We start from the raw sequence: 72089 nt of genomic DNA, 5'->3' as shown, positions 1-72089 counted from the left end.
TTCATCTCCTATATATCAAAACTTTTTTTTTATAAATTTAGAATACCCAATTCATTTTTTCCAATTAAGGGGCAATTTAGCGTGGCCAATCCACCTAGCTTGCACATTTTTGGGTTGTGAGGACGAAACCAACGCAAACACGGGGAGAATGTGCACACGGACAGTGACCCAGAGCCGGGATCGAACCTGGGCCCTCAGCGCTGTGAGGCAGCAGTGCTAACCACTGCCCCACCGTGCTGCCCCTATACATCAAAACGATTCTGGTCTGAGCGCACAAGCAGTTCAGCTGACCAATCAAGCTTCACAATTGCTGTATCTTCTTTAGATGTAACTTTACCTTTCTGTGAGGGCCTAGTATGATTAACCAGGATGGGAGCAACACACTCCAAATAGGATTATTGATTTAAAAATATTCTAAACTTACTCTGTGTAATAACCTGCATCCGCACGGGACTTACGAGGTGAGGATTGTATTCGCGCTACGGGGGTGGAGAAACTTAATTACTATTGGATACAAAGCAGACAGGTCATGGACTGGCCACACACTCACACGGTTGGGTAGCACCAGGAGCTGTGTGCATTGAGCCTTGCAAATAAACCTTTGTTTATTTTATTCAACTCGGTATGGACTCCCGGGCTGGATTCTCTGATTCTGAGGCTATGTCCTCATGCCGGCGTGGGAACGGTGGCGTTTTACGGCAGAAAAAAATGGCGTAAAACGGCCATCAATCCTCCGTTTGACTGGAGGCTAGCATGCCGGTAGCATTGAGCTCCTGGCTCTAGCTACCGATATGGCCTGGAGAATTGGCAGGTCCATGACCACGCATGCACATGGCGGCGGCCCGCAGCGGCCCGCAAGAGGCTACTCACGGACCCAGCCCGCAAAATTGTTCCCCACTTTGGCTGGCTCACGCGCGCGCCCCGGACCCCCCCCCCCCCACCACCCCCACAGCGTCCCCAGCCCCTGATAAACACCCCCTGCCACAGATCGGCCCCCCCTACTGTGGCGGTGCTGGACTGAGTCCACAGCCTCCGCGCCGAGTTCCCGACGGATGAGACCATACGTGACCGATGCCGTCGGGAACTCGGCTGATCGGGGGCGGAATATCAGGGGACGGGCCTCAGGCGTTTCACGCCACTTTGGATGGGGTGGAGCACCTCGAGAGTAGCGCCACCCCCGATTCTGTTGGGAACTTTGCCGAATGCGATTTTGGCGTTGACGATCGGAGAATCCAGCCCCAATGTGTCTTCATAAAACTCTGTTTAAAATCTAAACCAATATACTGCAAAAAGCCCCACAAGCCTGACTTCCAATTTTAAATTCTACTCTAATCTTATTCTCAAACTCTGCAGTACCACCTCATAAGAAATCATCAACATGTGTCATGAAGTTGTCTGAAAGCTTTGCTTTGTGGTGAGAATTACTTTTAGTGGAACACAAACAATTTTCAGCAAAACATATCTCACTGAAAAATAACACATCCTGGAAGCGTCACTCAAGTCTTTGACACATTTTCCCAGACACAAGTTTTGACACAAGAGTCAAAACTTCCAATGTGCTTTCTTACTCTCTACTCTGTCACCCATTTTTGCCTTTCCATGGATCTCGCTTCTTGGCCAACATCCTAAATACTCACCATTATTTCAATTTTAGCTTTACCTGCTGTCATCTCAACCCTCATTCATTGGAGTATTCTGGAATATAAGCCAATTGGGTGCTTCTGAGCAATTGGCCTTCAAATATAATGGACGGGATTCTCCCAACGGGAGACTAAGTGCCGACGCCGGAGTGAAAACCGGAGTGTTTCACTCCGGCGTCGGAGGCCACTTCCCGCCCCCTATTCTTCCACCACCGGGGGGCTAAGAGCGGCGCCACGTCATTTACGTGCGCCGGGCCATGGCGCTGCGTAAAAGTGGCACCGCATAATGATGTCACCCGCGCATGCCCAGGTTGGCCGGCGCCAACCCACACATGCGCGGTTGCCGTCCTCCCCACGGGCACCCCGCAAGAAATGTCGGAGTGATCTTGCGGGGCGGCGGACGAAAGCAGTGCGTCCTTCAGAGATGCCGGCCCGCCGATCAGTATGAACACATCGTATTGGGCAGGCCGCTCGGCCCATTCGGACCGGAGAATCGCTGCTCGCCTGTTACAAACGGCGAGCGGCGATTCTCCGAGTGGCCAGCCGTAAATCTTGGCGCCCCGGTTTTGGGGGGGTGGGAGAATCGTGTGCGGGTGCCGGGGCAGCGTGGCGGGACTTGTCCGGCACCCCCGCGATCCTCCCACCCGGCTTGGAGGGGGAGAGAGAATTGCGCCCAATATCTCTGTCCTATGTCCTGACCACTATCATGACCGCTATCAAGTACCTAGCTACCAATCAATGTTAAGATAACTGAAAATAACAGTTCAATGATATTTGAGAACTTGACTTCAGAAAAAGAGAAAAAGCTGACAAGAAATATAAAAATAGACAGTAAGAACTTTAGTAAATATAAAATCTGCAGCAAAAGTAGACATAGGTCCCTTAAGAGGTTGCGACTGGGAAATTAATATGGGAACAAGGAAATGGTAGAAAAAACAGAATACAGCCCAATAATAGGAGAAAATAGAGGGACTAAAGGGAGGTGGAACTTTGAACAATTATTATCACTAGAGAAAAAGTATTGGGAAAACTAAGAAGATGAAAGGCTGACAAGTCTCTTGGACCTGATGACCTGCATCCCAGGTTCTTAAAGGAAGTGGCTGCAGATGGTGGTTGTAATCTTCCAAAATCGCTCGATTCCCGAAGGATCCCAGCCGATTGGAAAACTATAAATGTAACACCATTATTTATGAAAGTAGGAAGACAGAGAGCAGGAAACTATTGGCCAGTCAATCTAACATCTGTCATTGGGAGAATATTCAGATTTATTATAAATGAAATTTCGGACATTTAGAAAATCACAATACAAATTACAAAGGGAAATTGTATTTGGTAACTTGTTCTTTGAGGATGTAACCAGTAGGCTGGATAAAGGGGAACCTGTAGATGTAGGGTATGATTCAGAGACCACATTGCACCCTGTATGGATCAGGGTGTCCCGGATGGATAGCAGGAAAGGCCAAAATCGAAATTTGTGCCAGGCGCGAACCATTTTGCAATTCACCCGGCCCGTTCCCTATGGCGAGTTCAGGATCACACCCACAAATAGTGAGATTATCATTAATCCTCATTTGCGTTAATTTCAATCTCATTCATGAGCTGGAAGTTGAATGTGACGGCTTCCTGTTAATTATTCAACTTTCCAGCAAGAAGTCACGCAGACATCGTTCAGTACTCCTTTTCAAAAATGTGAATCTGGAGCAATAACTATTGAGGGGAACTGAAGAGGTGAGTAGCCATCTCCATTTTCCAGCATGCAGCTCAAGGGAACTGATCTGAGGGGGGTGAGGGGGCCAGGTTGTGGGGGGGGGGGGGTTGACACCTTAGGGGGGGTTGGGTCGAGGGGCTGAAACACTCTAGGTCGGGGTTCGCCCCTGGGGTGGAGGTGGGTGGGTGGGGGGGGGGGGGGGGGAGGTAGGGTGTTGAGAGGCTTTCCTTCTGTGAGGTCAAGCCACCTTTCAATTTTGTGGATATACATAACAAGGGCAACTTACAGCTGCTGCCTGTCTGTCCCACCAAACACTTCCAGGACTGACCTCAGTTCTTGGTTATAGGTTGATGGTCACTTTAACTCCCTTTGACTGTGAGCAGTCTCTAGCTTTGTTGTGTTAAGCACTCTGAGATAACGCAGGCTGCAACTGGATGCAGCTTTAACTGAAAGATACTCCAGACCTTGAAGTTAGTTCAATCTGACTTATTGAACCTGTCACACAGTTATAAATGAAATTTAGGGGACTTAGAAAATCACAATAGAAATTACAAAGGGAAATTGTATTTGGTAACTTGTTCTTTGAGGATGTAACCAGTAGGCTGGATAAAGGGGAACCTGTAGATGTAGGGCACGATTCAGTTCTCTGTGAGTTCAACTCTCTGCTAACCTAAGTGTGATTGCTCTGTCTGACTGAACCAGACTAGCTCTTAGCCACGTGCCAGAGGTGTTATGTGATTTATATGCACCCTGACTCACTCTGTAGATGTCCCCAGTGGAAAGAGGCAGAGTGTGAGTGCCTCGTGCCTTTTATAATGGGAAGCCACCCCCAAGTGTTCTGCCTGCTGATTGGCTATGTCCTGTTCTCTGTGTTCATTAACTGTCTGTCTGTATCTCATTATGTGCATGTCTGCATATCATGACAAGCTTCAGAGCTGAAGGCTATTTCAAATGAGGAATTAGCTTTTGTTAGTTGTGGGAGCACTTAACACTCCTCAACTGTTAAGTGGCTCCTCAAGGGCACGCATGCCATACCTCAGTGGATGATTAGTCCACTGCATGTTCAGCAAACATTGAAGCCTGAACAGTGTGCCTGAACTCTAGGAGTGTCAACACCATTGAGACAGCTGCCAACAATCAAACACTAAAGAACAGGGCTTCAGCACTGTGGGTCTTCTCGGAACCAAATGGTGTGTGTGTGGATGAATGGAGGGCAGCTGAGCATTGTCTCCCTAATTGTCCTGACAGAGGTTTGGGGTCTAGGGGCTCCTGATGTGGCCAGTGTTGAGTGCGGAGAGCAAGGTTTGCCAGAACAAAAGGCTCGCTGGATGGCACTCTGAATGAAGGTGGGACATGCAAGGCTGGAGGCGGCTTGGGAGATTTGAGGGTCCCTAATTATTGTTGGTCTCTCTCCTCTGCCAATTCCTTACAGATATAACGATGTCTGCTGGTGTGGAGCCCGCACAGGCTAACCTCATGCTGCTTGCAGCAGCTGAGGGGTACAGACGGCAGAAATGGCAGCAAGGCCAACACAGGCTGGAGATGACACACCATGTGCAAGGGGCCGCCGCACACCCTGAAGACCCGGCCACCCATCAGGCTGAGGAAAGACCCAGAAGGGGAGGTCAGCAATGGCCCAAGATGTATCGGCATCATTGGTCATAGTGAGCTTGTAGGACAGCAAGTGTCGCAGAAGGTTGTTTTCCAATAGTACACCCCCCAGAGGGTCTCCTTGTGGACCTGTCATCCTGTGGACGAGGCATATACCCTCTCCCGGTGGCTGTGAAAGTTACTGCAGCACTGAACATTTACGCCACCGGCTGATTCCAGGTTTCGAGGGGGGACCAGTGAACATTTCACAATCTACAGCCTACAGGTGCATTTGGGAGGTGTCAGGTACTCTGCATGCCTGAGCATCCAACTTTATCAACTTCCTGTTGGACCAAGCCGGCCAAGATATCCGGGCTGCAGAATTTGCTGCTAACGTCAGGAAGCCCCAGGTCCAAAGGACAAGCGATAGCACGCTTGTCGCCCAGCGTGCACGAGGGCATCAGGAAGTGCCCTTTATTAACAGGAAGGGGTTCCACTCCTGAATGTTCAGAAACATGCACCTGTGTACCTGAAACCCAAGGAGTGTGCATGACAACTACATCCTGGGGCACTCAGAGATCCCCAGCGTCTTCGAGGACCACCCCAGGATAACGGGTTGGCACGTGGGGGACAAGGGATACCTGCCGAGGTCATGGTTGATGACGCTGGTGCCGAGGCCTAAGACTGAGGGGGAGGGCCAATAAAATGAGGCCTACGCAGCCATCTGTGCTGTCATTGAGTGGTGCACCTGGCTGCTGGAAATGTGGTTCCTTTGCCTACATCACTCTGGTGGGGTCCTGCAGTACACCCCTCAGAGGGTCTCCTGCTTTGCGGTAATCGGCTGTGCCCTCCACAATCTGGCACAGGAGTGGGTGACATGCTAAAGGAGGAGGAAGAGGGACATGCAGCCTCTCTGAGGAGGAGGCGTTTCAGGACAGGCTGGAGGACGAGCCCGAGGAGGAGCAGGAGGATGGAGGCAGGCTGTGCTGAGGGTCCAACATGCGAGGAGGACCAGGAGGCCCTCATCTTCCCCAGGTTCTCCTAGGACAAGCTTTGTCCATCAGCTCAACCCACCCCCTCTCATTTCCCTCCCTCCCCCAAAGGCCCCCCCCCCCACCATTTCCCTCCCCTCCTCCCCCATTCCCCGCCTACTGCCATCACACCGCCCCCCCCCCCTCCCCCCCCCCCCCCCCCCCCAAGCACCCTGTTCCACCCTCCAAGGGTCGGTGTAATATCTCTCCAGGATGATGGACCTGTATTGGCTCTGTCAGGGGATCAATATACAAGGAAGGAGACTGACAATAACTCGCTGTGAGGAAAGCTCTGGTGCTCCTCAATTTCTGCTAAAGTTTGACTACTGACTTTCTGCTCACACCCATCCTTTGAACGGGGTCTGCATCGGGGGCTTGAGATCTTACACCACTGTGCCCGGCAGGGGAGGAGGGGTGGGGTGGAACAAGGGATGAGGGCACAGGATGGCCCGCTGTGAAGATTAACATGACAGAGGCTTTACATGTATGAAGTATGACATGTTTTAATAGTGAACATTTTATTGTGACAGCTTTCCACTCTCCCTAGCGTGTAGATAGTGACCAGACCAGTGCCCACTCAGTGATCCTCTCCCTTTGTGATCTTTCATAGTCGACTGTAATGTCTTGGTATGTCCTCACATCAGAGGTGGAGGCAGCCTGCTGCTTTCCGGGTACTGTGGACTTTGATGGCCTCTGGACAGCCTGGATGTGGGCGGCCCCACTCAACGTACTGGTGTCACTGCTGTGTCTGCCTGCTGCCCTTCAGATGCGCTGTTGTCGGGGGTGGTCGAATTCCGTAGAACTGGAGACTGCCGTTGTCTCCTTGGTTTCAGGCTCCGGTTTGGCCTCCAGAGCTTCCTCCTCCCAGTCGGTGCCTGTAGGGCCTTGGGGACTCCATGGGATGGAGGGGCAACTGGAGTGAGCTCCAGAGGCCTCTGACCTCTGAGTCAACTCCCGCTGCCAGTCCATGAGTCTCCCCATTGTCTGCACCATGGTGTCGACGCCCTTAGCGATGCTCATCAGCGACTGGACCGTGCTCTGGAATGCCTCGGCAAGGTCCACCTGTGTCTGCGACACGCCCCTCAGCGACTGGGACATGATATTGACGCCCTCAGCCATGGTCATCTCAGACTGAGCACTCAAGACACGGATGTTGTGCTCCAAATGTTTCACAGTGGTCGCCACCACAGCAGTGTTGGCATTGGAGGCACCATCTCCTGCACCTGAAAGCTTTGGGACTCCTTCAATAGACCTTGCAATTGCTGAGGTGTTGCTGCCACCCCCTCCTGAATGTCACTGCTGTGTCCTATCACCTGCATCAGCTGTGGGAGAACGTTGTCCAAAGGCTCGACATCTGGCTGGGACCCAGCTGGGTCCTGGGATCCAGAAGACCTCCGATTGCTGTCTCTCTTCGACATTCCTGCCTCCATCTAATGTGCATCAGCAGCTGTGTGATGCTCACCAGATTGTGCCCCAGAAGCCTGTCCGCTAATGTCGCCCACCGAGGTGTGTGTCTCTGCGCTGATGGAAGGTGCAGGTGAAAGCTGTAATGCTGGTCTCCTCGGAGAGCTCCTCCAAGGTGGTCTGCTGGGTGGCAGGGGGGGTATGACTCCGGATGGCCTGGCCTCATCAGATGGAGATCCTGCGAGACAATGGACATGTGGTCAGTGAGAGGGGAGGATCATTTTGTCTGACATGAACTACTCACTTGAGACAGGTCATCTGGGTGAAGGAGCAGTGGATCCTCACCTCGCTGTCTCAAGCCAAACTCGCTGTCGGTGACTGAACTCTCCTCGGGCAACCCCACCATTTCCAGGGCCCGTTCCTCAGCGGTGAAGACTTGAATCTCTGCACCCACCCCCGGCCATGATTAATTAAACTATCCAAGCATTACAACATATGTTGTCTCGTACCTGCGGAGTTTTTGCCTTGAAGCTGGCCCTGTTGGTGTCTTTTTACAATGTGGCAGCTTGTTTCTCACAGTCAGGACTGAAGATTTTAATTTCTCCAGTAAACAATAGAACTGGAGTTTGTAAAACTGGTTACGGTGTAATATCTAATATCTGAAGATGCCCAAATTGCCCTCTTCATCGGTGCTCCTCCTTGCTGTGCTGCCCGCACTGACAGCCGCTGTCACTGCCTCCCAGGCAGCATTGCTGACCCAGCTACTGGTCCTCTGCCCCCCCCCCCCCCCCCCCTCGGGCGAACAGGATGCCCCACATCTCAGCCACAGCGTTGAGAAGTCTTGTAAGGTCACCATCCCCAAAGCAAGGAGCAAGTCTGCGAGCTGCCGTTCTTGTGTATTGACAGGGAGTGGGAGGGAACGTTTACCATAGAATTTACAGTGCAGAAGGAGGCCATTCGGCCCATCGAGTCTGCACAGGCTCTTGGAAAGAGCACCCTACCCAAGGTCAACACCTCCACCCTATCCCATTGTGGTGATGTGCATCACTGTAAATACACAAGGGTTTAATGTAAATACATGTAGACTAGCTAGACACTAGAGGGAGCACCAGAGACACCACACACACACACACACACACACACACACACACACTCAACCAATCGATCAGTTGGGCAGCCCGGTGGCCTAGTGGATAGCACAACTGCCTCACGGCGCTGAGGTCCCAGGTTCGATCCCAGCTCTGGGTCACTGTCCGTGTGGAGTTTGCACATTCTCCCCGTGTCTGCGTGGGTTTCACCCCCACAACCCAAAGATGTGCAGGCTAGGTGGATTGGCCACGTTAAATTGCCCCTTAATTGGAAAAAATAATTGGGTAATCTAAATTTAAAAAAAAACAATCGATCAGTAAGATAGGACACAACCAATGGGCATTCACGATACACACAGAGGTGACACGACCACAGGAGGGCATTACACCAACCCATATATAAAGGACATCACACACATGATCTGCCTCTTTCCAGTGGAGACAGTCAGTGAATACAGACACAGGGTTGATTTGATATCACTCCCACCACGTGGATTGCAGCAGTCTGGTTAGTCAGTCTGAGTAGCTATAGTAGGTTTAACAGTAGTGGCGAACCCGAGTTATAGAAGTGTATATAGTTTAATAAACGTGTTGAAGTTATCTCCACGTCTGATCCTTCCTTTGTCGAGTGCACCACAAGGAAGCCGCTTATGCTACACCTAGAGCATAACAAGACACCCATAGCCCAGTAACCCCACCCAACACTAAGGGCAATTTTGGACACTCAGGGCAATTTATCATGGCCAATCCACCTAACCTGCACATCTTTGGACTGTGGGAGGAAACGGGAGCACCCGGAGGAAACCCACGCACACACGGGGAGGATGTGCAGACTCTGTTAGTGGCGAGCTGCTGAGGCGTGAGTGAGGCGAATCAGATGGTGAGACAGCCAGGCATGTCAAGAGTCTCATGGGGGCTTTAAGTGTCGTTGACTACGGGCTACGATCTTGTCAATGCGGCTGTTACGAAACACCCCGTGAAATGTGCCCAAAACCGGACTTTAAATCTTTTCCATTGAATCGCGCCTGCAGCATTTTTAGATTTCCAAAAGGCATTCATAAAGGTACCACATAAAAGATTACTACACAAGATAAGAGCCCATGCTGTTGGGACTGACTATTTTAACCAGATATGCTGACGATATAGAACAGGTAGTGAAGCAAATTGTGAGAAGGATATAGAGGCCTGGCTTTCATCATGAAGGATTCATTGTGGCACCAACAGTGATTGAATCTGGAAATTTGTTCTCGTCCTTGGACTCATCATTTCCTATTTTTGCAGGGGTGGGTTTGGAGTCAGGTTATGATCACACATGCGCCGTTTACAGAGGCAGCTGATTGTTTAAACCATGAACTGACAAGTGAGCTTGGGCCTTCCGGCCCCAGAGCCCCCAGAGGACACCCGAGAGGGCATCGAGGGCCACGGGACGCGGTAAGCAACTGGCTGCCTCCACCTCTGATGCGCATCCTGGGGATACACCTAAACGTAATGGTAGAGCTCGGAAGGCCAAGTACATCGAGGGTCACTGAGGGCACTGGGGGGGGGGGGGGGGGGGGGGGGGGGTGGGGGGGGTAGGTGTGGGGGAGGGCAAGGAGTGCAGTGTGCATTGGGGAGGGGAGGGGGTGTTGTGGGGAGATTTGGGGGGAAGGTGGTGGGGGGCTTGGGGGGACGGTAGGGAGGGTGGGGATAGTGGGGCAGCACCATCGGGATGGTAGGGCAGGGGTATACACTTTGACGAGAAACATTAAAATGCCCTCACCACAACCAGTATGACCCCTCTGACTCTTTGTTTCGCGATGTGGGCCGACCACCAATCCCGTACCCATTCCCCCAGACATACCTCCTACCCATGCCCCCCCATCCGACATGACCTGCCCACACACATCTGGCCGTGATGTGTGCCCAGGGCTTGGGCCTTTTGCCTGGATGATCGCAGGTTGGACGCTGCGTCTGTGGTGCTGCCTCCTGCAGTGTTCAAGTACAGTGTCCAGCCCTCACGGTATGATTGGGATGTTGATAATGAGCCCCACATGCTACGTGGCCTGCCCACCCACAGGAATCCACTTCAGATGTGTAAAGTGTGCACTTAACCAAGATTGCCAATTCCCTACTAGAAATAGCCTTCAACCACAAGGCCAGAGGCCTCTGCGGTCAGTGGGAGCTATGGGTGGCCAGTGGGGCAGACAGGCAGGGTCTAGGGTTGCCCTCCGTATGGGAACACACCGTCCAGGGGTTGGCATGGTGGACCCGCACAAGTAAAACCACTCCCCCACCTCCTAGCAGAGAACCCCCCCGAGTCCCAATGCCCCCCCCCCATGACAGCCCATCCCCAACAAGGGCTGCTCCCCCCAGTTGCCCCCCCCCCCCACCACACACACACGGGGACAGTTTCCCCAGGCTCATTGCCTGTGAGCGAAGATGGCTGCTCACCTCCTCGGCTCCTCACAGAAGCCCATCTGTCAAATGGAGTACTAATCGGCGCCAGCATGACCACTTGCTCCGGAGTCCGCTGAATCACCGAAGGCCGTTGGATGTGGGGTAACTCCAGTTAATTGTATGGAAATAGGGTGTAAGTGACGATAATTGGTTTCTTGCCACTTGACAGCGGGAACCCGATTTTGCCTATGGGAGTGGGCCGGTTACATCGTAAACGGTTTGGCGGCCGACAACGGTTCCCATTTTAGGTCTTTACCACTATTCACCAGCCTCTTTGCGCTCTCGTTCGAGCGAAAGGAGGCTAGAGAATGGCGGCCATAGTGTGCAGATTTGGTTTCCTTATTTGAGGAAAGGTTAGACAGACTGGGCTTTCCATTGGAGTTTAGAAAAGTGAGGGAGGGTCTTGATTGAAGTATGAGATCCTGAATGATCTCAACAAGGTTGACGTGGAAAGGTTGTTTCCTCTTGTGGGTGAGTCCTGAACTAGGGGGCAGTGTTTTAAAATTAGACGTCGCCCTTTAGAACAGAGAGGAGGAGAATATTTTTCTCTCAAAGAATTGTTCGACTTTGGAACTCTCTGCCTCAGAAGACGGTGGGGCGGAGTCGCTGAATATTTTTAAGGCGAACGTAGATAGGTTCTTATTAGGCAAGGGAATCCAAGGTTATCGGGGGAAGATGGGAATGTGGAACTTGAATTACAAACAGATCAGTCATGATCTAATTAAATGGCAGAGCACGTTTGAGGGGCAGAATTGCTGATTTCTGCTCCTATTTTGTACGTTTGTATGTATGTAGGTGTTTATCTTATGAGGAAAGGTTGAGCAGGTTGATCCTATACCCATTAGGGTTTAGAAGATTGAGAGGTAAACTTTTTGAAACATGGGCGCGATTCTCCGCCCCCCACGCCGGGTGGGAGAATAGCGGGAGGGTCTCCCGACATTTTTCACGCCCTCCCGCTATTCTCCCCCCCCCCCCCCACGCCTGACCCATGCCACGAATCGGCGCTCGCCGCCTGAGGCCGATGGGCCGAGCGGCCGGGCCGAGCGCCCATTTCAACACGGCAGCAAACACACCTGCTCGCTGCCGTCGTGAAACGGGCGCCAGATGCCCGTTTGGGGCATCTGGGGGCCCAATTGGCACGGCAGTACCACGGCCGTGTCAAGGGGGGCATAGGCCCGCGATCGGTGCCCATCGATGGGCACCGATCACGGGCCGTGCGTCCGTAACGGACGCACTCTTTTCCCTCCGCCGCCCCGCAAGATCAAGCCGCCACGTCTTGCAGGGCTGCTGAGGGAAAAGATGCCAACTGCGCATGTGCGGGTTGGCGTTGTCCAACCTGCGCATGCGCGGCTGACGTCATCGGCCGCGTCAGCCGGCGTGACGCTTGACGTGCGGCCTTGACGACCGTTGTCAAGGCCGCGCCGCCGTGACGCTCCTAGCCCCGCCCGGGGGGGAGAATCGGTCCCGGAAGTGGGCGTGAAGGCTGCCGTGGGTCACGGCCTGTCCCACGGCAGCCTTTACGATTCTCCGCATTTGCAGAGAATCTCACCCACAAGATCCTGAGGGGACTGGATAGATTGGATGCTGAGAGGTTGTTTTCCTCTGTGAGAGAGTCCAGAACCAGGGGGCACAGTTTAAATATTAAAAATTGAAGATGGAGATGTGAGGAAATATTTTCTCTTGGAGGGTAATTAGTCTGTGGAATTCTCTTCCTCAGGCAGAAGTGAAGGTGGGTCATTGATAATATTCAAGACTGCATTAGATAGATTTTTGAATGACAAGGGAGTCAAGGATTATTGGGGGTGGGGGTACGGTGGCTGACAGAGAGGAAACAAGATGTAAGGCCACAATCAGATCAACCTTGATATTACATACATAGATACATAGAAAATAGAAGCGGGAGCAGGCCATGCTACACACTGTAGAGCTTTGATGAGCATTACATGCTCCATGGACTCAAATGCCTTAGCCAAATCCACAAAGACAACTGCTAGCTCTTTCTTATTTCTTTTAGCCGCCTTCATAATATTCTTCAAGATCCTGATATTTTCATTAAAACCAGGGGCAGCTACAAGTAGTCCCTTCCGTCTGGGGTTAGTCCCCACAGCCTCATTCAACCTCTTTGCTAAGATCTTTGTATAGAGCCTCAATAACTATGGGCAGCACGGTAGCATTGTGGGTAGCACAAATGCTTCACAGCTCCAGGGTCCCAGGTTCGATTCCGGCTTGGGTCACTGTCTGTGCGGAGTCTGCACATCCTCCCCGTGTGTGCGTGGGTTTCCTCCGGGCGCTCCGGTTTCCTCCCACAGTCCAAAGATGTGCAGGTTAGGTGGATTGGCCATGATAAATTGCCCTCAGTGCCCAAAATTGCCCTTAGTGTTGGGTGGGGTTACTGGGTTATGGGGATAGGGTGGAGGTGTTGACCTTGGGTAGGGTGCTCTCTCCAAGAGCCGGTGCAGACTCGATGGGCCGAATGGCCTCCTTCTGCACTGTAAATTCTATGATTCTATAACATGGGACCAATTGTTATGGGTCACCAGTTGTCAATGTTCTTGGAAACAAATGGACTCATTAGCAATAGACAGTATGGTTTTGTGAAGGGGAGGTCGTGCCTCACAAACTTTTTAAAAAACATATTTTTATTCTCCTCCTTTTTCACATTTTCTCCCAAATTTACACCCACCAACAATAATCAGTAACAAATATGTCAATCCCCATATCAATAACAGCGATCCCATCCTCCCACCAAACCCCAAACATTAGCCCGCATGTTCACACAAACAAATGACAAAAAGGAATCAGGAATCACCCATAGTCACCATTAACACACACAGCCCCCCTCCCCCAACTCTCCCACCCACCCACCCCCCGCAACTAATGTTCAATGTTATCCAGTTCTTGAAAGTGCATAATGAATAATGCCCATGCATTGTAAAACCCCTCCAGCCTTCTCCTCAGTTCAAACTTAACCTTCTCAAGAGTTAAGAACTCCAACAGGTCCCCACGCCACGCCAGGGCACATGGTGGAGAAGTTGCTCTCCAACCCATCAGGATCCGCTTTCGGGCGATCAACGAGGTGAAGGCTACAACATCTGCCTCCGCGCCCGTTTCCAACCCTGGCTGGTCAGACACCCCAAATATGGCCTCCCGGGGGCCCGGATCCAGTTTCACGTGCACCACTTTAGAAATTACCCTCAAAACCTCCTTCCAGTAATCCTCTAGCTTTGGACAGGACTAAAGCATAAGAACATGATTTACGCTCCCCCCCCCCCCCCGCCCCGGCAACGTTCACACACATCTTCTACTCCTTCAAAGAATCGGCTCATCCTCACCCTCGTGAGGTGTACTCTGTATACCACCTTCAGCTGCATCAGCCCCACCTCGCACACGAGGTGGAGGCATTCGGCATTCACTCTCCGGAGCACCTCACACCAGAACCCCCCCTCCGTACCCTCTCCCAACTCTTCCTCCCACTTCGTTTTGATCCCTTCCAGTGGGGCCTTCTCTTCCAAAATAGCCCCGTAAACCGCCGACACTACCCCCTTCTCCTGTCACCCTGTCGTAAGCACCTCCTCCAGCATTTCCCCCTGCTCCAGCCCATACTTCGCTTCCAGCTCCTTCAGTTCTGCAAACCGACCCCGAAGAAACAAATCTTTTACTGTCTTAATCCCCTTCTCCTCCTATTTCCAAAAAATTCCATCCCACTTCCCTGGCTCAAATGTGTGGTTCCCCCAAATCGGTATTTCCCTTGACCCTGCCCCCAACCCGAAGTGTTGGTGAAACTGCCTCCAAATTCTCAATGAAGCTATTATTACCGGACTCCCTGAGTATTTCCCTAGGGCCATCGGGAGTGGCGCTGTTGCTAGTGCTTTGAATCCCGACCCCCTGCACAAACTCTCCTCCATTCTGACTCACTGGGAATCAACCCCTCTGATGCAGCTCCGCACCGTCTCCACATTCGTTGCCCAGTAGTAATACATCAGGTTCGGAAGACCCAAGCCCCTTGCCTGCTTTCCCCTCTGTAGTAGCACCTTTCTAACTCTGGCCACCTTCCCTCCCCATATGAACGAAGTAATCCTTCCCTCAATCTCTCTGAAAAAAGTCTTTGGCAGGAAAATCGGCAGGCATTGGAAAATAAACAGAAATCACGGCAGCACATTCATTTTAACCACCTGTACCCGACCCGCCAGTGACAGAGGGAGACCATCCCACCTTGCCAGATCAGCTCTCACTCTCTCCACCAAACTAGAGTTATACCTGCAGAGCACCCCCCACTCCCGGCAACCTGGACCCCCAGATACCTAAAGTGAGTCCCTGCCCTACGGAATGGCAGCCCCCCCCCCCCCCCCCCCCGCCCCACCCCCGGCCGAGACACCACAAAATACTCACGCTTGTCGAGATTTAGTTTATACCCTGAGAAAGACCCAAATACCCAAAGCAGCTCCAATAGGGCAGCGCGGTAGCATAGTGGTTAGCATAAATGCTTCACAGCTCCAGGGTCCCAGGTTCGATTCCCGGCTGGGTCACTGTCTGTGCGGAGTCTGCACGTCCTCCCCGTGTGTGCGTGGGTTTCCTCCGGGTGCTCCGGTTTCCTCCCACAGTCCAAGATGTGCGGGTTAGGTGGATTCGCCATGCTAAATTGCCCGTAGTGTCCTAAAAAGTAAGGTTAAGGGGGGGGTTGTTGGGTTACGGGTATAGGGTGGATATGTGGGTTTGAATAGGGTGATCATGGCTCGGCACAATATCGAGGGCTGAAGGGCCTGTTCTGTGCTGTACTGTTCTATGTTCTATGTTCTAATATTCTCCCTATCGACACACTCGGTTCCGACGCGTATAACAGCAAGTCGTACCTCAATAACTTATTTTGTAAAATATTTTTATTCTCCATTTTCACATTTTCTTTAGAATTTACACCCCACCAACAAGCAGTAAATGGTAACAAATACAAAATCATTCCCTTTATCAACAACAACGATCCCATCCTCCCACCATCCCAAACAATACCCATCTGACACTATAAGCATCAAATAAAACAAATCCCCCCATGGTGGGAAAAACAAAGGAAAAAGAAAGAAAAAGGAATCAGGAATTGCCTATGGCCACCATTTACCCATAGAGTCCACACCCTCCCCCCAACATGCAATGCCATCCAATCCCCGAAAGAGTACCGTAAATGACACCCATGAGTTGTAAACCACCCCCCCCCCCCCCCGACTCCTCCCCTCCACTTAGAACATAGAACATAGAACATAGAACGATACAGCGCAGTACAGGCCCTTCGGCCCACGATGTTGCACCGACATGGGAAGTCAAAAACTAAAGGCCATCTAACCTACACTATGCCATTATCTCACTGTCCACCCTATCTAACCCTCTGATCATTTTGTATGCCTCTATTAAGTCACCTCTTAACCTTCTTCTCTCTAACGAAAACAACCTCAAGTCCATCAGCCTTTCCTCATAAGATTTTCCCTCCATACCAGGCAACATTCTGGTAAATCTCCTCTGCACCCGTTCCAAAGCTTCCACGTCCTTCCTATAATGAGGCGACCAGAACTGTACGCAATACTCCAAATGCGGCCGTACCAGAGTTTTGTACAGCTGCAACATGACCTCATGGCTCCGGAACTCAATCCCTCTACCAATAAAGGCCAACACACCATAGGCCTTCTTCACAACCCTATCAACCTGGGTGGCAACTTTCAGGGATCTATGTACATGGACACCGAGATCCCTCTGCTCATCTACACTGCTAAGAATTTTACCATTAGCCAAATATTCCGCATTCCTGTTATTATTTCCAAAGTGAATCACCTCACACTTCTCTACATTAAACTCCATTTGCCACCTCTCAGCCCAGCTCTGCAGCTTATCTATGTCCCTCTGTAACCTGCAACATCCTTCCACACTGTCTACAACTCCACCGACTTTAGTGTCGTCTGCAAATTTATTCACCCAACCTTTTATAAAAATGACAAACAGTAACGGCCCCAGAACAGATCCTTGTGGTACACCACTAGTAACTGAACTCCATTCTGAACATTTGCCATCAACTACCACTCTCTGTCTTCTTTCAACTAGCCAATTTCTGATCCACATCTCTAAATCACCCTCAATCTCCAGCCTCCGTATTTTCTGCAATAGCCGACCGTGGGGAACCTTATCAAACGCTTTACTGAAATCCATATACACCACATCAACTGCTCTACCCTCGTCTACCTGTTCAGTCACCTTCTCAAAGAACTCGATAAGGTTTGTGAGGCATGAACTACCCTTCACAAAACCATGCTGACTATCCCTAATCATATTATTCCTATCTAGATGATTATAAATCGTATCTCTTATAATCCTCTCCAAGACTTTACCCACAACAGACGTGAGGCTCACCGGCCTATAGTTACCGGGGTTGTCTCTACTCCCCTTCTTGAACAAAGGGACCACATTTGCTATCCTCCAGTCCTCTGGCACTATTCCTGTAGCCAATGATGACATAAAAATCAAAGCCAAAGGCTCAGCAATCTCTTCCCTGGCTTCCCAGAGAATCCTAGGATAAATCCCATCAGGCCCCGGGGACTTATCTATTTTCACCTTGTCCAGAATTGCCAACACTTCTTCCCTACGCACCTCAATGCCATCTATTCTAATAGCCTGGGTCTCAGCATTCTCCTCCACAACATTATCTTTTTCCTGAGTGAATACTGACGAAAAGTATTCATTTAGTATCTCGCTTATCTCCTCAGCCTCCACACACAACTTCCCACCACTGTCCTTGACTGGCCCTACTCTTACCCTAGTCATTCTTTTATTCTTGACATACCTATAGAAAGCTTTTGGGTTTTCCTTGATCCTACCTGCCAAAGACTTCTCATGTCCCCTCCTTGCTCGTCTTAGCTCTCTCTTTAGATCCTTCCTTGCTTCCTTGTAACTATCAAGTGCCCCAACTGAAACTTCACGCCTCATCTTCACATAGGCCTCCTTCTTCCTCTTAACAAGAGATTCCACTTCTTTGGTAAACTACGGTTCCTTCGCTCGACCCCTTCCTCCCTGCCTGACTGGTACGTACTTATCAAGAACATGCAATAGCTGTTCCTTGAACAAGCTCCACATATCCAGTGTGCCCAACCCTTGCAGCCTACTCCTCCAACCTTCACATCCTAAGTCATGTCTAATGGCATCATAATTGCCCATCCCCCAGCTATAACTCTTGCCCTGCGGGGTATACTTATCCCTTTCCATCACTAACGTAAAGGTCACCGAATTGTGGTCACTGTTTCCAAAGTGCTCACCTACCTCCAGATCTAACACCTGGCCTGGTTCGTTACCCAAAACCAAATCCAATGTGGCCTCGCCTCTTGTTGGCCTGTCAACATATTGTGTCAGGAAACCCTCCTGCACACATTGTACAAAGAACGACCCATCTAATGTACTCGAACTATAATCTTTTCCAGTCAATATTTGGAAAGTTAAAGTCTCCCATAACAACTACCCTGTTACTTTCGCTCTTTTCCAGAATCATCTTCGCCATCCTTTCCTCTACATCCCTAGAACTATTAGGTGGCCTTCTTCTTACAAAACTCCTCCCCCAACCTCTGTTCCTTCCCCCCAACTTTCCACCCGGCTAAACTCATCGGGACTTATTCCGCCAGGCTCCGATGGCCGCAGCCCCTCCCCCACCTCACTCCCATTCACTGGCTGGCTTAAACCGGCCAGCATGGAGGCCCCTGCACGGGTCTCTTTCCCTCTTGCCTGGTCCCAGGAAAACCAAGAAATCCCCTTTCGCACACAAACTCTACATACACTTCCAAGCCCCAAAGAACCATCATTGCAAGTGAAAGTCCCATCTCTTCCCTTGTCCAAATATATACACTGTTAGCTTCTTAGCACATACACCAGCCCGCAGTGAAAAATACAGTTACATGAGGCTACATCGGTACGTGACCATTTCTCAATTCAGCCACAGTCTTTCTGCCTTTGCAAACTCCTCCGCTGCTTCCGCCGTCCCAAAATAAAAGTCCTTGGATTTGTAGGTCACCCTCAACTTAGCTGGGTATACTATGCCGCACTGCACCTTACTGATGTACAGTGCCTTCTTCAACCGGCTGAAGGCAGCCCACCTCCTCGCCAGCTCCACCATATAGTCCTGATATATGCGTAAACCAGCTCCAGCCACTGCACCACCCGATCCAGTTTATATCGGGAGGGATCATCCCCCTCCCCCAATAGCTTCGCTTTGCCCAGCACAGGATTTTCTCCTTCGCACTATACCTACGAAAACACAGAGTCACTACTCTTGGCGGCTCACTCTCGTTTGCTACAGGCCTCCACGACCGATGAGCCCGATCCAGTTTATATCGGGAGGGATCATCCCCCTCCCCCAATAGCTTCGCCAACATCATGGCAAAATACTCAGTCGGCCTCGGGCCTTCCACTCCTTCTGGGCAGACCCACAATTCTCAGATTCTGTCGCCTGGCTCTGTTTTCCAAGTCGTCCATTTGGCTCGCAGACCCTTGTTGATCTCTATCACCTTCCGCATCTCCTTCCCTATCGAGGTAAGTTGATCACTGTGCTGCAATAATGTCTCTTCCACTTCCTTCAGCGCCTCACCTTGCTCCCTTACCTCCGGCGCTCAATACCGCCGTCCTCACCGGGGCAATCGCCTCCTCCACCAGCACTTTCAATACTGTCCCCATCTCCTTCTTCATCGCCTCCATGTGTTTTGTGAACTGCCTTTCGAGTTCAGCGGCCATCAATTAGTCATTTCTTCAGACGTGCGCAATGCGGCCTCCCCTGGTGCCCCAGCCTCCACTTTTTTTGCCGTCGCGCTGACCTTTCCACTCCCCGGCGGACTTTCAGATGCTTTTTTCACGGCCTTTCTTTTTACTTATTTTTGACATTTCCCTTCACTGTGCCTTCTCCCTGCTTTTGCCGCCTCTGTTTCCCCTGGGACCGGGGGTTAAACCCCGAAAATTCCGTTCCCGAACGGGTGCCCTCCAATGTGCGGCTGCCTCCCGCCCGTCGTCACCGGAAGTCCCCGCGCCTCACTAACTTGATTGAATTTTTTGAGGAGGTGACAACGATGATTGATGAGGGGAGACAGTGGATGTTGTCTATATGGACTTCAGTAAAGCCTTTGGCGAGGTGCCTCATGGCAGACTGGTACGAAATGTGAAGCCACATATGGTGAGGTGGTAAGATGGATACAGAACTGGCTTCATCACAGAAGGCAAAGGGTAGCAGTAGAATGGTGTTTTTCTGAATGGAAGAATGGACTAGTGGTGTTCGACAGGGATCTGTGCTGGGGTTTCTGTTTGTAGAATACATAAACGATTTGGAGGAAATGTAGCTGGTCTGATTAGGATGACACCAAGGATGGTGGAATGGCAGATAGTGCTGAGGATTGTCAGAGGATACAGCAGGACATAGATAGGTTGGAGACTTGGGCAGAGAAATGGCAAATGGTGTTTAATCCAGGCAAATGTGAGGTAATGCATTTTGGTAGGCCTAACATAGAGGGGAAATATACCGTAAATGGTGAAATTCTTAGGAATATAGAAAGTCTGAGAGATCTGGGCGTGCAGGTCACAGATCTTTGAAGATGGCAACACAAGTGGCAAGGTAGTCAGGAAAGCACACGGAATGCTTGCGTTCATTGGACGGGGCATCGAGTATAAAAACTGGCAAGTCATGCTACAGTTATATAGAACCTTGGTAAGGCCGCACTTGGAATATTGCGCACAATTCTGGTCACCACACTACCAGAAGGATGTGGAGGCTTTGGAGAGGGTGTAGAGGAGATTTACCAGGATGTTGACTGGTCTGGAGGGTGTTAGCTATGTGGAGAGGCTGATTAGACTCGGACTATTTCATTAAAAAGACGAAGGTTGAGGGGGTGACCTGATAGAGGTCTACAAGATTATGAGGGACATGGACAGAGTGAATAAACAGGCATTCTTTCCCAGGATGGTGGGGTCAGTCACTAGGGGGCATAAGTTTAAGGTCCGTGGGGCAAAGTTTAGAGGAAATGTGTGAGGCAGGTTTTTTAAACAGAGGGTGGTGAGTGCCTGGATGCGTTACCAGGGGAGGTTGTGGAAGCAGATACATTAACGGCATTCAAAAGGCATCTTGACAAACACATGGTTAGGATGGGTATAGAGGGATACGGCACAAGGAAAGTGCTGAGGGTTTTGACCAAGGTTGGTATCATGATCGGTACAGGCTTGGAGGGCCAAAAGGCCTGTTCCTGTGCTGCTTTATTCTGTATTCAATTTCAGTATCATGAGTCTTAGGGAGCAAAACGATGTGGCTCTTCTTCAGAGCCAAAGTTATGGAGCCTGATTCCAACCTCATTGTTAATAACCGGGGTAATCTATCCTCATGCTCTGCTTGGATATCCAAGATATCTTCCACCTTCATCCCATTTGGCCATGCTGTTGTATTCTTAGCCATAGATCCAATGGCTCTGTCTACCTTTTTCCCTGTGATTGGCTCACTTTATGGGCCATACTGCCTTGTATTTGGCTAATCTGGTGAGGTTCGCCATATTATTCAGTAGTGAAAGTTTTCCTCTGAAACTCATCAAGCTCAGTCTTACTGAGAGGCACCCCAAGATGGATGGGGCACCCATGATTTGCCTGGATAATTTTCTCCTGTCTTCAGTGAAAGGTATCTGGACTGCTCTAAACCTTGCCTTTTTAGAGGCGAGGCTCTTCTTACCTTCGATGCTTTTACTCCCTCCTTCAAACTGTGCTTTCTGCCTTTTGGCTTTGTGCTTCATCTTCTCTGGCTGGCTCTCTTTAATAATCTCCAAAGTGATGCTTTCTACTAGACTTACACAATTTTTGCCTAAAGCTCTCCTCCAGCTCAGTTTTACTGAGAGGACACTCCAGGGTGGATGGAGCACCCATAATTGCCTAGCTAACCTCATATGATTTTTAGTTTTAGTAAAGAGTGTTTGGACCACTCGTAATCTCGTCTTTTAGAGGCTAGGCGCTTCTTACATCCGGTGTTCTTACTGTGGTGATCACAAGTTAACTAGATGCAATACAACTGAGCAAACACTAGAGGGGGCACGGGAGAGCCATATAAATAGACGGGGACAGGAAGTGAGGACACACTTCACAGAGGGCAGAACTGGAAGCAGGACACATACACCCACACCAGCTGGGAGCACTGAAGGTAACCTTAGGAAACAGCTCTGAAGAGAGAACGAACTCACAATAAAGCATCTTCTCCACATTTGAGACTACGAGCTTTATTAAGACACGAGTAACAACACACTTACTACTACTTTCAAGTTGAGTCCTCTGCCTCTAGGGATTCTGTTTAGCCTTCTCTGGCTGGCTCTCCTTAATCATCTCAATGGTGATGCTTTCTAAAAGACTGCTTTCTTCTCCTTGCTGCTCCTACCTTCTGTCATAACATACATCTATGTATGTAATGGAGTGCAGACAGGCAGTGATTGACACACAGGATGACCAGTGAGCACACAGAACAGAGCAGCCAATCACCAGACAGGACATGACCACTATAAAGCCAGAGGGCACTAGGTTTCCCGCTCTCTCTGGACCCAGCCACTGAGACAGTCAGAGTTCGTGAGCTAGCCAGTGCAAACACCATGCGGTAGCTAGTAAGTCTGGTCAGGCTAGTACATAGGTCTCCAGTCAAGTCAGCATAGTGTCAACCCACAGTTGAACATGTATAGTAGTTAAGATGTTAAATAAAATCGTGTTGCATCTTATCAAGTGTTGGAGGTCCGTCTCTCGCTACACTGCATCAAGTGCAGTCCACATCGACCCAGCCTGCCCAACACATCATGGTACCAGTGAGTGATGCTGAAATTTGACGGACCTACCTTGAGTGAATCAGCGTTGACCAGCAAGCAGCCATCCGGTGACATGGAAAACATCTGCCCTCCTCCGCAGCTCCGCATCGCCGGCAACCTTGGTGCAAATTGGAAGATCTTCAAACAAAAGTTCCAATTCTACCTCGAAGTCACCGACCTCGAGGCTGCATCGGACGCCAGGAAGATCGCACTATTCCTCTCCACAGCCGGGGACCACGCCATCCACATCAACAACTCCTTTACATTCGCTGAAGGCGAAGACAAGACGAAATTGAAAACAGTCCTGCTGAAGTTCGACAGCCACTGCGACATTGCGGTGATGTTTTCCAGCAGAGGCTTCAGGGTAAGGATGAACCTTTTCAGTCCTTTTTGACCCATCTCCGCATCCTCGCGCAGTCATGTAACAATGACTCGACAACTGATTCCATGATCCGGGATCAGATCATTTTCGGGGTCCACTCCGATTCCCTTCTCCAGCAGCTCCTGAAAGTCAAGCAGCTCACCCCCACCCTCACCATCGAGATGTGCGTTGTCCACGAACATGCTAACAACCGGTACTCCCACATCAGGGCGGCAGAGAATGCAAAGCTAGCCTCCCACGAGGCGGATTGGGTGCAGGCTATCGCACAAATGCAGGGACTAACTATTGATGAGAGTGGCCATTTCGCGTGTTTTCCCAGGCCCCTGCTCATGCGCGCCACGACCAAGGGGACGGTGAGACCGACGACAAGACTGCGCAGGTGCGTACGTTGTTCGACCGCACTGCGCATGCGCGATGGCGCACGGAACGCACTGACGTTGGCATCATGACGTGTCCGAATTGTGGCTCCGCCCATTTAAAGCGGCAATGTCCGGCAAAATCACGACGGTGTCTACAGTGTGGCAAGCTTGGCCACGATGCAGCCATTTGCAGATCTCCTCCACTGCCCAGCAGCCAGCGATCCCAGCCACGGCGCAGAAGCGTCCGTTCAATACAGCAGGGCATGCCAGAATCCGACCCTAACAGCCCAACAGATCCTGATGCTGAGTGCCTCAAATCACCATACCGGGTGGGCATCATTACGAAGCATGCGTGCCTTTCTCCAAGATAGTGAAGCACCTTCCTATCCTCAGCGTGGATCCCGACGACGAGTGGTGTGCTGTCCTCACAGTTAAAAAGGCTCGCATCCGGGTCAAATTGGACACCGGCGCATCGGCGAACCTCATCTCGAAATCCGATCTCGACACCATCCGCGTCAGACCAAGTATTCTTCCACCGATCTACCAGCAATCCTGCCGACGCCTGTGACCACCGCATTGGCGGCGGTCCCGCCTATCCAGGTGCAGGCGGCCCCTGATCCACCCTTGCGGCAATCAACCAGAATTTGTCGCCCGCCACAGAGACTAAACTTATAGACTGATCTTTTGTACATCTTGTTACCTCATCATTTTGACCTTTATAAATATCATTTTACCGTTTCATCTGCTCTATATCTGCTCTAGCGACACTTTCCTATGTATATCAGTTCATTTTAGCACATTCTGTATATAGTCAAGCACATATACACATCCACACGCACCCGCACCTTAATATTTATTATTTTAAAAAAGGGGGGGAGATGTCATAATATACATCCATGTATATAATGGAGTGCCGACAGGCAGTGATTGACACACAGGATGACCAGTGAGCACACAGAACATAGCAGCCAATCACCAGACAGGACACGACCACTATAAAGCCAGAGGGCACTAGGTTTCCCGCGCTCTCTGGACCCAGCCACTGAGACAGTCAGAGTTTGTGAGCTAGCCAGTGCAAACACCATGCGGTAGCTAGTAAGTCTGGTCAGGCTAGTACTAGATCTCCAGTCAAGTCAGCATAGTGTCAACTCACAGTTGAACATGTATAGTAGTTAAGACGTTAAATAAAATCGTGTTGCATCTTATCAAGTGTTGGAGGTCTGTCTCTCGTTACACTGCATCAAGTGCAGTCCACATCGACCCAGCCTGCCCAACACATCACCTTCTACTAACTTCTCAGCCATGCCAAGCTGTTCATCCAGGTTTTGATGATTTGGAAACTTAACTGGGGGGAGTCTTTGAACTTATCTACTTGGGCTTCCACCATCCTCACCTAGATCTGCCTCCACAACTCGCTCTAAACTGGTGCCTCTTCCACCCGCTCCGCCTGATTACCTCCCTTGCTATCTAACCTTTCCTCTGCCTTCAATTATACGTCTTTTATCGCTAACCTGCTTATTAGTCTTAGGTGGAACATGTTCTATCCTTTTATTACTATCTTTCAAACCCTCATACTTAACGACTAGAGTTTTTGACAACTCCGGCTCTTCCCTGGTCCAAATTTTATCCTTTCTGACTGACGTTTTAGAATTTGCTATTTCAAAAATACCTTTCTGATTTCGCCGCACACGGTGGATTATTCTCTCGTGCAGGCTACGACCCCTCTTGGTTGTGAATCTCATGTCACAGAACTCACACTGTAATAGCTCAACCTCACAGTATGGTTCGAATCCCTTACACTTACAAGAATGACATGCTATTGCATGATATCCACCTGTTTGTGCACACCAGAAGCATTTTGCTTTAATGTACTTCATCTGGTGTTTCTTCTTCATATGTTTCTTCAACTCCCCCACACTAGGTAGGAGGGCATCACATTAACGCAGAGTAAACAATCTACTGATTGACCACCGCTTTCCTGCTTGTAATGTCCTAGTCTCAGTCTCTTCACCAGGATTACCCTGCCTGAAACTAGTATGGCAGGGGTTGGGAACCAGAGCGTTAGCTTAGAAGGTATCATAACTGATGGGGAAATAGAGAACAAAAGTAAGAGAACAACATCTCCCTCAGGTAGGGAAAAAAAAGGTGACAAGTGTGAGAAGGGTCAATGCAGGACTGTACCTAAATGTGCACAATGTACAGAACAAGGTAAATGAGCTTGTTGTACACATTGAAATTGGCCAGTACGATGCTGTGGGCATCACAGAGACGTGGCTGCAAGGGAATCAGGGCTGGGATCTAAATATACAAGGATATGCCTCCTATTGAAAGGACAGGCAGATGGGCAAAGTGGGCGGGGCTGCATTGTTAGTAAGGAATGAAGTTAAATCGATGGTAAGGAGCGACATAGGTCAGAAAGCATAGAATCTCTGTGAGTAGAGTTGAGGAATCGCAAAGATAAAAAGACCCTGATGGGAGTTATGTGCAGGCCCCCGAGCAGTAGTCAGGATGGGAGGCAGAAAATAAATCAGGAGATAGGAAAGGCATGTAAAATAGTACATGCGTTAATGTGATGCCCTCCTACCTAGAGTGGGGGAGTTGAAGTACATTAAAGCATGTAAAATACTTTAACCTGGTGTTGTAAGACTTCTTAATGTAAAATAGGCAATACAATAATCATGGGGGACTTCAATATGCAGGTGGACTGGGAAAATCAGGTTGGTAGTGGAACCCAAAAGGAATTTGTGGAACGTCTGATAGATGTTTTTTTGGAGCAGCTTGTGACAGAGCCTGCGAGGGAACAGGCAATTCTGGATTTCATGATGAGGCAGATGAGGCAGACTTGATTAGGGATGCTAAGGTGAAGGAACCCGCCCACTTCCGAGAATCCCGCCCATGCTGAGAGCCGCGCCCACGGCCGCACCCCGCCCACTACCGGGAGCCCCGCCCACTGCTGAGCCGCGTCCATTGCCGCGTCACGCCCACTGCCGAGAGCCCCGCCCACTGCCGCACCCCGCCCACTGCCGGGAGCCCCGCCCATTGAGGCGCTCTTCCGTCCTGACTCCATTCCCTATTCTGAATAAACCCGGCCCATTATCTGCCAATCAGCAGGATTCTCTCTTCCCTGGAGTTTAACGGATGTTTGTTCAATGATTGGCTGAAGCAATTTGGGTGAAGTTGTTGCTCCGCGGAAGCGCAATCCGGCACGGTCTCCCAGGGCAACGACCCCCACCCCACCCCCCGTCTCCCGGAGCAACGAGCCGGAGTGGAGCGGCTCCGCCATGGCCTTCATCGCCGGGCAGCCGGTGACTGCAGTTGTGGTGAGTGTAACTGGGGAGCGGCGGGCCGGGGGCGGGGGGAAACCGGACCGGACAGATCCCCCTCTCTCCCGGATCCCCCCCTCCCCTCTCTCCCGGATCCCCCCCTCCCCTCTCTCCCGGATCCCCCCCCTCACCTCTCTCCCGGATCCCCCCCTCCCCTCTCTCCCGGATCCCCCCCTCCCCTCTCTCCCGGATCCCCCCCTCCCCTCTCTCCCGGATCCCCCCCTCCCCTCTCTCCCGGATCTCCCCCCCTCTCCCGGATCCCCATCCCTCTCCCGGATCCCCCATCCCTCTCCCGGATCCCCCATCCCTCTCCCGGATCCCCCATCCCTCTCCCGGATCCCCCATCCCTCTCCCGGACCCCCCCCCCCCCCCTCTCCCAGATCTCCTCTGTCTCCCGGATCCCCCCCCCCATCTCCCGGATCCCCCCCCTCCCCTCTCTCCCGGATTCCCCCCCCCCCTCTCCCGGATTTCCCCCCCCCTCTCCCGGATTTCCCCCCCCCCTCTCCCGGATTTCCCCCCCCCTCTCCCGGATTCCCCCCCCCCCTCTCTCCCGGATTCCCCCCCCCCTCTCCCCCGGATTCCCCCCCCTCTCTCCCGGATTCCCCACCCCCTCTCCCGGATTTCCCCCCCCCCCCTCTCCTGGATTCCACCCCCCTCTCTCCCGGATCCCCCCTCCCTCTCTCCCGGATCTCCCCCCCCCCCCTCTCCCCGATCCCCCCCCCCTCTCCCGGATCCCCCCCCCTCTCCCGGATCCCCCCCCCTCTCTCCCGATCTCCCCCCCCCTCTCTCCCGGATCCCCCCCCCCTCTCTCCCGGATCCCCCCCTCTCTCCCGGATCCCCCCCCCTCTCTCCCGGATCCCCCCCCCTCTCTCCCGGATCCCCCCCCCTCTCTCCCGATCCCCCCCCTCTCTCCCGGATCCCCCCCCTCTCTCCCGATCCCCCCCCCCCTCTCTCCCGGATCCCCCCCCCCCCCTCTCCCTCCGATCTCCCCCCCTCTCTCCCGATCCCACCCCCCCTCTCTCCCGGATCCCCCCCCCCCTCTCCCGGATCCCCCCCCCTCTCTCCCGGATCCCCCCCCCTCTCTCCCGGATCCCCCCCCCCCCCCCTCTCCCGATCTCCCCCCCTCGCCCGGATCTCTCTCCCTGATTCCCCCCCCCCCCCCCCTCCCCCCGATCCCCCCCCCCCTCCCCTCTCTCCCAGATCCCCCCCTCCCCTCTCTCCCGGATCCCCCCCTCCCCCCTCTCCCGGATCCCCCTCTCTCTCCCGGATCCCCCTCTCTCTCCCAGATCCCCCCTCCCCTCCCTCCCGGATCCCCCCCTCCCCTCCCTCCCGGATCCCTCCCTCCCGGATTCCCCCCCTCCCGGATCCCCCCCCTCCCGGATCCCCCCCCTCCCCTCTCTCCCGGATCACCCCCCTCTCCCGGATCCCCCTCTCTCTCCCCGGATCCCCCTCTCTCTCTCCCAGATCCCCCCTCCCCTCCCTCCCGATCCCCCCCTCCCCTCCCTCCCGGATCCCTCCCTCCCGGATTCCCCCCCCCCCATTCCCCCCCTCCCCTCCCTCCCGGATCCCCCCCTCCCCTCCCTCCCGATCCCTCCCTCCCGGATCCCACAGGATCCCCCCCTCCCCTCCCTCCCGGATCCCCCCCTCCCCTCCCTCCCGGATCCCCCCCTCCCCTCCCTCCCGGATCCCCCCCTCCCCTCCCTCCCGATCCCCCCCTCCCCTCCCTCCCGGATCCCCCCCTCCCGTCCCTCCGGATCCCCCCCCCCCCCTCCCTCCCGGATCCCCCCCTCCCCTCCCTCCCGGATCCCCCCCTCCCCTCCCCCCCGGATCCCCCCCCTCCCCTCCCTCCCGGATCCCCCCTCCCCTCCCTCCCGGATCCCCCCCTCCCCTCCCTCCCGGATCCCCCCTCCCCTCCCTCCCTCCCCCCCTCCCCTCCCTCCCTTCCGGATCCCCCCCTCCCCTCCCTCCCGATCCCCCCCCTCCCCTCCCCCCCGGATCCCCCCCCTCCCCTCCCTCCCGGATCCCCCCCCTCCCCTCCCTCCCTCCCGATCCCCCTCCCTCCCTCCCGATCCCCCCCCTCCCCTCCCTCCCGGATCCCCCCCCTCCCCTCCCTCCCGGATCCCCCCCTCCCCTCCCTCCCGGATCCCCCCCCCCCCTCCCTCCCGGATCCCCCCCTCCCCTCCCTCCCGGATCCCCGCCTCCCCTCCCTCCCGGATCCCCGCCTCCCCTCCCTCCATCCCCGCCTCCCCTCCCTCCCCCCGGATCCCCGCCTCCCCTCCCTCCCGGATCCCCCCCTCCCCTCCCTCCCGGATCCCCCCATCCCCTCTCTCCCGGATCTCCCCCCTCTCTTCTCCCCCCCCCCCTCTCTTTCCCCCCCTCTCTTTCCCCCCCTCTCCCGGATCCCTCTTCTCTCCCGGATCCCCCCCTCTCTCCCGGATTCCCCCCTCTCTCCCGGATTCCCCCCCCCCCTCTCCTGGATCCCCCCCTCTCGCCCGGATCTCTCTCCCTAATCCCCCCTCCCCTCTCTCCCAGATCCCCCTCTCTCTCCCGGATCCCCCTCCGCTCTCTCCCGGATCCCCCCTCCCCTCTCTTCCGGATCCCCCCCTCCCACCTCCCCCGGATCCCCCCACCTCCCCCGGATTCCGCCCCCCTCCCCCAGATTCCTCCCCCTCCCCCGGATTCCCCCCCTCTCCCGGATCCCTCCCCTCTCTCCCGGCGCCAACCAGCGCATGCGTGGTTGCCGTCGTCCCCACGGACGCCCCGTAAGAAATGGAGGAGTGATCTTGCGGGGCGGCGGATGAAAGGAGTGCATCTGTCAGAGGGACCGGCCCGCCAATCGGTGGGCACCGATCGTGGGCCAGACCCCTTCTGAATGCCCCCCTCCGGTGCTCGATCCTCCCCCCCCTCCCCCCCCCCCCCCCCCAAACAGGTCGCCCCCGCAACGTTCGTGCGCTATTCAAGCTGGCAGCGACCAGGTGTGGTTGGCGCCTGCGTCAACCTGTCATATTGGGCAGGCAGCTTGGCCCATGCGGGCCGGAGAATCGCCACTAGGCTGTTACAAACAGCGAGCGGCGATTCTCCGAGCGGCCTGCCGTAAATCGCGGCGCGCCGTTTTGGGGTGGGGTGGGAGAATCGCGTGCGAGTGCCGGGGCGGCGTGGCGGTACTCGCCCGGCGCCCCCGCGATTCTCCCACCCGGCGTGGGGGTGGGGGGAGAATTGCGCCCATTATCTTTTATTTTATACAAATGCTTTCTTGATCAACATCCTGTTTGCTATCCTTACACTTCTGCTCATCACAACACACCCATCGTATACCAAATCCCATTCAACTATCATTACTCACCTTGGTCCTCCATAATCTCAGATTTAGAATTCTGACCTTTGTGTTTAAATAACTTCACGGTCTCGCTCTTTCCCAGCTCTGTAATCATACCTAGCTGTTCAAACCCCCCCCCCCCCCCCCCCCCCCAATCCTGTTCCCCTGACTCAGGACCCGAACACTTCCCCACCCTCACCTGCCTTTACCAATCATTACTGCCTGTGACTTCAGCAACCTAGGTCTCGAGCGCTGAAATTGTCTCTCTAAACCTTGCCTCCTTATTACACTCCTCTTTAAGACAAAATCTTTGATCAAGCTTTTGATCCCCTGTCCCTTTTACCCTTGTGCCTTTGTGGAACACTGAGGAATTTTATATGACAGCGATACAAATAGAATGCAAGCTGTTGTGGTGGTATTGTTCATTAGGGCTGTGTCGGGGCCACAGCTAGATTATATTTTCTACGCTGAATGATTTATTTGTTTCAGCCCCACTCCCTTGAATGGGTGGTATGTACTTGTTACTGCAAGGTTTGCATTCCACAATGTTGAGATAGACGATGAGGTCAATGGGCAAGGCCTTGCTTCATGTCTGATAGCAGTACTCTGCAGTTCTGCATGGGAAAATCTAATGGTGAAGCAATTAGAGCTCCTGGGGGAAGTCAGAAGTCATTTTAACTAGAAGGATGACTGCATGTTTCTGTCGTGACTGTAAATTACTATCCACTGCAATCAACTAATTTGTGCAGCATTTCATAGAATATTGTGTTAATTTTGGGAGAGGTGCCTCTTGTTTGTTGAGGGTGCAGCCCTGGGACTATCGTAGGTTATTGTCAGATTATGAAGGGAGCTCCTTTGTGACCATCATAGTTGGATTAAGGTTGAAGTTCACATTGAGTCATATGTAGTTTGATGTGGGGCAGGGCAGTGTTCTTTTACTGCCGCCTCCATTTAGTCATGTTCCAGCCTGACAGGGAGGATGTGTGTTAGCTGCTGCAGGTTATGAATTCCATACCGTCAACATCATACCTAGCAGTATGAAAGAAATGGATAAAGCTTTACACTCTGATACCAACGCTGCATATCGGGTGGGGAAAATGATTGCACTTTGAAAGAAGGAATCAGAAGAGATTCAGATTAAATTATTCACCAAAGTAAAGTCGCACGTGATTGGCCTGGATTTTGCGATTAATACTAGTAAAATAGTCCAGTAAGAAGTCTTACAACACCAGGTTAAAGTCCAACAGGTTTGTTTCAAACACTAACTTTCGGAGCACTGCTCCTTCCTCAGGTGAATGAAGTGGAGAATACCTCTTCATTCACCTGAGTAAGGAGCAGTGCTCCGAAAGCTAGTGTTTGAAACAAACCTGTTGGACTTTAACCTGGTGTTGTAAGAACATAGAACAGTACAGCACAGAACAGGCCCTTCGGCCCTCGATGTTGTGCCGAGCAATGATCACCCTACTCAAACCCACGTATCCACCCTATACCCGTAACCCAACAACCCCCCCCCATAACCTTACATTTTAGGACACTACGGGCAATTTAGCATGGCCAATCCACCTAACCCGCACATCTTTGGACTGTGGGAGGAAACCGGAGCACCCGGAGGAAACCCACGCACACACGGGGAGGACGTGCAGACTCCGCACAGACAGTGACCCAGCCAGGAATCGTACCTGGGACCCTGGAGCTGTGAAGCATTTATGCTAACCTCCATGCTACCGTGCTGCCCGAAGACTTCTTACTGTGCCCACCCCAGTCCAACGCCGGCATCTCCTCATCAGTAAAATAGTCAGCATTCACCATTATTAAGAGTAACTTAAATTTCATCATCTGGACATGTGCAGTTAATTGCAGAAATCATGAAATTGTTATCAGAGTTGTCCTGCCCCTCGGCGATTCCAGATGCTTCTTTGCATTAACACCTCAATTTTAATATGTGCAATGCTGTAAAGTTTGGGGTGCCTATGTGATATAATGTTTGTTCAAATATAATTAATATTTTAATGGTGTGAAATATCATAATTACTGTAAACAACCTCTCCGGCACAGAAAATGAATATGTACAAATGTGGAATCTCGTTCCTTCACACTTTAATGATTGGAAATTTAGAAAAATGTTAAGTTTGTTTTATTTTACTTTTTCTCTATTTTGCTTTCTGTTTAATTTGACATTGAATTTTTCACTTTCACCTTTTAGCTGAGACAGTAAACCGAAGGCACTGTCTGTTCTCTAACATGGCAAAGTATTCCGCTGTGCTAGTTCAAAGAGACTTTCTCTCAAAGTGCCCTACGCAATATTTATTCCTTAATCAACATCAGTAAGAAAGACTCTGATCATAAGAACATAAGAACTAGGAGCAGGAGTAGGCCATCTGGCCACTCGAGCCTGCTCCGCCATTCAGTGAGATCATGGCTGATCATTATCGTGTTGCTATTTGTGGAGGCTTGCTGTCACAAATTGGCTGTCATGTTTCATAGAATCCCTACAGTGTAGGAGGCCATTCTGCACCGACCATCCGAAATAGCACCCGCCCTATCCCCGTAACCCCACCTAATTTGCACATCTTTGGACACTAAGGGATAATTTAGCATGGCCAATCCACCTAACCTCTTCACACAGGCCCCAATTCGAAAGGAGGACATTGTGCTCTTTTTTTATTCCTGGAATGTGCGTGTCGCTGGCTGGGCCAGCATTTATTATCCGAGTGGCTTGCAGGCCATTTCAGAGTCAACCACATTGCTGTGGGCCTGAAGTCACAGGTAAGGATGGCAAATTTCCTTCCCTAAAGAGCATTTGTGAACCAGATGGATTTTTCGTACAATCAACATGGGTTCATGGAATCATAACAAAGTTACAGCATAGAAGGAAGACATTCGGCCGATCTTTTGCATGTCAGCCTGAAGATATCCAGGTGCTCTTTCTAATCCCACCTTCCTACACCCGGTCCGTAGTCCTGTAGCTTGCAGCACTTAAGGTTCAGATCCAGGTACTTTTTCTTAACTAAATTTAGAGTATTCAATTATTTTTTTTCCAATTAAGGGGCAATTTAATGTGGCCAATCCACCTAACCTGCACATCTTTGGGTTGTGGGGTGAAACCCATGCAGACATGGGGAGAATGTGCAAACTCCACGTGGACAGTGACTCCAGGCTGGGATTCGAACCCGGATCCTCAGCGCCGCAGTCCCAATGCTAACCACTGCGCCACATGCCGCCCCTGATCCAGATACCTTTTAAAAGAATTTAGGGTCTCTGTCTCCACCACCAACTCCAGCAGCAAATTCCAGACTCCCACTACCCTCTATGTAAAAAAAGTCCTGGTTCTAGAATTCTCCACCAAGGGAAACAATTTTATCCTGTCCACTCTATCTCTTGTACACCTCAATTAAGTCACCCGTCAGCCTTCTTTGTTCCAAGGGAAACAACCCCAACCTATCAAATCTCTCCTTGTATCCACACTTTTCTAGCTCTGGCAACATTCTTGTAAACGTCCTCTGCGCTCCCTCCAGGGCAATAAGATCCTTCCTGTAATGTGACGAACTGCATACAATATTCCAGATATGGCCTCATCAGTGTTTTATACAATTCCAACATTATATCCGTACTTTTATATTCTATACCTCTGCCAATGAAGGAGAGCATTCCATATGCTTTCTTAAGAACCTTGTCTACTTGAACTGCTGCCTTTAGGGACCTGTGTACGTGTACACCAAGATCTCTCACTTCATCTACCCTTCTTAGTATATTCCCATTTATTGTGTACTCCTTACAACTGTTTGACCTCCCTAAATACATGGCCTTATACTTCCCTGTGTTAAATTCCATCTGCCACTTTATTGCCCACTCCACCAACCCATCTATATAATTTTGGAGATTATAGTTATCCTACACACTGTCCACCACTCAGCCAATCTTTGTGTCACTTGCAGATTTCCCAATCATGCTTCCCACGTTCAAATCCAAACTGTTAATATATAACACAAACATTAAATGTCCCAACACCGAACGCTGTGGAACACCACTTGAAACAGCTTTCTAATTGCAAGGACCATTATCTTCTGTTTCCTGTTACTCAGCCAGCTTTTATCCAGTTTGCCACATTGCCCTGTATCCAATAGGCTTTCATTTCCTTGACCTATGTGCCATGTGAGACTTTGTCAAACATCTTGCTAAAGTCCATGTACACCACATCCACTGCACTACATTCATCAACCCTTCTTATCACTTCCTCAAAGAACTCAATCAAATTTGTGAGGCAAGACCTTCCTTTAACAAATCCATGCTGACTATCCCTCACTAATCCATGCCTTTCTATGTGAAAGTTAATCCTATCTCTCAGGATTGTTTCCACTAATTAGCCCACTACTGACATAAGACTAACTGGCCTATAATTGTTTGGCATTTTCCTTCGATCCCTTTTTAAACATTGGAACCATGTTTGCATTTCTCCAGTCCTCCAGTACCTCCCCGTATCTCGTGAGGATTGGAAAATCATCCTCAGAGCATCTATTTTCTCCTCCCTGACCTACTTCAGCTTTGGAAACGACCCATCTGGCCCTGGCGACTTCCTCTCTCTTTATGATTATCCATCCAGTATCTCACAGTGTTCCTCCTGGACTACTGTATCTGCATCATCCATTTCCTTTGTAAGCACGGGGACAAAATATTCATTTAAAACCCTCCCACAGCCTCTGTATCTATACACAAGTTCCCCTCTTCATCTCTGATAGGTCCCACTTTTTCCTTAATTAACCGTTTACCATTAACATCTTTGGGTTTTCTTTAACTTTACTTGCTAATCTTTTTTCATGCCCTTTGATTTCCTTATTTCCTTTTTGACTTAGTCACTGCACTTCCTAAACTCATCTAGGCTATCTGCACTGCTTAGTTCTTTGTGCCTATTGTGCACTTTCTTTTTCTGTTTGGACTTTCCCTGTTTTCTTCTAGGCAACCAGGGCAGTGTCTAGATTGGGCAGTACCACTCTTTTATTTATGGAAGGGGCATTTCTACTTAGTACATTCAGGATCTCTCCTTTTAGTGTTTCCCAGTGGTTTTTCACAGATATCCTCTTATAGAACATAGAACACTACAGCACAGTACGGGCCCTTCGGCCCTCGATGTTGCGCCGACCTGTGAAACCATCTGAAGCCTATCTGACCTACACTATTCCATTTTCATCCATATGTCTATCCAGTGACCACTTAAATGCCCTTAAAGTTGGCGAGTCTACTACTATTGCAGGCAGGGCATTCCACACCCCTACTACTCTCTGAGTAAAGAAACTGCCTCTGATATCTGTCCTATATCTATCACCCCTCAATTTAAAGCTATGTCCCCTCGTGTTGGTCATCACCATCCGAGGAAAAAGACTCTCACTGTCCACCCTATCTAACCCTCTGACTATCTTATATGTCTCTATTAAGTCACCTCTCAGCCTTCTCCTCTCTAACGAAAACAACCTCAATTCCCTGAGCCTTTCCTCGTAAGACCTTCCCTCCATACCAGGCAACATCCTAGTAAATCTCCTCTGAACCCTTTCCAAAGCTTCCACATCCTTCCTATAATGTGCATAAGATGCATAATTCCGGTATGCATGGAAGATTGGCATAGCTTGCTGGTTGGAATAAATGTCCAGGGAATTATTGTGAGTATTGCTTAGTAAGAGAAGATGGTGATGTGAAATATTCAACATTTATGAAAAATACATTAAGGAGTTGGAACTCTCAAAGTGGCCTACTTGGGATTTTCAATGCCAGGAAAGGGGTTAATATTAGTCCTCTGCTCACTATGGGGGACATTATTTGAAAATTGGGAAGAAGGGAAGTCAGATGGAATTACTTTTCTAAACTAGGGGCGGTAATTGAAGTGGATACTGTAACTGGGATTAAGAAGGAGTGTGGAAGGGGAAGACATCAAGGCATATGGTAAGAAGATGTGTAGTGGAAGCTGAAGTTTGTTGGCATTACATTTTTTCCCCATTCTGAAAGCGGCTGATGTCCTTGGAGGTGCAGTGACAGTAAACCATACTGTCTTTGTTACTGAGTGTGGATGTCCCCAGGCTCTCTCCTGACTCTGAGTTCTTTGTTTCAGCAACGTATTGAAATCCGTAAACTGCGTCATGGTGACAACCTAATCCTGGGATTCAGTATCGGAGGTGGAATCGACCAGGATCCAGCACAAAACCCCTACTCTGAGGATAAAACAGACAAGGTGGGAATTGGGTATCCAAATTCTGCAAGGTTGAAAATCAGAAAATGATTCTGTGAATGCATCTTAGTAAGCAGCAAACAATTTCAACTGCTTTCACCCCCTGTTCTCAACAGAGCCTCACAATTAGCTGCCAAATATAACATTTGATGATAAACGATGAAGTGAATCTGGATCAAGAAGTTGGATATTTGAGTATCATGTCCGTTCCTCAAAAAAATCAAGACCTAATTTATTCTCTAACTTTTTTTCATAAATTTAGAGTACCCAATTCACTTTTTCCAATTAAGGGGCAATTTAGCGTGGCCAATTCACCTAACCTGGATATATTTTGGGTTGTGGGGGTGAAACCCACGCAGACAAGGGGAGAATGTGCAAACTCCACATGGACAGTGACCCAGAGCCGGGATCGAACCTGGGACCTCGGCGCCGTGAGGCTGCAGGGCTCACCCACTGTACCACCGTGCTGCCCTTTTATTCTCTAACATGACAGTTTTGAAGGAGGGAGAGATGCAGTGTGAGTCAGGGAGATACAGCTATATTACTTTCTGAAAGGTGGATTGATTTTGCAGATAGCTATTTTCAGAAAAATATTCAGGGAGATAAATTATGCTTTCCGTGAACAAACCGTACCCTTGCCCTTCACTCAAGGCATTTGTTGACTGTTAGAAGCTGAAATTGTAACCGAGGTCAGATGATGATGGAGGAATTTCATTGTCTACGTCCTCTGAAATGACTGGTCGAGCCACTCCGTTCTATCAGACCATTACAGAAAAGTTTAATAATAATATTGGATCACTTGGCAGCAACTTAGGCACAGGAAGCAGCAGGCAAACCCTGCCCAGTCAACCCTGAAAAGTCTTCCTTGCTAACACTTGGGAATCAAACTAAAATTAAAAGAGCGAGAGAGATTTTACAGATTAGTCAAGCAACATAGAGTCAGGTAGCCCATCGCGTCTGCACCGGTCAAAAATAACCACCTAATTATTCTAATCCCATTTTCCAGCACTTGGCCCAGAGCCTGTACGTCTTGGCATTGCAAATGCACATCTAAATACTTCTTAAATGTTATGAGGGTCTCTGCCTCCACCGCCCTTTCAGGCACCGAGTTCCAGATTCCCACCAAACCTCTGGATGAAAAGGTTTTTCCTCACATCACCTCTAAAACTCCTGCCCCTTACCTTAAATCTATGCCCCTGGTCATTGATTCTTCCACCAAAGGGAAGTGGTTCTTCCTGTCTACTTTATCTATGCCCCTCATAATTATATACATCTCAGTCATGTCCCCCTTAGTCTCCTCTGCTTCAAGGAAAACAACCCAGCCTATCCAATCTCTCTTCATAATTAAAGCTCTCCAGCCCAGCACACCTGCTGGTAAATCTCCTCAGTGCCCTTTCCATGCTTTCATGTTCTTCCGATAGTGTGGATTCCAGAACTGCACACAATATTCTAGCTGTGGCCTAGCTAACATTTTATACCATTCCAGCATAACCTTCCTGCTCTTAAACGCTATGCCTTGGCTAATAAATACCATATGCCTTCTTAACCACTGTACCAACCAGCCCTGCTACCTTAAGACACCAGTGTACAAGCACATCAAAGTCTCTGATCCTCAGTGCTCCAGGGTCCTGCCATTTATCATGTATTCCCTTCCCTTGTTTGTCATGCCCAAGTGCATCACTTCATACTTATTCAGATTGAATTTATTTGCTACTGATCAGCCCATTTGACCAGTTTGTCTATATCCTCCTGTAATCTAAGGCTCTCCTCCTCACTATTTACCACTCCACCAATTTTCGTATGATTCACGAACATCCTGACACAGTCATAATCTCTGAATGGTACCTCACAACCAATGCTCTAAACCCCATCAACACTCGGTATGCCCCATCCTGGGGTGCTCTTTCCAAGGGCTGGTACAGGCTCGATGGGCTGAATGGCCTCCTGCACTGTAAACTTATGATACCACCAGGGAGGTAAAGTTGGGTAGGAGTGGCCCTTGAGAATCCAACAGATGGCATTGGTTGTGCTAGAGAATGCCCATACAGCTGATGGTTGGCTGGGGCCAGAGAACACCTATATGAACCGTGGCCTTAAGTTCACAGTGGCCTTCTTGAGAAGGTTAAGTTTAAACTGAGGGGAAGGATGGAGGGGTTCTACAATTCATGGGCATTATTCATTATGCGTTTTCAAGAATTGGATAACATCGAACCTTAGTTGGGAGGGTTGGGGCAGGGGGACTGTATGTGTTAATGGTGACAATGGGTGGTTCCTGAATCCTTTTTATTATTTGTTTATGTTAACATGTGGACAGTTTTTTGGGGGTTGATGGGAGGATGGGATTGTTATTGTTGATATGGGCATTGACATTATGTTGGTTACTGTTTATTGTTTATTGTTGGTGGGTGTAAATTTGGGAGAAAATATGAAAAAGGAGAATAAAAATATTTAAAAAAAAATTCACAGTGGGCTGTCAGCAGCGGGCGCAGCCTCCCCCCTCCTCTCTCAGCAGCCATGATGCCGGTTTCACGATTTTTAAAAACACAAGTGAACTGCGGCGCCGAGAATTCGGCCCATCGGAGGAGGAGAATCGCGGAGACCCGGGAGAATACTGGGTCGGGCCCGCTCATGATATACGTGCGTTCCAGAATGCATTGATCCCTCCGTCGAAGCGACAGAGAATTGCAATTTGGCTTGAAATTGGCGCCCGCTGAGTTTTCGGCAACGGAACCAATTCTCCACCCAGTCACATTTCCTGATTTCTGCATCGGCCGACGGAGAATCCCGCCACATATATTTCACAAAGATGTATTCAATAGAGAAAGAAAGCTTCCTGAAGGATGACTCATCTGTGGCTAACTAAGGAAGTTAAGGGCAATCGGGACCCCCCTCCCCCCCCCCCCCCCCCGGGCGGGAACATGCATATAGATCATCAGAGCTGTTTTGCATATAATCTATTGACAGGACTCCTGATCCACTTAGATCCTGGGATGCTCCAGCCAAGAGCGCCACTGGCGTGAATTGGTGCAAGTCCTGAGAAACAGTAACCTGGTGGCTTGCAGTTCAAGGGTTTGCAAGGAGGTGAGTACCACCCCCCCCCCCCCCTGCAAACAAGGTACTGAGGGGTGTCCTTCATGGGAGGTGGTGGTCAGAAGCTGGGCTGGAAGGACACAGGGTCAGGGGTCTTCCGGGGATGGAGGTTATTTGGCTGCTCTTCCTATCTGCAACCTTTAAACCCTTAAACAGTCGGTAGCTAAAAATTCAAGTTCTCTCATAATAAAGTGAAAGTTCCCATCTGCACCCCTAAACCTGTATGCCAAGTTCAAAGATCTCTGAAATGAAGGTAAAAGTATTCCCTTTAATGTGGTGGAAACCTTTGAAGTAGTTTTCTCACAGTCAATTTTGTTGCACGTTAATGTATATAGAAGCCTGATTATATGCCCAGAAGGCTAAAAGCTTTGAACGGAATTGTTTACATTCAATTTCATGCACGATTGCCTCTTAACAGTTTTTTGATTGACAGATCTAGGCAGTTTGAAAGTGGGATTTAAGATTGTGTATTTATAAAGGGGGGATTTAAGATTGTGTATTTATATAGGGGGATTTATATAGGGGGATTTAAGATTGTGTACTTATATAGGGGGATTTATATAGGGGAATTGAAGATTGTGTATTTATATAGGGGGACTTAAGATTGTGGGAATTAAGACCTTGGGAATTAATAGGAAACAAGAAAATGGCAGGGAATTTGAACAATATTTTGTATCTTTGTGGTAGAATATGCTTGTTATCCCGATAATATTAGAAAACAAGGCAAAAACGAAGGATTGGCTTAAAACAATTATCATCGCACCGAGAAAAAATACTTGTCAAATTAATGGGACTGAAATTTGACAAGTTCTAAGGGCCTTTTTTAAAAAAAAAGGAATGGCTCCTCCCCAATATCACAGATGGCAACCGTCAGCCAATTTGATTCACTCCACGAGTTACCAGGAAACAGCCGAAGGCACTGGATACTGAAAAGCTATGCCCCCTGACAACATTCCGCCAATTGTGCTCGAGAATTAGCTACTCTCCTGGACAAGCTATTTGTGTCCAGCTACAACTCTGGCATCTACCCGACAATGAATACACAAAGAGCGGGACAAATCCAGCCCGACCAATTACCACCCCACGCAGTCTATTCTCGATCATCTGCAAAGTGCAGAAAGGCGTCGTCAACAACACCATCAAGTGGCACTTGCTTAATATAATCTGCTCACCGATGCTTAATTTGGGTTTTGCCATGGTCACGCGCCCCTGACCTCATTACAGCCTTAGTCAAACAAAAGAGCTGAACTCCAGAGGTGAGCATTTGATCGAGTATGGCATCAAGGAGCCCTAGAAAAACTGGAGTCAGTGGGAATCAGGAGGAAACCTCTCTGCTGGCTGGAGTCCTAGCTAGCACAAATGAAGATGGTTGTAGTTGTTGGAGGTGAATCATCTCAGTTTCAGGACATCATTGCAGGAGTTCCTCAGGGTAGTGTCCGAGACCCAACCATCTTCAGCTGCTTCATCAATGATCTTCCTTCCATCATAAGGTCAGAAGTGGGCATGTTAGCTGATGATTGCACAATGTTCAGCACCATTTGCGGCTCCTCAGATACTGGGACAGGCCCTGTTCAAATGCAGCAAGGCCTGGGCAATATCCAGGTTTGGGCTGACAAGTTGCAAGTTACATTCTCATCACAAGTACCAGGCAAAAACCATTTTTAATAAGAGAGAATCTAACCATCGCCTCATGACATTTCTATTGCTGAATCCCCACTCATCAATATCCTGGGGGTCACCATTGATACACTGCAGGAACTCACCAAGACTGTTTTAACCCACAACCACTACCATCTAGAAGACAAAGCGAGGAGATACATGGTAACCCCACCGCCTAGAAGTTCTTCTCCAAGCCACTCACCACCTTGACTTGGAAATATATCACTGATCCTTCACTATTGCTGGGTCAGAATGCTGGCACTCCCTCCCTAACAGCATTGTGGGTGTACCTACACTAGGTGGACTGCAGCGGTTCAAGAAGACAACTCGCCACCACATTCTCAAACAGCAATGCCCAAATCCCATTTTTTAAATTCCAAATTTCTCTAGATTTCGCGAAGATCCCAGCAATATGGAAAATTGTAAATGGAATGCTAATTTTCAAGAAAGGAATGAGTTAAATAACAAGAAATTACAATTCAGTTAGCTGACATCTGTCATTGGGGAAATGTTAGAATCCATGATTAAGGAAGTGGCAGCAAGAGATTTAGAAAATCATAATACAATCAGGCAGAGTCAGCATGGTTTTGTGAAATTTTGTTTGACAAATTAATTAGTTTTTTGAGGATGTAACAAATGGGCTGGATAAAGAGAATCCAGTGTATTTGGATTTCCAAAAGGCATTGAATAAGATGTAATGTTAAAGATTATTGCACAAGGTAAGAACTCGGGCAGATGTAGGTAACGTGGATAGAGAATCGGCTAACTAACAGGAAATAGATACATGGGTCATTTTCAGGTTGGCAAACAAACTACTGGGGTGCCAGAGGAATCAATGTAGGGGCCTCAACCTATTAATGGATGAAAGGACTGAGTGCATTAAAGACAAATTTGTTGATGATACAAAGATAGGTGAGAAAGTAGGTTGTGTGAAGGAATCACACATTGGGCAGCACGGTAGCACAATAGTTAGATCAGTTGTTTCACAGCTCCAGGGTCCCAGGTTCGATTCCCAGCTGTCTGTGCGGAGTCTACGTGTCCTCCCTTCTGCGGGGGCTTCCTCCGGATGCTCCGGTTTCCTCCCAGTCCAAAGATGTGCAGGTTAGGTGGATTGGCTGTGCTAAATTGCCCTAGGGGCTGGTTTAGCACAAGGTTAAATCGCTGGCTTTGAAAGCAGACAAAGGCAGGCCAGCAGCACAGTTCAATTCCCATACCAGCCTCCCCGAACAGGCGCTGAAATATGGCGACTAGGGGATTTTCACAGTAACTTCATTTGAAGCCTACTTGTGACAATAAGCGATTTTCATTCATTTTCATTTCAAATTGCCCTTAGTGTCCAAAAAAGGTTAGGTGGGGTTACTGGATTACAGGGATAGGATGGAACTGTGGGGTTAAGGAGGGTGCTCTTTCCAAGAGCGGTGCAGAGTCGATGGGCCGAATGGCCACCTTCTGCACTGTAAATTCTATGATCTATGAATCAAGGAGGCTACAAAGGAATAAAGGTAGATTAAGTGACTGGGCGAAAATTGGGCAAATGGAGTTTAATATGGGAAAATGTGAACTTGCCCATTTTGGTGGGAAGAATAGAGAAGCTGAATATAATTTAAGTGGTGAGACACTGCAGAGGGATCTGGGTATCCTTGTACATCGGGATGCTCATTTTGCCAGTAGCCTGGGGGTTTCCCGACGGCGTGGGTCTGGCCGACAATGGGAAATCCTATTGACCAGCCGGCAAAACGGAGCATCCCACCGGCATGCTGAACCAGAAATCTGGCATGATGGAATGGACAATCCAGCCCCATGTCTCTGTTATCTTTCAACATGAGGTGACAGTGGTTTCCTTTTCCTAGTATTGAAGTTAACTCGGAATGGGGAAATGACACTGCGGCTGCATGTCAGCCTTGGCAGAATTGATCTTCCCCATGAGTCAAAGATTGTGAATTCAATCCACTGTGTAAATTCTATGATGTCTCGGGATTTGAGCACAAAAGAGCAGCATGGCGGCCCAGTGGTTAGCACTGCTGCCTCACAGCGCCGAGGTCCCAGGTTCGATCCGGTTCTGGGTCACTGTCCGTGTGGAGTTTGCACATTCTCCCTGTGTTTGCGTTGGTTTCACCCTCACAACCCAAAAGAGATGTGCAGGCTAGTTGGATTTGCCACACTAAATTGCCCCTTAATTAGAAAAAATGAATTGGGTGCACTAAATTTATTTTAAAAAAAAGATTTGAGCACAAAAATCATGGCAAAGGAGTGCTGCACGTTTTGCTTGAGGTGTTAAATCGTGGCTCCATCTATCCTTTCAGTTGGCAGTAAAAGACCCCATGATGCATATTTATCCCTCAATCAGAGACACCAATTACCCAGTCATTATAACATTGCTCTTTGTGGCTTCCAGTGGCGTCCATGCTGTGAACAGTCACACATTTAGCAACTCCTGCTCTTGGTGGGCTTTTTAACGGCTTTTAAGCTGGATTTTTGCAGAAATTGTTTCTAACATAAGTGGATAAAAGTGAGGAGGAGAAGGTGACCCCTATCCTATGGAATTACGCTTGAAAAATAATCGCAAAAGAAGGAATCAAAAGCTGGTTGGAAGTGAGGATTTGAGCTTGGTGGCTGCAATGGCAGAGAAGCCGGCTCAATGGTCGATGGATCAGAAGTTTGCCCGGCACCGTAAGGAGTGTGCGGAGGACCTGACCAAGGTGGTAGCTTCAATTAAGGAGGCTGCCGACTGGATGGAGGCGTCAATGATGGCCCAGGGACAGTCAATCCAAAAGCTACAGGAGTAGGCGACGGAATGAGGGAAGCAGTCCACTGGGATGGCACTGTAAATTGTCATTTTACAGGATTGGCAAAAGCGGCTGCTGGAAAAGGTGGAAGTCCTGGAGAATCATTCCCGCAGGCAGAACATTTGGATCGTCGGTCTGCCAGAGGGAAAGGAAGGATCGGATGCCGGTGCGTATGTTGTGAAGATGTTTGAGAAAATGATGGGGGCAGAGGCGTTCAACAGGCCGTTGGAGGTGGATCAGGCTCACAGGGCACTCATGTGCAAGCCCCAGGGTTGTGAGCCCCCGCGTGTGATGGTAGTGAAGCTGCATCGATTCCTGGACAAAGAACGCATCATGAGATGGGCTAGGCAAACAAAACTGTTTGTATGGGAAGAAGCCAAGATCCGGGTTTACCAAGACTTGGGAGCAGAACTTGCTCAGAGGAGAGCGAGTTTCGATAAAGTTACGGCTGCCCTGTATGCGAAGGGAATAAAATTTGGATTGCTCTACCCGGCTCGTCTTTGGGTAGCTTACGAGAAACGGAAGTATATTTTGGCTCGCCGGAAGAAGTGGCGGTCTTTATGAAAGACAACAACCTGGGGGACCCATGAGGACTTTTTTAAAAAAAAAAAGAAAAAACTGGTCGGTAGCGATTTAAATCAAAAAGTTCTGTGATGCACTGTAACTTGAGTTGCGATGACCGAGAAGAGAAGGATTTCTCTTGAGTTATCTAACTTTGACCTTTCAGTGTATGTACTAAGGTATAGTTTATTCTTTTTTTGTGTTTGTAAAAAAAAAAAAGAAAAAAGGGTGAAAAAATGGAGGGGGGTGAAGAAAAGTTCTCAAATTGAGATGTTCTAGGAAGGAAAGACATCTGTCTTGAGTTTTTGCATGCATAGTTTTTGCTGTCTTTCCATTTATCCTGTTTGTTTTCACTTCCATTGTTTGGGGCTCTGTTTGAAAGTGATGGGATTGATAAGATGTTGGAAAGGGGGAGGGGTGGGCCGTTGAGCCTAGACTTTAAGTGGATGGTTTGTTTGCTTTCTGTGCTTGATGCTATTGTTTTGAAAACTTCCGTTAAGAGTTGGGGGAGTAAAGATCCAGCAGCTGGTCGACCAGGGGCGCGATCTGCTAGGCCAGCTGGTAAGGCTGGCTCACAGGAGCGAAGTGGGGGGTGAGCTGAAAAGTGATGGGGGAGGGGGGGAACTGCTTACGATAAGGGGTCTTCCAGGAGGCTGGAGATGGAGACTAGATGGCGGTTGCTGCCTAGGAGAAGTGCGGGCCATGGGCTAAGGGCTGGCCTAGGTAAGGTCATGGCTGATCGACAGGGGAGGGGGGCAAGAGCCTCCCCATCCCCCAACCAGACTGGTTATGCGGGATGTTTGTGGCCTGACTGGGCTGGTCAAGAGGGCCAGTGTGTTCGCACACTTGAGACAGTTAAAGGCAGACGTGGCCATGTTACAGGAGACACACTTGAAGCTGGGGGATTAATTTAGACTGAAAAAGGGATGGGTCGGACAGGTGTTCCATTCAGGATTGGACTTTAAAACAAGGGGGGTGGCCATTGGCCATCCTGATTAACAAAAGGGTGGTGTTTGAGGTGGGGAAATTGGAGACAGACCCGGGAGGCAGATTTATTATGGTGAGCGGGAAACTGGAGGGAATGGCAGCGGTGTTGGTAAATATGCCCCAAACTGGGATGATGTCGCGTTTGTTAGGAAGATGCTGGGAAAATTCCCGGACTTTGACTTGTTATGGGGGGTGATTTTAACACTGTCTTGGATCCTAGGATGGACCAGTCGAGTTCTATGTCAGGACAAGTATCAGCAATGATGAAAGAGCTGTGGGGGTTCTTGGAGCACATAGGGGGTGTTGATCTGTGGAGATTTGAGAAGCCAAGGAGCAAGGAATATTCATTCTACTCTCATGTGCACAAGGCATACTCCAGGATCGATATTTTTATACTGGACAAAACATTGTTAGCGGGGGTGGTGGACACAGAGTATTCAGCAATCGTAGTATCGGACCATGCGCCAAATTGGCTAGACCTACAGGTGAACATGGGAAATTCTCAGCGCCCACAGTGGAAACTAGATGCAGGGCTGTTAGCAGACAAGATATGTGAGCGAGTGAGGGAGGCCATTCGGGGGTATATAAAAACCAACGACACATGATAGACCGTGGCTCGGGTGGTGTGGGAGGCATTGAAAGCGGTCATCAGAGGGGAATATATTTTGATTCAGGCCCATAGGGAAAGGGCTGAACGGGCGGAGCTGGACAGGCTAGTAGGATAAATCTTACATGTGGATAGGAGATATGCGGAGTCTTCGAATGAGGAGCTCCTGAAGGAGCGTCAGAGACTTCAAATGGATTTTGGGCTCCTTTCCACAGGCAAGGCGGAGGGACAGCTGAGGAGGGTAAAAGGGGCAGTATATGAATAAGGGGAGAAAGCTAGCAGGATGCTGGCACATCAGTTGAGGAAGCAGGAGGCGGCGAGAGAGATAGAGAAAATTAAGGATGTGACGGGGAAAGTAGTGAGGGACCCGGGGGCGGTTAATGACTTGTTTCGTGAATTCTATAGTTGTTTATATGAGTCGGAACCCCTGTGGGGGAGGAGGGAATGAACCAATTCCTGGAGAGGCTAGAGTTCCCAAAGATAGATGAGGAGCTGGTGGAAGTCTTGGGGACCCTATTGGGCTCGATGAAATGATAGACGGATCGGGGGCAATGCAATCAGGTAAGGCCCAGGGACCTGACGGATTCCCAGTGGAATTTTATAAAACGTTTTCGGGAATAGTAGGACTGCTGTTAGTCAAGGCTTCAAATGAATCCGAGGAGTTGGGAGTGCTTCCCCCAACACAGACATTAATTTCTCTCATCTTGAAGCGAGACAAGGACCCAGAGAGCTGTGGATCATACAGACCAATTTCCTTTTTAAATGTAGATGCTAAATTACTGGCAAAGATCTTGGCCACCAGAATAGAGGACTGTGTCCCGGAGATAATAGGTGAGGATCAGACGGGATTTGTGAAGGGCAGGCACTTGACATCCAATATTAGATGGCTTCTTAATGTTATAATGATGCCAGCTGAGGGGCGTGAGGCTGAGGTGGTAGTAACCATGGATGTGGAGAAGGCTTTTGACTGGGTGGAGTGGACATACTTAAATAGATATTAAATAGCTAGATAGACTTATGGGATATTTTAGGCAGGTTTGGGTTCAGGCAGGGATTTGTGGACTGGGTCCAGCTGTTATATCAGGCCCCGGTGGCAAATGTGAGAACCAACCGAACCCGGTCAGAATATTTTAATCTCGGGAGAGGGACAAGGCAGGGATTTTCCCTGGCCATAGAGCCTTTAGCAATGGCCCTTAGAGCGTCGTGTGCGTGGCGTGGGAATAGTGAGGTGGGGGGGGGGGGGGGGGGGGGGAGCACAGGGTTTCTCTCTATGCAGATGTCTTGCTGCTTTATGTTACAGACCCGGTGGGAGGATGACCAAAATCATGGCGGTACTAGGAGAATTTGGGTGATTTTCAGGCTACAAGCTGAATTTGGGAAAGAGCGAGATATTTGTGATCCAGGCATGGGGACAGGAAAGGACACTGAGGGAGTTACCTTTTAAAGTGGTGGCGGGGAGTTTTAGATATTTAGGGATTCAAGTGGCTAAAGAGTGGGGGCAGCTCCACAAGTTAAATCTGGGCAAAGCAGTCGACCAAATGAAAAGGGATTTCTACAGATGGGACATGTTCCCGCTGACGGTAGCAGGAAGGGTCCAGATGGTGAAGATGACAGTCTTCCCAAGACTGCTTTTCTTTTTCTTTTTTTTTTAAAAATAATTTTTATTGAAAGAGTTTTTCCATACAGACATTTACCCCTACTAATTTTTAAATTATTTACAACACAATCCCTCTAGGCAAATATCCCTCCCTCGTCCGCCCTCTCGTGCGCACCAGTCCTCTTCCCCCCCCCCCCCCCCAAGCAACAACTTAACAAACAAGGCAGCCTACAGTTTCAGACATGAGCAGCGAGCAGACTTGCCCGCGTTACAGTCGTGCATGTCCCCCCACGACCATTGCTGCCCCCCCCCCCTCCCCTCCCCCCCCCCCTCCCCCCCCCCCCTCCCCGGGTTGCTGCTGCCACGACCCCGAACGCCTATCTCTGATCTAAAAAGTCAAGGAAAGGTTGCCACCGCCTGGAGAATCCCTGTACCGACCCTCTCAGGGCAAATTTGATCCTTTCTAGCTGAATATAGCTAGCCATATCGTTAATCCAAGTTTCAACGCTTGGAGGCCTCGCGTCCTTCCATTGAATTAATATCCTTCGTCGAGCCACTAGGGACGCAAAGGCCAGTGTTCCGGCCTCCCTAGCCTCCTGTACCCCCGGTTCTACCCCGACCCCAAAGATCGCAAGCCCCCATCCTGGTTTGACCCTGGACCCCACCACCTTCGACACCGTCCTTGCAACCCCCTTCCAGAACCCTTCCAGCACCGGACATGCCCAGAACATATGCACATGGTTCGCTGGGCTTCCCCGACATCTGACACACCTGTCCTCACCCCCAAAGAACCGGCTCATCCTTGTCCCCGTCATGTGAGCTCTATGCAGCACCTTAAATTGAATGAGGCTCAGCCTCGCACACGAGGAGGAAGAATTGACCTTCTCCAGTGCATCCGCCCACGTCCCGTCTTCTATCTGCTCTCCCAGCTCCCCTTCCCACTTGGCTTTCAGCTCCTCCCCCGATGCTTCCTCCGCCTCCTGCATTATCTTGTAGATGTCCGATATCCTCCCCCCTCCGACCCAGACCCCCGAGAGCACCCTATCACTCGCCCCCTTACTGGGGAGCAGGGGGAACCCCTCCATCTGCCGCCTAGCAAATGCCTTCACTTGTAAATATCTGAACATGTTTCCCGGGGGGAGCTCAAACTTCTCCTCCAGCCCTCCCAGGCTCGCAAACCTCCCCTCTATAAACAGGTCCTTCAGCTGCCGTATGCCCACCCTGTACCAGCTCTGAAATCCCCCGTCGATGTTCCCCGGGATGAATCTATGGTTCCCTCTTATTGGCGCCGCCAACAGACCTCCCTTTTCCCCCCTGTGTCGCCTCCACTGCCCCCATATCTTGAGGGTGGCCGCCACCACCGGGCTCGTGGTGTACCTCGTGGGGGGGAGCGGCCATGGTGCCGTTACTAGGGCCCCCAGGCTTGTGTTGCCACAGGACGCCCTCTCCATTCGTTTCCAAGCTGCCCCCTCCCCTTCCATCATCCACTTGCGCACCATCGACACATTTGCCGCCCAGTAATACCCCGAGAGATTGGGTAGTGCCAGCCCTCCACTGCCCCTACTCCGCTCCAAAAAGACCCTCCTCACCCTTGGGGTGCCGCGCGCCCACACGTAGCTCATGATGCTACTCGTCACCTTTTTGAAGAAGGCCCTAGGGAGGAAGATGGGCAAGCACTGAAATAAAAACAAGAACCTTGGGAGGACCGTCATTTTGATTGACTGCACCCTCCCCGCCAGCGACAGTGGTACCATGTCCCACCTCTTAAATTCCTCCTCCATCTGTTCCACCAGCCTGGAAAAGTTCAACTTGTGGAGGGTCCCCCAGTTCCTTGCCACCTGCACCCCTAAGTACCTAAAGCTCTTTCCTGCTCGCTTGAAGGGGAGTCCCCCAATTCCCTCTCCCTGGTCCCCCGGGTGTATCACAAAAACCTCACTTTTGCCCAAATTTAGTTTGTACCCCGAAAAGTCCCCAAACTCTGCTAATAGTTCCATTATCTCCGGCATTCCCCCTTCTGGGTCTGCCACGTACAGCAGTAGATCATCCGCATACAGCGATACCCGATGTTCCTCCCCTCCCCTAGTCAGTCCTCTCCACCCCCCTGAACCCCTCAGTGCCATCGCCAACGGTTCAATCGCCAGTGCGAAAAGTAAGGGGGATAGGGGACATCCCTGCCTGGTCCCTCGGTGGAGCCCGAAATACTCCGACCTCCTCCCGTTTGTCACTACACTCGCCGTCGGGGCCGAGTAGAGCAACTTCACCCACTTAATAAACCCTTCCCCAAACCCAAACCGTTCCAACGTCTCCCACAGGTACTCCCACTCCACCCTATCGAATGCCTTCTCCGCGTCCAGCGCTACCACTATCTCAGCCTCCCCCTCCACTGCTGGCATCATAATTACATTCAGCAATCTCCGCACGTTCGTGTTGAGCTGCCGCCCCTTCACGAACCCCGTCTGGTCCTCATGGATTACCCCTGGCACACAATCCTCTATTCTAGCTGCCAGGATCTTTGCCAGCAACTTGGCATCCACGTTCAGAAGCGAGATAGGCCTGTAGGACCCGCACTGCACGGGGTCTTTATCCCGCTTCAATATCAGGGAGATCAGAGCCTGCGACATTGTCGGGGGCAGAACCCCCCCCTCTCGCGCCTCATTAAAGGCTCGTACCAGTACCGGTCCCACCAAGTCCACATTTTCTTATAGAATTCCACCGGGAACCCATCTGGCCCCGGCGCCTTCCCCGCTTGCATCTGACCTATTCCCTTGACTAGCTCCTCTAGCCCTATTGGCGCCCCCAGCCCTTCTACCAGCCCCTCCTGGACCCTTGGGAACCTCAATTTGTTTAGGAAGTCCTCCATTCCCCCTCTCCTCGTCGGCGGCTCAGACCGATACAACTCCTTGTAAAAATCCCTGAAGACCCCGTTCACTTCTTGCCCCTTCTGCACTACCTTCCCGCCCCTCTCCTTCACTCCCCCAATCTCCCTAGCCGCATCTCGTTTGCGAAGCTGGTGTGCCAGCATCCTGCTCGCCTTTTCCCCATACTCATAGACCGCGCCCTGCGCCCTTCTCCACTGCGTCTCTGCCTTCCTGGTGGTCAGCAGGTCGAACTTGACCTGCAGGCTGCGCCGTTCTCCCAGCAGCCCCTCCTCTGGTGCCTCCGCATATCTCCTATCCACTTCCAATAGCTCCCCCACCAGCCTCTCCCTCTCCTGCCTCTCCTTTCTTTCTCTGTGTGCCCTTATGGAGATCAGCTCTCCCCTGATCACTGCCTTCAGGGCCTCCCAGACCATCCCCACCTGCACCTCACCCGTGTCATTCAAGTCCAGATAGCTCTCAATGCTCTTCCGGACTCTTTTACACACCTCGTCGTCCGCTAACAGCCCCACATCCAGCCGCCACAGCGGGCGCTGGTCCCGCGCCTCCCCCATTTCCACATCCACCCAATGTGGTGCATGATCAGAGATCGCAATGGCCGAGTACTCAGCTTCCCGTACCCTCGGGATCAGCCCCCTGCTCAACACGAAGAAATCGATTCTGGAGTACACTCTATGGACGTGGGAGAAAAAGGAATACTCCCTCGCCCTCGGCCTACCAAACCTCCATGGGTCTACTCCTCCCATCTGCTCCATGTACCCCCTCAGCACTTCTGCCGCTGCCGGCCTCCTATTGGTCCTTGAGCTCGATCTGTCTAGCCCGGGGTCCAGCACTGTGTTAAAGTCCCCCCCCATGATCAAGCCCCCTGCCTCCAGTCCCGGAATGAGGCCCAATAGGCGCCTCATAAAACCCGCGTCATCCCAGTTCGGGGCATATACGTTGACCATCACCACTTTCTCCCCCTGCAGCTTACCCTTCACCATCACATACCCACCCTCCTTATCCGCCACCACCTCCTCCGCCACGAACGACACCCTCTTTCCCACCAGAATCGCCACCCCCCGGTTCTTTGCGTCCAATCCAGAGTGGAACACCTGTCCCACCCACCCCCTTCTCAGGCGAACCTGGTCCACTACCTTCAAATGGGTCTCCTGTAACATTGCTACATCAGCCTTCAGTCCCTTCAGGTGTGAGAATACCCTTGATCTCTTGACCGGCCCATTCAGCCCCCTCACGTTCCAAGTGATCAGCCGGGTCGCGGGACGACCCGCCCCCTTCCCCTGCCGATTAGCCATGTCCTGTTCCCTGCTCGCCCCGGGTCGACCCTCCCCTTCTGACCCGCTCCCCATGGCGATGGCCCCCTCCCCCCACCCCTCCAGTCCTCCACTTCCCGTTCCTGGTCTTTCCAGCAGCAACCCGGTGTCCCTCCCTAACCCCCCCCCCCCCCCCCCCCCCCCCCCAGGCTAGGACCCCTCCTAGCCGCGATGTACCCTCCATCGTACTCCCGTAAGTCAGCTGGTTTACGCTGACCCGGCTGCTCCTGCCACACTACGACTCCTCCCGGCTTGGGGGGGCCCCCCCCTTGCCACTCCTCCCTGGCCCCGCTCCAACGCGGGAAAGGTCGCCATTGCTAGCCACGCCCCGCGCTCCTCCCCTCCCCCCTCCTCTGCCCCGCGCGCGGGAAAACAGAGGAAAGCCCGCGCTTTCGCCCTGCCACACCCCACCCCGCCATCTTCAGTTCCACTCCCGTCCCCGTCCATGCCTGTAAAGAACCCCCCCTAGGAGCCCATATCCCCGATCTGCTCTCCCCCCCCCGTCCCGCCTCCCCAACTTAACATTATAAATAACAGATAGATAACAAATAACAATGTACTTAACAGTCGCCCTCTACCAAACAATATAAATAACCATGAATAACCACAATAACAATAACTAAGGGAAGTTGGCAAAGGGGGGAAAAAACATCAGAAGAAAAACCCAAAGCAAGAGTTCAGGATCCAAACAAAGAAAGAAGAAAAAAAAGGAAACCGTTCCAATAAGAGTTGCCCAGTTCCGACCCAGCCGAAAAAAAACCGCTTGTTCAGCTGAAAGTACCCGAGCGGCTACGGCCGCCAAGTATCCCCTGGGTCTAATTCGAGTCCAGTTTCTCTTCCTGTACAAAGGCCCACGCCTCCTCTGGGGACTCAAAATAGTGGTGTTGGTTCTTGTAGGTGACCCACAAGCGCGCTGGCTGCAGCATTCCGAACCTGATCCGTTTTGCATGTAGCACCGCCTTCGTCTGGTTGTACCGGGCCCGCCGCTTTGCCACCTCCGCACTCCAGTCCTGGTAGACCCTCACCGTCGAATTCTCCCACTTGCTGCTCCTTTCCCTCTTGGCCCACTCCAGCACTCTCTCACGATCGCTGAGTCGCTGGAACCGCACCAGCACCGCCCTCGGGGGCTCATTTGCTCTTGGCTTCCTAGCCATGACCCTGTAGGCCTCTTCCAGCTCCAGGGGCGAAGGGACGGCCCCTGCCCCCATCAGGGAGCTCAGCATTTCTGCTACGTATCCCGGGAGGTCTGACCCCTCCAGGCCTTCTGCCAGGCCCAAGATCCTCAGGTTCTTCCGCCTCATTCGGGTATCCAGCTCCTCAAAACGGCTCTGCCATTTCAGGTGGAGTGCCTCGTGCACCTCTACCCTTCCCACGAGGACCGTGGCCTCCTCCTCCCTCGCAGTCATCTCCTGCTGCAGCTCCCGAATCGACGCCTCTTGGGTCGCCTGGGCTCCCATCAGCCTGGTGGTCGTCGCATTCATTGACTCCAAGAGCTCCATTTTCAGCTCCGTAAAGAAGCGCAGGAGAGCGGCCTGCTGCTCCTCCGCCCATTTCCTCCATTCCTCGGGTGCGCCACCGGCCGCCATTTTGGTCTTCTTCCCCCGCTTTTTTTGGGGAGCTGCTGTTGCTTTCTTTACCACCCCACTCCGGGTACCGACCATAAAGTTGGTCTGGTTCTCCTCAGGGAGCCTTCCCCCACCGGGATTTGTCCGTCCAGCGCCGTTGGGGCCCTCCAATCGGCCCGAAAACACCTTTGTAGCAGGAGCCGCCAAACGTGCGACTTAGCTGGTCATAGCCGCAACCGGAAGTGCTTTTCTTTTTCAATGCCTTCCGATTTTTGTCCCAAAGGCCTTTATTTAGAAAGATAAACACACCGATTACAGGTTTTGTGTGGCGGGTAAACACCCCCCCCCCCCCCCCCCCCCCCGGAGAGTAAAGAGGGCACTCCTGGAGCGGGGTCGCAGAGAGAGCAGCCTGGCCCTACCGAGCTTTATTAATTATTAATTACTGGCTGGCCAATATATCGATGGTCAGAAAATGGATAGTGGGGGATGGGTTGGCCTGGGAGTTCGTGGAAGTCATCCTGCAAGGATACGAGTTCGGAGGCTGTACTAACAGTGCCGTTCTCGCCGGATTGGTACTCTGTAAGCCCTGTGGTGGTGACAGCCCAAAGGGTGTGGGGGCAATGGAGGCAGCACATGGGATTGGAGGGGCGTTGGTGTGGTCACCGATTTGTAACAATCACTGGTTTGTCCCGGGGAGGCTGGATTGGGGCTTCAGGAGGTGGCAGAAGGCAGGGATCGAGAGATTTGAAGATTTATTTATCCAGGAGGGCTTTCCGACCTTGAAGGCACTGGAGGAGAGGTTTGAGCTACCGAGCGGGAATGGGTTTTGATATCTTCAGGTCCGGGACTTTGTTCGAAAGCAGGTTCCAAGCTTCCCTCACCTCCCCCTGAGGGGACTATAGGATGAGATGATGTCAAAAACTGGGATGGGAGAGGGGAGGATTTCGGAGATATACAAGGAGTTGATGGAGTGGGAGGGGGCTCCGATCAGGGGGGTGAAGTGAAAGTGGGAAGAGGAGCTGTAAATGGAAAAGTGGGGAAAAAGCCTTGAAGAGAGTCAATTCATCCTCGTCCTGAGGCAGACTTAGCCTGATCCAGTTCAAAGAGGTCCACAGGGCCCACATGACGGGAGCCCAGATGAGCAGGTTCTTTGACGAGGTGGAGGACAAATGTGGACGATGCGAGGGTAGCCCTGCCAACCATGTGCATATTCTTGGCATGTCCGAAGTTGAGGGGATTCTGGCAGGGATTTGAGGACATTATGTCAGAGGTCCTGGAAGGGAGGGTATCCCCAAGTCCAGAACTGGCAATATTTGGGGTATCGGATGATCCGGGGGCCAAGGGGGGCGGAGAGGGAGGCCGATGTCCTGGCTTTCTCCTCCCTGGTGGCCCGAAGACTGATTTTGCTGGGATGGAGGGACTCAGAGCCCCCGAAGTCAGGTGTGTGGGTCAGCGAATATGGCGGGGTTTCTCAGCCTGGAAAAAAATCAAGTTCGTCTTGAGAGGATCAACTCAGGAGTTCGCCCAGAGATGGCAACCGTTCATCGACTTCTTCAAAGAAAATTGAACGTCAGCAGTAAGGGGGGGGGGAATAAAATAGGATGCATGGCAGTGTTAGACAAGGACTGGGAACTCGGTCTACGGTGTAGCCATCTGGGATGGCCACTTCCAGAATACAAAATGGATGATCGCAATGATGTAGGGAAATATGGACAATGTTAAGAAAGCAGGCAGGCACAGATCCTGTACGCTTATTGAGAAGACAGCTCCCAGACGAGACTGAAACTGTAGGTCAATTAACATATTGATGGCCCATCTCCAGGAGCAAAGGAAAGATACTCAAGCTACCGATCTAGCTCCAGACACCCCGGCGCCAGTTCCCCAAACCGAAAGCGTAAAAAAGCAAGGCCAACGGCCACCTAGGACACGCCCAGCCATCAGGACACCCACCCCTTTATTGGTCAAGATCAATACAAGTAATCAAGATATGGCCCAATTGATTGGGGCCAAGTTCAAGGCCGGCCCAAAAGCACGCGAAGCCCCTTCGGGTATAAGAAGAAACCCCCGAGAGAAAATCGCTCTCTTGGACTCGGCTCTCAAAGCGGAGAGACCCGTCCAGCAGCTACACCAGAAGCAAGTAAGCCCAAGGTCAACGCTCACTACCAGACGGACAACCTTAGATGTTTTCCTGTTACACCTTCACACCCAACAGCCTCAGATCCGAACAACGGCCAATGTTCCTCTGACTGAGTGGGCACCCGCAGTTAAGTATAGGCGTTAGCATTAGCGATAGTTTAGTTTGTGGTATTTTGTGCATGAGTAGATATTACTGTGTGTGTAAATAAATAGTATTGACTTTGAACTAACTAACTGGTGTATTGGTTCTTTGATCAGTATTCGGGTTTGAACCTTGTGGCGGTATCGAAAGATACCTGGCGACTCTAGAGCAAAACACAATTAGGATTAAGGAAGGCGGCCATATTGACTGCCATATTTATAACCAAATAAATATAGCAACAACGGGTAATTAGGGAATAGGGCGTGGGCAGTAGGGGAATTTGTTTTTTTAGGTTATTTGCGTGTGTCGGCCCACGTAGGTTTTTCTTTTAAGAAATGTTAATGTGTTAAACTGAAAATTACAAATGCTTCAATAAAATATTTTCTAAAGCAACATTGCCCTTTCTGGCATAAACTTGCTATATAGCAATTAACCAGATTTGAAAAGTGCTTCATTGGCTGTGGGTTGTCCTGAGGTTGTGAAAGGTGGTATGGAAATGCAAGACATTTTCCCCTTTTTTTCTGTTATGCTTTTTTCTGTTACTGCTACATGACCCCCAGCCCCCATGTGGGTTATACTGCAATCATGTCAGTTTTTTCTTCAGATGCCCACTGTCTGCACTCGTGAGGCTTGAAGCTTTGTGTTTTTTCTGTTGTAATATTGAAACCCTATTAATGGATCTGGAGCCAAAGCCGCAGATTCTAAACTGTAACCCATTGCTGAGACAGGCCTCCCTCATTTGATTCTGCCTCTCAGCAGTCCGGTCATATCAAACCATCAAACCACTTTTGCAATCAGGAGACTGCTTACAAATCATCAGTCACATCTGCCCGTTTCTTCACCTATCCCCAAGGCAGAGAAACAAAGGCTGCAAGCAGCACTCTGAGAACATTGTTTATTTAACTACAACACTGCTGTTACCAATTCCCGTCCAAAATATAAATTGACGAGATATTTATTGAATGGCAGTGAGTGTCAGAGAGCTGTAAAATAGGTCTTCCTCATGCTCCCAGTCTTGTACTGGATGATATCATTCTACATTTGCTTGCAGATTATTTTGAGAATATACATTGGATAAATTGAATTGATACAGATTGGGCTGGGGTGGAGGGGAATGTGGACCCTCTGCAATGTGAGTCCAGGCTGGGGGTTTGGTTTGCAATCCCAAGCCTCATCTATATATATATATATAGGACAGGTTGGGAGAGCAGTTAATGAAGTATTTGACATCTTATTTTTTAATATGGGCATGGAATACAAAAGCAAGGAAGTTTTGTTAAACTTGTATAAAACAGTGGTTCAGACTCAACAGGAGTGTTGCATCCAGTTCAAGGAGCAGCAGTTCAGGGAATGTGAAGACATTAGAGGGAGTGCAGAAAAGATTCACGAGAATGATCCCAGGGCTGAGGAACCTATGGAAGCTAAAGTTTTCACTTTTTTATTTGAAGAAGAGAAGGAGATGTGATAGAGGTATTCAAAATGATGAGGGATCTGGACAGAGGAGGCAGGGAAAAACTTCCCACTTGTGAAAGGATCAAGAGGGAGAGGGCACAGATTGAAAATAATTGGCAAAAGAAGCAAAAGCTGGGGTCTGGAATATACTGTCCGACAGATTAGTGGAGGCAGGTTCAATCAAAGCATTCCAGAGGGAATTAGAATGATCTGTGCAGGGTTATCAAAGAATCCCTACAGTGTAGAAGGGAGCCATTTTACCCATCGAGTCATCACCGACCCATTGAAAGAGCACCCCACCCAGGCCCAAACCCCTGCCCCATCCTTGTAACCTCACCTAACCTGCGCATCTTTGAACTGTAGAGGGAAACCAGAGCACCCGGAGGAAACCCACACAGACACGGGAACAATGTGCAAACTACACACAGTCACCCAAGGTTGCAGTTGAATCCAGGTCCCGGCACTTGATGCAGCAGTGCTAACCACTGTGCCGCCCGTCATGGGAAGAAGCAGGAGAATGGCACTAAGTGAATTGTTCATTTGGAAAGCTGGTGCAGACAATGGGCCAAATGGTCTCTTGTTCTGGAACAATTCTGTGATTCTCTTCTGAACCAGCGGTGACTGTTTCTGGGATAAAATTATACAAGCACGGTTTGTCTTCTGCTACATCATCATCTTCAGGTGGCATTAGCTGTAGGCTAACTGAGCACAGAGCAGACATTGACATGAGCACTTCATGTGCATCTCGGTATCACACCAGGAAATGCTTTTCTCCGTTGAACTATTGAAGGGACTTGGTCGCAGTTGATGCAAGAACTGAACCCTTGGCCCTATATTATTGACTCAGTTGCTGCAATGCCAGGCAGGTACAGTTCCAGAATATACTTCAGCCAGAATGAATATTTTGGGGTGAGTTGCTGAGATAGGGATTTGAAAAATTGTGGTAAACACTTGTAAACAAATAAAGGTGGCACAGTGGTTAGCACTGCTGCCTCACGGTGCCAGGGACTCGTGTTCGATTCCGAGCCTTGGGTGACTGTCTGTGTGGACTTTGCACATTCTCCCCGTGTCTGCATGGCTTTCCTCCAGGTGCTCTGGTTTACTCCCACAAGTCCAAAGGTGTGTCGGTTAGGTGGATTAGCCGTACTAAATTGCTCCTTAATGTCCAGGGATGTGCAGATTAGGTTACAGGACCTGGGTAGAGTGCTCTTTCAGAGGGTCAGTGCAGACTCGATGAGCCGAATGGCGTCCTACTGCACAGTACGGATTCTGTGATTTGTAATGATGCTTTTGCAGATGATCATGTCGGGCTGTTATTGCTAAAGTTCTGTTGAACATAGTTCTTTTTTTTAAACACATTTTATTCAAACTTGTATCAAAGTAGGTTACAGCAAATAAATACCCCGGGGAAACATTCTTCCCAACAATCAACTATACAGTTTGGACAGATTTTTCTCCTTTTTCAAACCCCCCTCCCCGACCCCCCTGTGACGAACAGCTCCTCAAACACGGTCACAAACATCCCCCACCTTTTCTCAACTCCACTGCTGAGCCCCTTAACTCATACTTTATCTTCTCTGACACAGGAAGTCATACAGGTCACCCAACCATATTGCTACTCCCAGTGGCGATGCCGACCGCCACTCCAAAATTCGTTGCCGTGCAATCAGAGAGGCGAAGGCCAAGACATCAGCCTTCCTCCTCTCCATGAGGTCCGGCTTCTCTGAAACCCCAAATATTGCCACCAAAGGGTCCGGGTCCACCTCCTCCTCTACTATCCTGGCTAAGATGGTGAACACTCCCACCCAGACTTTTTCACAATCCCATGATTCGCTGGCCCCTGCCCACACCTCTCACACTCATCTGCTACCCCCGGAAAGAACCCACTCATTCTTGCCTCATATGCACCCTGTGCACCACCTTAAACTGTATCAGGCACATCCTTGCACAAGAGGAGGTCCTGTTTACCATTCGCAGTGCCTCACTCCATATTCCCCAATTGATCTCCATTCCCAACTCCGCTTCCCATTTCTCCTTGATCTTCACCACCCACTCGCCTCTCTGCTCCCCCAGTCACTTATATACATCCCCAATTCTTCCCTCCCCATCCACATCCGGAAGCAGCAGTCACTCCAGCAGGGTGTATCCCAGCAATCTAGGGAATCCCTTCCGGACCTTTCGTGCAATGTCCCAAACCTGTAGATGCATGAACTCACTACTCCTTGGCAGCTCTACCCTCTCCCTTAGCTCCTCCAGTCTGGCGAACCTTTCCTCCAAATACAAATCCCTCACCTTGACCAGCCCCACTTCCCTCCACCTCCTGTATACACCATCCATTCCCCCCCGGCTCAAACCCATGATTCTCGCACAGCGGCATTAGCACTGACATCCCTTCCACCCTAAAATGCCTCCTCAGCTGATTCCATATCTTCACCGTGGACTGCACCACTCGGTTCCCTGAATACCTACCCGGAGCCATTGGCAATGCTGCCGTCACGAAAGCCCTCAAACTAGACCCCTTACAAGATTCCTCCTCCATCCTAACCCACTCTACCCCTTCTCCTTCCCACCACCGCCGCACCTTGTCCACATTCTCTGCCCAATAATAATGAAGTTTGGCAACGCCAATCCCCCCTGCTGCCTCTACCTCTGTAGCCGGGTCCTCCCCACCCTCGGCACCTTCCTTGCCCATACAAAGTCAGAGATGATTGTGTTCACTTTCCGAAAAAGGGCCTTTGGTATAAAGATCGGGAAGAGCCTGAAAGATAAACAAGAACCATGGCAGAATATTAATTTTCACCACTTGGACTTGTTAACTGCAGTGTATCCCACCTCTTAAGATCCTCCCTGGCCTCCTCCACTAGCTTCGTTAAGTTCCACTTATGGAGCCCCGTCCATTCCCTCACTACCTGAATCCCCAAGTACCTAAACCTATCCCTCATAAATGTCATCCCCCCCTAAATTAGCCTGCTGTGCCAGCTCATTCACCGGGAATACCTCGCTTTTTCCTACATTCAGCTTGTATCCCGAGAACCCTCCAAACCTTCCCAACAGGCCCATAATCCTTCCCATGCTCTCCAACGGATCCGAAACATACAGCAAGAGGTCATCAGCATAGAGCGACACCCGATACTCCCTCCGTCCCTCATTATCCCCTGCCACTCTGCCGACCCCCTGAGAGCCATAGCCAATGGTTCCATGGCCAGCGCAAACAGCAGCGGCGACAGTGGGCACCCCTGCCTTGTACCCCTGTGTAAGTCAAAGCTTTGTGAGCTCATATCATTCGTCCTCACCCTCACTCTTGGCTCCACATACAGCAACCGCACCCATGCCACAAATCTCGGCCCAAACCTTCCCAAAACTTGGAACAAATACCGCCACTCCACCCGATCAAATGCTTTCTCCGCGTCCATGGATACCACCACCTCCGGTACCACAGCTCTCGACGGATTTATCACCACATTCAACAGCCGTCTTATATTACTCGCGAGCTGCCTGCCCTTCACGAAGCATGTTTGATCTTCTGCAACCACCCCCGGGACACCATCCTCCCAGCCAACACTTTCATATTCGTGTTCAATAGTGATATGGGTCTATACGACCCACATCCCACCGGATCCTTCCCTTTTTTGGGATTAGTGTGATTGCTGCCTGTTTCATCGTCTCTGGCAACTCCCCCTTCTCCAGTGCTTCATTAAACGCCCCCAACAGAAGTGGTGGCAGGTCCGCCGCAAATTCCTTATAAAATTCTGCCGGGTACCCATCCGGCCCAGGGGCCTTCCCCGACTTCATATCCCTGATATTATCCAGCACCTCCCTCAGCCCCAGGGGCTCCTCCAACACCTGCCTCTTTGCTTCTTCCACCTGGGGAAATTCCAGCTCGTCCAGAAAACACCCCATGTCCTCCTCCTGGGTCTGCCTCATAAAGTCCCTGGTAATACTCTCTAAATGCCTCATTTATCTTCCCTGGCTCTGACACCACATCCCCAGTCCGGATCTTCAATATTTCCCTGGACGCAGCCTGCCTCCGCAACTGGTGCACCAGCATGCAGCTTGCCTTCTCGCCATGCTCGTATTGACTGATACATAGTTCACTACCACCTTTTGTCTTGGGGAGGTGAGCTTTATGTGAAACAGACGATAGCAGCTCTGAGGCAATTGGATAAATGTTTAAATGAGAAAGAATTGTGGAGCTATGAGGAAAAAGCTGCAAATGAAACTAAGGATTACTCTTCAAAAGGGCCATCATATTCCTGATGGGCTGGATGGCCTCTTTGTGAGCTGTATTTTCTATGATAGGGTCAGAGAAAGATCCTGTAAGAGGGATCTCCTGGCATCTACCGGCTGCATTGCACCATGCCTCAGTGCCTTTGGGGCTCAACGTGGCCAGTAGAACACGCCTGCAGTTGTTGTCTGGTTATTATTCTGTTTAAATAATTGTAACTACTATTGTGATTACACTACCACAACCAATTGTTTTTCTCTCTTTGTATTTCCAGGGTATATATGTAACGAGAGTCTCAGAAGAAGGACCAGCTGAAGTTGCAGGACTCCAGATTGGAGATAAGATCATGCAGGTTGGGTTTGCAGTGTTGTACAGTGCTTGTAGTCAGGCTTTATTGTCCATTTAACAGTTCTGTCTGCTCACAAAAAATGACTGAGCCAATGGTGCCTCTTACAATGTTATACTCCAGGTTCACGTTGCAGTCCTCCCTAGTTGTATACAATACTGTTACACAGAGGAAGGGGGAGAACTGGTCATCGAACCAGTGTGCATCTGTGGGTGGTGCTGCTGATCGCCAGCCAAGCAGGATTCTTTGGCGTGCAATTAGGGAAACGAAAGCTAGGGCATTGGCCCCCTTCCCCATGTGTAACTCTGGCTACTCCGATGCCTCAAAGATTGCCACTCTCTGGCATGGCTTCACCCTCACCCCCACAACTTTGGACATTGCCTCGGAAAAGGTTGCCCAGAACCCAGCAAGACAAGCCCAAAACATTTGGGTGTGGTTGGCTGGGCCCCTCTAGCACCGTTCACATTTATCCTCCACTTCCGGGAAGAACCTGCTCATTCGGGTTCTGGTCAGGTGCACTCTGTGCCCCACTTGGAGCTGCATTAGGCTGAGCCTTGCGCGGGAGCAGGTGGTGCTCACCCTGCTCAGTGCTGCGCTCCAGAGTCCCCATCCTACCTCTCCCCAGTTCATCCTCCCATTTTGTCTGGTCTCGTCCAGTGGAGTCCGGGCTCTGTCCAGTAGCTGTCCGTGTATTTCCCCACATAGCTACCCCTTCTCATTGCTTGTACCCATCAGGTCCTCTAGTAGTGTGGTTTCTGGGCCCCCAGGGTACTCTTCTGTCTCTTTGCGGAGGAAGTGTTTATTTGGAGGTGTCTCATTCCTGTCCTTTTGCTAGTTTCCACTTCCTCGTCAGTTCGTCTAGTTTTGCCAGTCTGTGCCCTACATAGAGGTCCCCGACCATCAGTGTGCCCCCATCCCGCCTCCATCTTTTGAAGGTGGTATCCAGCATGGCTGGGGGGGGAATCTGTAATTGCCGCATATGGGAGCCATGGGGGACATTTTGGTTATCCCGAAGTGTTGTCTCAGCTGGGTCCACGTCCTCAGTGTGGCTGGTACCACTGCGCTTGTTGTGTATCTTGTTGAGGGGGATGGGAGTGCTGCTGTGGCCAGGACCCAGAGAGTCGTTCCTTTACAGCATGCCTCCTCCATTTGTACCCAATCTGTGTCGGGTTCTTGTACCCATCCCCTCACTCTTTCTGCCGTTGCTGCCCAGTGGTAGTATTGTAGGTTTGGTAAGGCCAAGCCCCCTTTGATTTTCCTTCTTTGCAGTGTCTGTTTGGAAATTCTCGGGTTCTTACCTCCCCACACAAACGCCATGATTAGAACGTTTTGGAAAAAGGTCTTGGGGATGAAGATCGGGATGGATCTAAACAGGAAGTGGAACCTTGGCAGTACATTCATCTTGATCGTCGGCACTCTCCCCGCCAGGGAGAGTGGGAGTGAGCCCCACCTTTGAAGGTCTCTTCTTACTTCCTCCACCAGGCTGGTCAGGTTCCACTTGTGGATCTGATTCCAGTCTCTGGCTATCTGGATCCCCAAGTAGCGGAATCTGTTCTGGGCCGTTTGAACGGGAGCCCCTTCAGCTCTGTCCCTCCCCTGTTTGGGTTCACTGGGGATGCCTCGCTTTTGCCCAGGTTAAGTTTGTAGCCCGAGAAGGTTCCAAACTCTTTCAGTATTTGCAGTATTGCCTTCAGTCCCTCCTGTGGCTTCGAGAAATAGAGGAGCAGGTCATCCGCATAGAGTGAGACTCTGTGCTCACTGTCTCCTCTTCGGATTCCCTTCCAGCTTTTCGCGTCCCGCAGGGTTATCGGCAGAGGTTCGATTGCTAGCACGAACAAGAGTGGGGACAGGGGACAGCCCTGTCTTGTTCCTCTCTGCAGCTGGAAGTATTCAGAGCTGGTGGTGTTAGTTCGGACGCTTACTTTGGGAGCGTTGTACAGGAGCCTCATCCAGGTGGTGAATCCTGCTCCTAGTCCAGTACTTCTAGGAGGTATTTCCATTTGATTCTGTCAAAGGGCTTTTCTGTGTCCAGGGAGACGATCACCTCTGGTGTTCTCTCCAGGGGGCGGGGGTCATTATTACTTTCAGCAGCTGCCTGATGTTTGCTGTGAGCTGCCGACCCTTGACAAAGCCCGTTTGATCCTCTGTGACCATCTCTGCAACACAGCCCTCCAGCCTTTTGGCTAGGACCTTTGAGAGTATTTTTGCATCCTTTCTCTACCTTTCTGCTGGTGATGAAGGGAAGACTTGAGAGGAAAAGCCTGCAATTCCTTCCAATCTGTTTGATGGGCAGCTATGTAGCTAGTTTTCTGTGAAACATTCAGAGAAGGATTTGGCTTGGTTTGAAGCCAGTATGTGGAAGAGGAGATGTAACAGTCTGTACTACATTCTAGTGTAGTGAAGTACACCGTGCAGGGTTCTCTGTTCAATTCCTAGGCCTCGGTACATTTACTTGGATACCGGATAGGGAAAGGGCGTACTCTGTATCATAGGGAACACCAATCAGCTTAGTTAAACTGAAAACACTGGTGGAGTGTGCTGTTTCGGTCCAGTTTAGTATGATGAATTAATGCAGAAAAAGTCTCTCTTGTTTTTGACACTTTTCAGAGATTAGGAACACCTATGTGACTGGTCAGTGATACTGAACCAAGGAAATATCCAGTGCAGAAGCAAAGAGGATACATTGCAGAAAGACTGTCTTGCTTAATAATGAATAAATGTAACTGTAATGGGCAGTGTTCTAATGTCTGTTTTCTTACAGGTGAATGGTTGGGATATGACGATGGTAACACATGACCAGGCCAGGAAACGCCTGACTAAGAAGAACGAAGATGTTGTTCGGCTTTTGGTAACCCGTAAATCTCTGCAGCAGGCTATCCGCCAGTCACTGCACTAATCAAACCCTCACTGCGACCTCAGCTTCACAATTTAAAGAGAAATTATCCTGTATTTGAAGGCCACTTTATATTGCTGCAACGTATTATACAGACCATGGCTAACTCGTATTCCTCACTAGTAGACCAGCAAAGGCACTTGCTATTTAGGTGTATAGATAACAAAATACCACACACAGATCTCACCGAGACTCACATGAATCTCCTTTTGGTGGAATGTGCAAACTCTTTCGAGAAGCTGCACGAATACCGATTGCACAACGTTATCTTCAGGACCATGATGCCAAAGTGAGAGAATTCTGGGACTTGTGATACTGGAGACTGAAATGGACAAACGTTTGACTTGTTCCTTTGACATTCCTCTGGCTGCTATTTCAATACAAAATGTAGCCCATTTTAAATGATTTTAATTCACAACCAAAATGCAGAAGTTCTGTAAAAGGCATTGTTGCTATTTCCAAATATCTTTGATATGGTTTGACTGATTAGATCAGAGGCAGGTATGTGTCAGAACTGGGTGTGTCTCCTGTGTTGTACTGGCACTACATGAGCAACTCCATGGCCAGTTGTGATTAAAGTGAGAATTCACTGTGGTGGTGCCAAAATGAGAAAAGGTGCAGTTCCAATGAATGATGCTGTGCGATACGAACAGTGATCGCTGATCATGGGTAACAAGATGTTTTGGCAGGAGTGATTTATTTAAAAACCAATTGTACCAAACAACCTATAGCCGTACATTTCTAAATTCTGAACCCAAGCAGGTGTCTAGAAGTTTGAGATCTGTTTGAAGTCACTTTTCATAATGTACTTTTTATAGTCTTTTACTGAATAATCTTTTCTAACACAGCCCGTGCCTTCATATACTTAATCCTCACTACTAACTTTCCAATGCAAAGTACAACCATGGGTGCTATCGACTCCTCTCAAAAGAAGTGGGAACCAGGTTATTCTCAGTCACACTACCCTATACTTTCATTTTTGAACTGTAGTCCTGATGCATTACTGAATAACTATCCAGAGTCCCTGAAAGTGCCTTCGTCCCCAGCTCTTGCTGTATGAAGAGAAGGGAAATTTCACTGCAGTGCCTGCCATGCAAACCTGCATTGGACTTTCTTTAGCTGCAATTATGGAGACCTTTCACATGTATAAAGATAAAAGTAACATTTTGTACATGGATAAGTGTCAGAGGCACGTGTGTTCAGTTGCCTGAATAAATACGTGGTAGTGTACTTACCTGGTTGCTGATGTGCAATCCTAGTTCCTGTAGTTGGAGTACCAACAATGTATGGGTGATGTTTTGTGAGAAGCTGAGGTTTCCTGGGTTCTAATATCCTACTGTGCCAGTTCCTTTTGTGCACCGTCAAACTTTTTACTGCAGTACTGATGGGTGTTGAATAACCAATGCTGATTCTCACCAAACAGTGCTGCATCCAGGTTGCACATAGCCTATGCTCTTCACAGCATTGACTTGTTATATAATTTACTTGGGACTTAGCACCTCTTTCTGATTGATTGTGTTTTTTTAGTAGACAAATTACTTCAAATCACAAGCCATTCTACACAGACACCGCCACATCCGTTGTGATCATGAAATGCTTTCATAGTTTAATGTATTAGAACCTAATGATTGGGTTGAAACTGTTAGTGAAGGATCTAAAAAGGAAAAACAGAGATTACTCATTGCACAAAATAAACTTTTCACTGTTAAACTGCTTTCAATAAAAACACTTCAGTCATTAAATAGGAGCTTGCGACTTGTTCATGAAGAATACAGTGCTCATAAGGACATATTGCTACCTGATCTGAAACATTAGCCGCACTGTCTGAATAGTGTGGTTGCTGCTGGTTATCTAGTGGACCATTGCACTGATCACCTAGCCCATGTGTTGGCCTCCTCTTGGTTCAGCAAGTCCAACACATTCCTTCTCATTCCAATCTGCTATGGCCATGAGCTGTTTGACCGGTTTTCAACAGAAAGGAGATGGAAACAAATAATTTTTAATCTTCACAAACAATACATATTAAAGTTCAAACAATGCTTGGTAGTTATCTATCAGTCATCATCAACTGATGCATTCTCTATGGCAATGCCGCTGCTAATCAGAGTCCACTTGCCAACATTAGTGGGAGTTCATTTGCCCTCCCACCCACAGCGAAGAGAGACGACTCCGGTTTCTTTGTTCACCGGTTTATTCGGGTAGAGGCAAGAGAGCTATATATATCTGATGATGATGCATGAGCTCCCAAATCAGTACAGCTCATCTTTGTTATACATTTTACAGAAGTGCAATTACAGTAATCACAAGTTAACATGATTTGCCATTTTACTAGTTATCCAATGAAGAATTATAAATATACACTAATTATACTATCACAACAAAGACACGCCCACGGTGTTTATGCCCTTTAACACTGATTTACAATGGACAAAGCTTGTGCCTTATCAGAAAGTTCCCATTCTGCTCAGTTCTTATATGGTCTAGCATCTGAATCTTGAGTCCTTGCAATACAATTTTACTTTCACCAACCAATCAGCACTCTTTGCTCATACAGTTTCCCCTTATATTGTGAAGTGACCTGATGAGTGCAAGATGAAAAGCTTTGACATGTCTCTCTTTTTTCAGCAAAATTCAAGTTTTGTACACCAAACAACTATTTGTATATCTGAGACAGAGGTACAACAATGGCCAAATTCAGGATATTTAGAACATAGTTTAACTAACAGGTAAGTTAAGAACAGAGGCATTTGATAAGGTTTCCCATGGCAGGTTGATGGAAAAAGTGAAGTTGTATGGGGTTCAGGGTGTACTAGCTAGATGGATAAAGAACTGGCTGGGTAACAGGAGACAGAGAGTAGGGGTGGAAGGGAGTGTCTCAAAATGGAGACGGGTGACTAGTGGTGTTCCACAGGGATCCGTGCTCGGACCACTGTTGTTCGTGATCTACATAAATGACCTGGTGGAAGGTATAGATGGTCTGATTAGCAAGTTTGCAGATGATACTAAGATTGGTGGAGTTGCAGATAGCGAGGAGGACTGTCAGAGAATACAACAAAATAAGGATAGATTGCAGAGTTGGGCAGAGAAATAGCAGATGGAGTTCAATCCAGGCAAATGCGAGGTGATGCATTTTGGAAGATCAAATTCAAGAGTGGACTATATGGTCAATGGAAGGGTCCTGGGGAAAATTGATGTACAGAGAGATCTGGGAGTTCAGGTCCATTGTACCCTGAAGGTGGCAATGCAGGTTGATAGAGTGGTCAAGAAAGCATTGTAGCCACCTAAGATGGACACTGGGCTACAAAATGGAGAACTGCTAAGGCTGCAGGGGAAAACAGTCTTAGCAAGGACAAGCAGTTTGCAGAAGACTAATTAGCATTCTGCACGTACAGAAACAAGTTTGTGGCCAGGTGCAGAGTCCCAGCCAAAGGTGTAAATGGCAACAAGATCTACATAGTAATGCGGTGATCCAGATCCAGACCCCACACAATAGAAACATTTAAGTATGAATGGATACTTTTGAGTAGACGCCCAGACAGAACGGCACCATAGTATCCAACACAAAGAACCATAGGTACCGCCCCACCCAACGAGAAACGACCCTCAGATTGGGGGGTTTGGAAGATATTGATTGGGAAAGGCCCAATCGATACATGGCAGGTTAAAGACCCGCCCCGAAGGGGCACGGACTTCTAGGGACTATAAGAATAGACCCCGCACATGGTTCGGTCTGTTTTGTCGCTCCGGCTCTGCTTTGCTGATACATCGCATCCTGACTCCAGTTCCATCACCAGCCGTTGAGCCATCAGCCATCGAACTGTAAGTGCCACTACAACGATCGCTACGTGATCCAGACTTTGCTAGACCCTGACAACTTTAAGTACCTGAGAGTTGCAGACCAAGAACGGGACGAAGGCCTTGCTCCCTGACCTTGACTGTTCCTGTCGAGATAAGTATTTTAGTTGTTTAGTATTAGAAGTAAGTTAGTCTCTTTAGCGTATGCATGTGTATTTATTATATTTGTCATAATAAATATCAATCGTTTGGACTTACTAATCGGTGTACAGATTTATTACTTTGAACCTGACCTTGATATACTTGTGAGGTGTCTAAATACGGCACCTGGCGACTCCTGAGCATAATTACATACACAGAGCCATAGCAGTGTTAAGCACACGGCCTTTAAACGGAGGCTGTTAATACACTCCAGTAAAACGAGCAACAGCATACAGCATGCTTGCCTTCATCGGACGGGGTATTGAGTACAAGAGTCGGCTGGTCATGTTACAGTTGTATAGGACTTTAGTTAGGCCACATTTGGAATACTGCGTGCAGTTCTGGTCACCACATTACCAGAAGGATGTGGATGCTTTGGAGAGGGTGCAGAGGAGGTTCACCAGGATGTTGCCTGGTATGGAGGGTGCTAGCTATGAAGAAAGGTTGAGTAGATTACCAACGGAGGTGGTAGAGGTGGGCACGATAGCATCATTTAAGAGGCATCTAGACAGGTATATGAACAGGCGGGGAACAGAGGGAAGTAGACCTTGGAAAATAGGAGACAGGTTTTAGATAAAGGATCTGGATCGGCGCAGGCTGGGAGGGCTGAAGGGCCTGTTCCTGTGCTGTAATTTTCTTTGTTCTTTGACTTCCGGTGGCGGTGATGTGCTGAGCAGTTGCGCATCAGGTGGCTCCCCAGAATACAACCAAAGAGGCACTTTTAGTCGAATTTAGCCTGAAAATTTGGACTTTTTTCACCCATAAAAAAGAAAGGGAGAAGAGGAACAACAATATGCCAGCGAACGGGAGCTCAGGAAGCGATACAGATAGCAAGATTGGAGGGAAAGGCCAAGAGCAATGGCTGGACGAGACGGTGGACCCATGAGGTGACGGGTCCCCGGTCACCCCAGAGAGAGACCCAACAACTCAAACAAGGGCCTCCACCACCCCCCCCCCCTCCCCCTGGGCCTGGAGATGCATGGAAGGCATTCCTGACTAAGGAACTGTTGCCGATGAGGGAGGCGATAAAGGTGGAGATCCAGGTGGTGGTCAAGGTGGCAGTGACAGAGGCATTGGTTGCCATGCAGAGGGCAATCGATGAACTGCAGAAGAAGCTGGAAGCTCAGGGGAGGACAATCCAGGAGGTTGAGAAGGTGTTGACGGACCAGAGCGACAGAATTATTGCTTTGGGAGGCAGAAATTAAAAGGTTGGTGACAACCTAGGGGAGCTTAACAGGGAAGATTGACGACCAGGGGAACCGGTCCCAATGCCATATATACAGATCGTGGTCTGCCAGAGAGAATCAAGGGCAGAGACCCGATGGACTATGTGGCCCAGATGCTGAGCAACCTGGTCAGTAGGGACAGCTTCCCCAAACCACCAGAGATCGACAGGGCACACAGATCACTCCGACCAAAACCCAAGCAGGGGAGAAACCAAGGGCAATAACTGCCAAATTACATTGGTATCAGGACTGGGAGAGGATCCTGCGGTGGGCAAGATAGACAAAGATGTGCTACTGGAATGGACACAGAATCGGGTCTACCAGGACATTCGGGTTTCAACCAGGTGAAATTGGTCAGGACATTCAACCAGGTGAAATTAGCCAGGACATTCAACCAGGTGAAATTGGCCCTGTACAAGAGTGGAGTTAAGTTTGGAATGTTGATCCGAGACAGGTCTGGGTCACGTTCCAAAATAAAGAACATTATTTCAACACCCAGCAAAGGCAGATGAGTTCGCTTGGATGAAAGGCCTGGATAAGGGCAGCACGATAGCCTTGTGGATAGCACAATTGCTTCATAGCTCCAGGGTCCCAGGTTCGATCCCGGCTTGGGTCACTGTCTGTGTGGAGTCTGCACATCCTTCCCGTGTGTGGATTTCCTCCGGGTGCTCCGGTTTCTTCCCACAGTCCAAAGATGTGCAGGTTAGGTGGATTGGCCATGATAAATTGCCCTTAAGTGTCCAAAATTGCCCTTAGTGTTGGGTGGGGGTTACTGGTTATGGGGATAAGGTGGAGGTGTTGACCTTGGGTAGGGTGCTCTTTCTAAGAGCCGGTGCAGACTCGATGGGCCGAATGGCCTCCTTCTGCACTGTAAATTCTATGATATCTATGATAAGGGCCAAGCGAGACAGAGCTGAGGGCGAAACAGTGGAAGGAGAAATGGGAGAAAGAAAAAGAACTATGATAGACTTGCACCATGTTTGACTGACTCGCTCAGAACAGAAATATTAAAATAGAAAAGAACGAGCCCAGCGGAGCACAGGGGAGGGTGAATAGGGAGCAGCAATCTAGCAGGCATAGGAAAAGGGTAAAATCAGCCCCAAGCGGGGAAAACTAGTGCAGGAAGTATGAAAACAATGGGGTGCCGCAGCGCACCTCCCGGCAGGGAGGAAGTGTCTGGTGGGAGGAGGGGGGACCACAGGGGCAGGAATGAGGAATGCAAGGGGGAGATAGGGAAGGAGGGACACCAGGGAAATACAAGGATAAGAAAGGGTGGTTTTCAGATTGGCTTCCGCATGTAAGGTGCAGGTTGAGGAAACAAGATGGCATCTAAGAGGTCACTTTGGAGGGTCCTGGACAAAGGCAGAACCCGGAGGGCAAGTCACACCCACGTGGCTTGCACACAGTTGACAGCCATGTTGGATGCTCTATAGACAAAGGGAAACCCTGGAGCGCGGGACCCCGCCTCATGGTGAGAGCAGTGACCGTGGCCATTTTGGATGGCCCCCTAGCAAAGAGAAACCCCAAACGTCAGGGGACTTAATAGCCCAGTAAAATGATCCAGAGTGTTCGCCAATTTGAGAAGTTCGAAAGCTGACATAGTCTTCCTCTAAGAGCCGCACCTGAGGGAGAAGGACCGACTGCGGGTAAGGAAGGGCTGGGTGGGTCAGATGTATCATTCATATTACAGGACGAGGGCTAGGGGGTTAGCTATCCTGATTAGTAAGAGGACGGTATTTACGGCGACAAAGACCCGCATGAAGGTTGGACATTGGCGTCTTGGCTGACAAGGTCTTCTGCCAGAATACATCACAGACCATAGGTGAGTACATCACTAACAATCAGAGTGTGGAAATCTCAGCTTCCACGTTCTGGGAGGCACTGAAGGCTGTGATTAGGGGAGGGATTATAGCCTTCAAGGCCCATAGAGACAGGGAAGAGAGGGTGACCAGGTGGCAACTGATGAACTCTATCCTGGAGGTCAACAAAAATACACCAAGGCCCCGACCGTAGAGCTGGTGGAGAGGAAAAAGCTACAAATGAACCTACTAGCCACCAAGAAGGCAGTGCACCAACTCCGCCAGATACGGGGGATCTTTTATGAGCATGGAGAGAAGGCTGTTGGCTTACCAGCTAAGAAAGCAGGGAGAAAGCACAGGTGAAAGAGAGCAGAGATGTACTGATAGCTGAACCAAAAAAGGTCAACCAAGCATTTACATAAGAACATGAGAACTAGGAGCAGTAGTAGCCATCTGGCCCCTCGAGCCTGCTCCGCCATTCAATGAGATCATGGCTGATCTTTTTTGGACTCAGCTCCAC

The 72089-nt window shown here is 50.1% G+C and overlaps 1 protein-coding gene across 2 annotated transcripts; it reads left to right on the top strand.

Moving 5' to 3' along the window:
- Positions 1 to 26480: 26480 nt before the first annotated feature.
- tax1bp3 (Tax1 (human T-cell leukemia virus type I) binding protein 3) lies at positions 26481 to 66290 on the top strand. 2 transcript variants are annotated; one of them, XM_038777150.1, is made up of 5 exons: positions 26481 to 26780; positions 36197 to 36316; positions 39296 to 39394; positions 61584 to 61661; positions 64417 to 66290. In XM_038777150.1, exons 1-5 carry the CDS (start codon positions 26742 to 26744, stop codon positions 64549 to 64551), a joined length of 471 nt encoding a protein of 156 aa, XP_038633078.1. In that variant the 5' UTR covers positions 26481 to 26741; the 3' UTR covers positions 64552 to 66290. The 2 variants fall into 2 exon arrangements, with proteins under 2 accessions (XP_038633078.1, XP_038633080.1); XM_038777152.1 differs by lacking the exon at positions 39296 to 39394 and having other exon boundaries at positions 26488 to 26780.
- Positions 66291 to 72089: the final 5799 nt, after the last annotated feature.

The sequence above is a fragment of the Scyliorhinus canicula genome, chromosome 18 (assembly GCF_902713615.1).
Source record: "Scyliorhinus canicula chromosome 18, sScyCan1.1, whole genome shotgun sequence".
Taxonomy (NCBI): domain Eukaryota; kingdom Metazoa; phylum Chordata; class Chondrichthyes; order Carcharhiniformes; family Scyliorhinidae; genus Scyliorhinus; species Scyliorhinus canicula.
Note: the sequence above shows the minus strand (reverse complement) of the source record. Positions and strands in the feature narration are given on the sequence as shown.

Bases quoted from the DNA above. Each gene is read 5' to 3' on its own strand.
- tax1bp3 (XM_038777150.1), top strand. From the start codon at position 26,742: ATGGCCTTCATCGCCGGGCAGCCGGTGACTGCAGTTGTG. The intron at 36,317-39,295 runs GTGGGAATTGGG...TGATCCACTTAG, and splicing joins CTGAGGATAAAACAGACAAG to ATCCTGGGATGCTCCAGCCA. The intron at 39,395-61,583 runs GTGAGTACCACC...TTGTATTTCCAG, and splicing joins GTTCAAGGGTTTGCAAGGAG to GGTATATATGTAACGAGAGT.